General features: G+C 34.2%; 6 protein-coding genes, 4 non-coding genes and 2 pseudogenes across 13 annotated transcripts in view; 10 read left to right on the forward strand and 2 right to left on the reverse strand.

Moving 5' to 3' along the window:
- Positions 1–229: 229 nt before the first annotated feature.
- LOC132297707 (U5 spliceosomal RNA) lies at positions 230–347 on the forward strand. Its single transcript, XR_009479373.1, has one exon. It is a non-coding gene; the product is annotated as a U5 spliceosomal RNA (small nuclear RNA).
- A 1,860-nt stretch (positions 348–2,207) lies between these two features.
- LOC132297669 (U4 spliceosomal RNA) lies at positions 2,208–2,363 on the forward strand. Its single transcript, XR_009479341.1, has one exon. It is a non-coding gene; the product is annotated as a U4 spliceosomal RNA (small nuclear RNA).
- Positions 2,364–5,025: 2,662 nt separating this feature from the next.
- Positions 5,026–15,406, forward strand: LOC132295692 (acetylserotonin O-methyltransferase-like; annotated as a pseudogene).
- A 1,807-nt stretch (positions 15,407–17,213) lies between these two features.
- Positions 17,214–17,343, forward strand: LOC132297704 (U4 spliceosomal RNA; annotated as a pseudogene).
- Positions 17,344–20,843: 3,500 nt separating this feature from the next.
- Positions 20,844–20,959, forward strand: LOC132297708 (U5 spliceosomal RNA). The gene has a single exon (XR_009479374.1). It is a non-coding gene; the product is annotated as a U5 spliceosomal RNA (small nuclear RNA).
- A 1,419-nt stretch (positions 20,960–22,378) lies between these two features.
- On the forward strand, positions 22,379–22,534 carry LOC132297680 (U4 spliceosomal RNA). Its single transcript, XR_009479351.1, has one exon. It is a non-coding gene; the product is annotated as a U4 spliceosomal RNA (small nuclear RNA).
- Positions 22,535–31,384: 8,850 nt separating this feature from the next.
- LOC132293815 (heterodimeric geranylgeranyl pyrophosphate synthase small subunit, chloroplastic) lies at positions 31,385–33,885 on the forward strand. The gene is made up of 2 exons (XM_059791444.1): positions 31,385–31,829; positions 33,035–33,885. Exons 1-2 carry the CDS (start codon positions 31,491–31,493, stop codon positions 33,704–33,706), a joined length of 1,011 nt encoding a protein of 336 aa, XP_059647427.1. The 5' UTR covers positions 31,385–31,490; the 3' UTR covers positions 33,707–33,885.
- Positions 33,886–34,652: 767 nt separating this feature from the next.
- Positions 34,653–42,314, forward strand: LOC132293814 (F-box/LRR-repeat protein 10). Of its 2 annotated transcripts, XM_059791441.1 has the most exons (4): positions 34,653–35,211; positions 35,313–35,518; positions 35,836–35,929; positions 40,580–42,314. In XM_059791441.1, exons 1-4 carry the CDS (start codon positions 35,038–35,040, stop codon positions 42,026–42,028), a joined length of 1,923 nt encoding a protein of 640 aa, XP_059647424.1. In that variant the 5' UTR covers positions 34,653–35,037; the 3' UTR covers positions 42,029–42,314. The 2 variants fall into 2 exon arrangements, with proteins under 2 accessions (XP_059647424.1, XP_059647425.1); XM_059791442.1 differs by lacking the exons at positions 34,653–35,211; positions 35,836–35,929 and having other exon boundaries at positions 35,365–35,518.
- Positions 42,315–43,243: 929 nt separating this feature from the next.
- LOC132285670 (mechanosensitive ion channel protein 6-like) lies at positions 43,244–50,380 on the forward strand. Its single transcript, XM_059787866.1, has 5 exons — positions 43,244–45,194; positions 46,169–46,292; positions 48,384–48,677; positions 48,785–48,987; positions 49,618–50,380. Exons 1-5 carry the CDS (start codon positions 43,348–43,350, stop codon positions 49,904–49,906), a joined length of 2,757 nt encoding a protein of 918 aa, XP_059643849.1. The 5' UTR covers positions 43,244–43,347; the 3' UTR covers positions 49,907–50,380.
- A 1,041-nt stretch (positions 50,381–51,421) lies between these two features.
- LOC132293816 (uncharacterized) lies at positions 51,422–57,579 on the forward strand. Of its 2 annotated transcripts, XM_059791445.1 has the most exons (6): positions 51,422–51,790; positions 52,669–52,920; positions 53,521–53,664; positions 53,931–54,647; positions 56,788–57,025; positions 57,193–57,515. In XM_059791445.1, the coding sequence occupies exons 1-6, from the start codon at positions 51,680–51,682 to the stop codon at positions 57,294–57,296; spliced, it is 1,566 nt and encodes a 521-aa protein (XP_059647428.1). In that variant the 5' UTR covers positions 51,422–51,679; the 3' UTR covers positions 57,297–57,515. The 2 variants fall into 2 exon arrangements, with proteins under 2 accessions (XP_059647428.1, XP_059647429.1); XM_059791446.1 differs by lacking the exon at positions 56,788–57,025 and having other exon boundaries at positions 51,426–51,790; positions 57,193–57,579.
- Positions 57,580–58,938: 1,359 nt separating this feature from the next.
- On the reverse strand, positions 58,939–60,459 carry LOC132295694 (UDP-glycosyltransferase 92A1-like). Its single transcript, XM_059793988.1, has one exon. The coding sequence runs from the start codon at positions 60,457–60,459 to the stop codon at positions 58,939–58,941; it is 1,521 nt and encodes a 506-aa protein (XP_059649971.1).
- A 6,307-nt stretch (positions 60,460–66,766) lies between these two features.
- LOC132293817 (uncharacterized) overlaps positions 66,767–70,981 on the reverse strand; it is an 8,483-nt gene continuing 4,268 nt past the window's right edge. Inside the window, exons 5-15 of one of the 2 annotated variants that reach the window (XM_059791447.1) lie at positions 70,894–70,981; positions 70,231–70,306; positions 69,616–69,702; positions 69,398–69,478; positions 69,200–69,232; positions 69,007–69,060; positions 68,883–68,924; positions 68,473–68,551; positions 68,303–68,373; positions 67,821–67,927; positions 66,767–67,313 (exon numbers count right to left, since the gene is read on the reverse strand). The exon at positions 70,894–70,981 is cut by the window's right edge and continues 121 nt beyond it. In XM_059791447.1, the coding sequence (XP_059647430.1) occupies positions 67,838–67,927; positions 68,303–68,373; positions 68,473–68,551; positions 68,883–68,924; positions 69,007–69,060; positions 69,200–69,232; positions 69,398–69,478; positions 69,616–69,702; positions 70,231–70,306; positions 70,894–70,981 (701 nt within the window). In that variant the 3' untranslated portion in view covers positions 66,767–67,313; positions 67,821–67,837. Of the gene's footprint in view, positions 67,314–67,543; positions 67,928–68,302; positions 68,374–68,472; positions 68,552–68,882; positions 68,925–69,006; positions 69,061–69,199; positions 69,233–69,397; positions 69,479–69,615; positions 69,703–70,230; positions 70,307–70,893 lie in introns of those variants that run through there. The other variant, XM_059791448.1, reaches the window with a different exon arrangement.

Below are 70,981 nucleotides of genomic sequence, written 5' to 3' on the forward strand. Positions count from 1 at the left end.
ATTGGAATTCTCAGTCTCTAGAGTTTGAATGTAAACAAGTCGGTGAAGTTAGAAGCTCTCCTTTGTCTTTTGTAAATTTGTTTTTGATAGTGGATGGAGCATATACTACATTTTTTACGGGAGAAGTGATAGACTAACAAAAGTTGTTCCCACATCGGGCAAGTAGAGAGAGTAGCCTCTGACAAAACTAGTATATAAGAAGCAGTCCTCTGTCACCTAGAATTCACGCAGCCACGCGGTGAGCACAAAGCGAACTATTCTTTCGCCTTTTACTAAAGAATACCGTGTGTTCGCCGCAAATAGTGGCATACGCTCATTTTTGGAGGGGTCCATCCCAATAGGGATGGCCTCCATACAAAGCATGGTTAAATTTTCTGTTCCGGTGCTTGTAGGGAATTATGCCTCGCCACTAAGAGGATCGTTTGCGAGGGAGCCCAATTTCACTTACAACTAGGGTTTAATTTTGTCCTTACTAAGAGGATCGTTTGCGAGGGAGCCCAATTTCACTTACAACTAGGGTTTAATTGTCCTTACTATGCCTCGAATCGTACTGGCATTTAGCTCGACATTGCAATTTGTTGCGATTCAGCAGTCCCAGAGCTTCCTTTTGATCTCTGATCAAATAAAACGAGGACACATCAGAGAATATTTTTTTTGTTTAGCTGGCCTCTTAGTAATAGTACACTTGATATTAACTGCTGAGTCCAAGCTCTTTCTTAGCTACATGAGCTTTATTGCTTTTCAATATTTGTAACCTTGGTTGTCTACAACTAGAAGGAGAAACTTGTTTCTTTTTTCTTTATTTATTATTATATTTTTTGGGGTTGATTTTTCTGAAGAAGTATCAGAATTAATATTAGTGGAGAATGAATATATCATTAAATTAATCATGCATATTTAGTAATTGGTAAAATCAATGTCTAAGTTGTCCATGGAATGCCTAGATAATCCTGCACTATATAGGGGAGAATTTCCTATAGAATTGATTTCTGTTTCTCCATCTTTTTCCTCAATCAGTATATAGCAACTCTAGTACCTGCTCTTTAATCTCTTTCTTGACTTTCTCAACTGCTCTGAAGAACTCAGTGAAGTTTGGGGTTCGCTTGCCTTACGATTATAATGCAGGCACACCCATTAAAAAACAAGAATAATTTTAAGAAGGAGCAAATCTATTGTTTGGTTTACTCTCAACCATGACAGTATTTTGTCAATGCCACTCGGAGAGCACACATTGCAGATAGTTATGATCTATTTTTTTCGCAAAGTCCATATTCTTTCATCGTGACAAAAAAAATATAAATAAAATATTTCCATGATGTTTTTGAGCCTGTGTTGCCGTTTCAGATATTGAAAATATGCAATGTTGCCATGTCAATCACTAAAAGGAAAGCATAAATATATCAAACACTAAATATTCACTAACATAAGAATATTTTTCAGAAGTTACAAGCTACAACAAATTTCAAAAATCAAATAAATTATGTCATTTGCAATCAAGTTCCATTATAATCCTCAAATTTTACACCAAGACAACAGTTTTTCCGCCAAAGGTGTTTTTCTACGAAAATCCATTTTCTTTTTGTGTAATTAAACTGTGCATCTTTTGAATTGTAGTGGGTTCTGCATGATTGGGGAGATGAAGAGTACATTCATATCCTGAGATAATGTAGCGAAGCCATTCCAAATGACAAAGGGGAGGTGATTATCATAGAAACCGTGATTGAAGAAGATGGAGGAGGTAAGCTAAAGCATGTGAGATTGATGCTGGACATGGTGATGATGGCTCATACAAACAAGGGGAAAGAGAGGACTCTCGAGGAATGGGCATATTTTATACAGGCTATATTAAGACATATTCTTCTTCAAGAAGATTGACCATCATATGCTTCTTTAAGATGTATTTGTTGCGGTTAGTGGAGGTAAGAAGAAACAATAATAACAGGGAATTGAATTCAACATCAGTCATCTCAACCAGAGTGGATTTATTGCTTTCTGTTTGGTTGCAAAATATCATTAACATTGTATCTAATTAAGTTTAACCGGAACTCAGATTCTCAACATATATCCCTTTGATTTCCTCTTTTTTTTTTCTTCCCAACACCATAACAGAAGAGTGGATTTCTCTATTTGTCCCACATCGACTAAATGAGGGAGATGATGTCAGAAGGCAGTACTATAAAACAAAGGAAGCCTGTTTAACAGAAATTATCTTTGCGCTTGGGGCAATGACGCAGCTAGTGAGGTACTAACCGAGGCGCGTCAATTGCTGGTTGAAAACTATTTCCAAACCCCCTCTAAGGCCTGAGTTTGGCTCAGGCCTTTGAGAATTTTTGGAAGGGCTCCCTCTAACCCAGGGGAAAGCCCTACAATTCTAAGTTTAAATAATTTGTTTAAATAATTTATTAGTGATAAAGTGTCATGATAAGGTGTCAGGTACGTGCAAATTCTCCACTACTACTTCCATTGACAGGTGCAAATCAACACCCAAAAATTACGTTAAACCAGATTAGATTTAAAACAGATTTAAAAATCAACCCCTTCTTGATATTTGAAGAATATGTGTGGTGTGTTTTTTTAGTTTTGTTCCCATAAGATTTTTAAAAATTCAATTGTTGTGTGTTTTATAAGAGTTTTGTTCTTTAGGATACAAATTTTTGACTGCTACTTAGTACCAAAATAGGTGTTAGCGACTCCTATTTTTAGTTGTCTCGTCCTTAGAGTCAAGCTAGATCTTCAATAAAGATTTTGTAAATTTACAAGTTATTGTGACCAATTTTTTTCACACAGCCGCCTAATCCTAATTTTGTTATTTTAACACAGGCACAAATAGGGCTGCAAGTTGGGCTGGCCCAACCTTCCCCTGTCCCAACCCAACCTCAACTCGAATTGGGTTAAACCAACCAGAATTGTACCCAACATGGGTTATGATCAAAACCCAGTCCAAATATTTTCGGGTCCGGTTGACCGGTTGAGTTTTTTTTTTTAATTAATATTTTTATATATTTCAGATGTCTGCAATAAACAAAAGTTCAAAACCCATACCAGCATATCATTTCAGATTGTTCAAAAAATCAAAACACGTGTCTTTCAGTTTCCATCTCCCGCTGTTCCAGTTCGGGTTCGCCGTTCGCAAGCTTCAGCTGCTGTCTCTCAACTCTCAAGCTTGCCCCCCCTCTCTCTGCAACGGCTAACTTGTATGTATGGATTTTGTTTTAATTTTTGGAAGTGACGGCAGCGGCGGTGGATTAGCGGCTGAGGGCGAGGGACGACGGCGGCGGCAGTGGATCAGCGGCAGAGGGACGGCGGCAAAGAGAAAGAGATAGAGAGAAGAGAGAAAAGAGAAAGGAGAACTTTTATTTATTTTATTTTTTTAATTTTGGGTTTTGGGTTGAGCCCGAGCCCAATCCGAACATGAGCTCGATTTGTGAATTGTATGTCCAAATTTCAAAATTTCTGAGTTAGCCCGCCCAAGTTACAACCCTATGTACAAAGCAAACCCAGTTTGTGTGCGTGCGGTGTGTGTGCGCGCGCGTATTTTATTAGTTTTGTTGCTATTACTGTCATTATCATCACCATTGTTTTATGACATTGATAGTCCCATAAGATTTTTGTCCAACTTAACAATTCAACAAAGATTTTGTCAAATTTGCAAGTTATTGTGACCAGATGTCACTTTTTTCACATAACCGCCGAATCCTAATTTTGTTCTTTTAACACAGCCACAAAGCAAACCCAGTTTGTGTGCGTGTGTGGTGTGTGTGCGTGTTTTATGATTTTGTTTGTATTACGGTCATTATCATCACCATTGTTTTATGACATTGATAGTCCCATAAGATTTTTGTCCAACTTAACAATTCAATAAAGATTTTGTCAAATTTGCAAGTTATTGTGACCAGACATCACGTTTTTCACACAACCGCCGAATCCTAATTTTCCTTTTACATGTATTTTTGACCAAATACATGGTGATACACATGCAATCCCAATTAATTTGCGAGAAAATGACACCCAAACTGCTCAAACGAAGACATTGTCTTGCTTGCAAGCCTTCCAACTTGTTTTTACTGGTTATGTCATACATAATACGTTTGAACTACTACCTACTATTTCTACTAACTCTCAAATTATTAACGTATTTTAACAATTTAAATGATAAATTTTAACACATTAATACTTAAGTAAATAGAATAAAGGGTTAAGTGCAAAAAACCCCCCTCTAGTATTGATATAGTGCATATCAGTCCCTGTGTGGTAAAAAAAAACCCCTATATTATTAATTTGGTGCGATTGGATCCCTGGTGGTGTAAAATGACGATAATACCCTCACTTCAGTTGAATAAATTAGTGATTATATATACAAGCACGTAAAATGACCCTTTTGTCTAAATTTGTATAAAATGGGGTTTGTTTGGAAGAAGGATAATATAAACCTCAAATTGTATAAAATTGGAATAACCTAAACCTAAATATAATTAAACTTAAAACCAAACATGCCCTTTCATATATATATATATATACACACACACTGTTCTCAACTCTGAACTTCCCCCCCCCCCTGCAGAATCAGTTTATCTATCTGCTGCAAGAATCAAAAGTTCAAAACCCATATCGGCATATCATTTCAGATCGTTCAAAAAATCAAAACCCATCGCCCGTTGTTCCAGTTCGGGTTCGCCGTCGTAAGCTTCAGCCGTTGTTCCAGTTCGGATTCGCTGTTTTTTTTTTTTTTTTTTTGTCTAAATCAATGATTAATGGCCATTGTAAATTGGGGATGGGTTGGAATATTAACATATAATCATCATATATCATATGAGAAAGAGACAGATGGGATTCAACCAAAAAAGAAAAAAAAGGCAGATGGGTGGTGTCACGGTTAGGCATAGATGAGTAGAGAGAGAATTGTTTTTGGATCTATAACTGACCTCTTCTTCTCTCTCCCTTTCTCTCTCTAGACGACTGCACAACAAAGACTCCATAGTAGAGATCCGCGGGTGTTGCTATTTGACTCGGATCCTTGCCGCTTATATGCGTGAGGTGAGGCAAAAGAGGCTGAAGGCGACGTGTCAGTTTGGTGCGGCGGAGGCAGTTTGGTGGAGGGCGCTATTTCTCTCTCTAGTTGTTGGGTGGTTCTTTGGGGTTGTATGTATATATGCGTGTATGTACATTCTGTATATACGCGTTTGCCTTTTTAATCAAAATTGGTGCTAATATTGTTTTGCTTATATAATAATTTAATAAATACATATAAGATAAATATTATATTTCTGTTACAAAATAAATAAATATTACATCTCTCTAGTTGTTGGGTTCTTTGGGTTTGTATCTATATATGCTATATATATATATATATATTCTATATTTGCTTGTTTGCCATTTTTAATCAAAATTGGTGCTAATATTGTTTTGCTATAATATATAATAATTTAATAAGTATAAGATAATTATTATATTTTTGTTAAAAAATAAATAAATATTACTCCATACATCCATACAAATTCTAAAGGTGAATCAAACAGAATTAGAATTCTAATATAATTAAAAAATAATAAATTGAACGAGAATTGTAATTTAATTCCATAACCAAACGTACCCACAGTCTTTTTTCTTTTCTTTTTTTTTTTTTTTTCCCTTTTTTTCATTAATAGATAAAAGTTGCCTATTGATAAAAAATTAAAAAAGAAAGAAAAAAAAAAACAAGAAAAAAGTATATTTTACTAGTGATGATAACGTGAAATTTAATTTATTTATTTTTGTTAATGTTCTTTTTTTTCTGTTAATATTTTTTCTTTATCTATATCAAAATATTGGCTGCGGAACACAGTATGGGGAGGCCTTTTATGCACAACACTGAGGGACTTTTATGCACAAATGGTGAGGGGCAAAATGGGAAACAAAAGGGTAAAATGGAGTTTTAAGTTTTACTTTTTGTAAAAAGTTGTCAGAGGGACCGGTTATGCACCTTTTTTGAATTTTGAGGACTTGCATGCACTTTTTCAGAAAGTAGGGACTTGTTTTGCACAAAGTTTATATATCAGGGGTTTTTTTGGCACTTAACCCTAGAATAAATTTACCAAACCGACCCTCCATTTGGATTACGCAATATGTTCAATTTTGCATTAATTTTTCCGAGGTGAACAAACCCCTACATGTGTTTTAATGTCTCTTTGCACTACCAGTCTTAATTTGAGATAAAAAGATAAAAAAGAAAAGAGGATTACATTAGCTAATTTATTTTTAAAAAAAGCTTCAAAACCACCAAGAGTCAATTTCACCCTTCTCCACATAATTCACTTATCTATACCTATTGAAAAATGTTTAGGTTATATTGTAATTGAATTAGGAACATATTTGAGAAAAAAAATTTAAAATTTCACAATGAAATAAGAAGCAAACAGAGGAAAGGCATTCAATGTGCTCAGTGTACCGGCAACATCACAACCGTCCGTGTTATGCACAAGTACAATATGAAAATAGACAACTGTGATGACTTATACACAAACGCATACATGGTTGATATAAGTAGCACTTGGTGTAATCTTCCCTACTAAATTTAAATTTGTCACTAAATTCACACACACACACACACACACACACATATATATATCTATTCTATATCCATACTATTATTATTGTAAGTGTAAAGAGTTTCAGTGTTTCAGTATTTATTTATTAATATAAAAAAATATTTATTAATTGATATAAAATGAATTTACCTAACAATAAAATAAATAACCAATGAAATTAAATATTTAATTTTTTAATTGAAATTAATCAAGATGTTTCAAATCACTATTAAAACAACTAAAATAAGTAAAATAGGTAATTTTTTAATAAAATAATTATCTAAATAATAAAATAAATTACCAATTAAAATTAAATAGGTAATTGTTTAATTGAAATTCAATCAAGATGTTTCAAATTATTAAATAAATTACCAAATAAAATTAAATAGGCAATTATTTAATTGAAATTCAATAAATATGTTTCAAATCATTATAGATAAAATAATAAAATAATTTACCAAAAAATAAAATAAGTTACCAATTAAAATAAAACCTATAAGTTACCAATTAAAAAAAAAAAAAAAGTTACAAGTTACATATACAAATAAAATAGGTAATTATTTAATAAAATAATTTACCAAATAATAAAATAAATTACCAAATGAAAATTAAATAGGTAATTGTTTAATTGAAATTCAGTAAAAATATTTCAAATCATTTATAGATAAAATAATAAAATAATTTACCAAATAATAAAATAAGTTACCAAATAAAATAAACAAGTTACGTACTAAAATAAAATAGGTAATTATTTAATAAAATAAATTAACAAATAATAAAATAACTTACCAATTAAAATTAAATAGGAAATTGTTTACAAATCATTAAATAATTTACCAATTAAAATTAAATATATAATTGTTTAATTAAAATTCAATCAAGATGTTTCAAATCATTTATAGATAAAATAATTAAATAATTTATCAAATAATAAAATAACTTACAAATTAAAATTAAATAAATTACCAATTAATATTAAATAGGTAATTGTTTAATTGAAATTCAATCAAGATGTTAATTTCAAATCATTAAATAAATTTCCAATTATTACAAATTATTAAATAAATTACAAATTAAAATTAAATAGGTAATTATTTAATTGAAATTCAATCAAGATGTTTCAAATCACTTATAGATAAAATAATAAAATAAGATACCAATTAAAATAAATCCTATAAGTTATCAAATAGAATAAACAAGTTACTATTAAAATAAAATAGGTAATTATTTAACAAAATAATTTACCAAATAATAAAATAAGTTACCAACTAAAATAAATAGGAAATTGTTTAATTGAAATTCAATCAAGATGTTTTAAATGATTAAATACAAGTTATGTATTAAAATAAAATAAGTAATTATTACAAAAAATAATTGACAAAATAATAAAATAATTTACCAATTAAAATTATATAGGAAATTATTTAATTGAAATTCAATCGAGATGTTTCAAATCATTAAATAAATTACCAATTAAAATTAATAAGGTAATAAATATAAATATAGATCTAAATCTTTCCAAATAATAAAACAAAATATCAATTAAAATTAGGTAATTATTTAATTGAAAGATTTATTTAATGATTTGAACCATCAGTTACCAATTAAAATAAAAAGTTATGTATTAAAATAAAATAGGTAATTATTTAATAAAATAATTATCAAATAATAAATTAACTTACCAATTAAAAGTAAATAGGTAAGTATTTAATAAAATAATTTACCAAATAATAAATTAAGTCACTAATTAAAATTAAATAGGAAATTTTTTATAAATCATTAAATAAATAACTAATTAAAATTAAATAGGTAATTGTTTAATTGAAATTCAATCAAAATGTTTCAAATCATTAAAAAATAAAATAATAAAATAAGTTACCAAGTGAAATAAATCCAATAAGTTACCAATTAAAATAAACAAGTTACTATTAAAATAAAATAGTTAATTATTTAATAAAATAGTTTACCAAATAACAAAATAATTTACCAATTAAAATTAAATAGGAAATTGTTTAATTAAAATTCAATCAAGATGTTTCAAATCATTAAATTCAAGTAACTTATTAAAATAAAATAGGTAATTATTGCATAAAATAATCTACCAACTAATAAAACAACTTACCAATTAAAATTACTTTAGAAATTGTTTAATTGAAATTCAATCTAGATATTACCAATTAAAATTAAATAAATAATTGTTTGATTGAAATTCAATCAAGATGATTCAAATCATTTATAAATAAAATAATTTACCAAATAATAAAATAAATTACCAATTAAAATTATGTACGTAATTGTTTAATTGAAATTCAATCGAGAAGTTTCAAATCATTTCTAAATAAAATAATAAAATAATTTCTATAAATTACCGATTAAAATAAATTCTATAAGTTACCAAATAAAATAAACAGCTTACATATTAAAATAGAATAGTTAATTATTCAGTAAAATAATTTACCAAATAATAGAATGACTTACCAATTAAAATTAAATAAGAAATTATTTAATTGAAATTCAATCTAGATGTTTCAAATCATTAAATAAATTACAAATTAAAATTAAATATGTAATTGTTTAATTGAAATTCAATCAAGATGTTTCAATTCATTTACAGATAAAATAATACAATAATTTACCAATTAAAATAAATCCTATTATGCTCGAAATTTTTCACGGTTAAAATAACTTTACTTTTTCTATTTTATTCTATTTCTAACTCTTTCCTAAATATAAATATAGATCTAAATCTTTCCAAATAACAAAATGAGGTACCAATTAAAATTAGGGAATTGTTTAATTGAAAGATTTATTTAATAATTTAAAACATCTTGATAAAATAAATGATGATTAATAAATGGGTTAAGTGGCAAAAAAAAAAAAAACCTGATACATAAAATAATAAAATAATTTATCAAATAAAAAATAATTTACCAATTAAAATAAATTCGATAAGTTACCAATTAATATAATTCCGATAAGTTACGTATTAAAATTAAAAAGGCAATTATTTAATAAAATAATTTACGAAATAATAAAATAAATTACCAATTAAAATTAAATAGGTAATTATTGAATTAAAATTTAATCCAGATGTTTCAAATTCTTTTATTGATAAATAATAAAATAAGTTTCCAATTAATATAAATCGTATAAATTATCAATTAAAATAATTCCTATTATGCTCGGAATTCTTCAAGGTTAAAACCACTTTACTTTTTCTATTTTATTTTATTTCTAACTTTTTCCTAAATATGAATATAGATCTAAATCTTTCCATTATAATATTATAATTAAATTATAATTATATTTTATTATAATGTAATGGAAAGATACATTAGTTACATTTATATATGAAAAATCGAGATCCGGTGATATAACACATGGTTTTTCAAAAGTGGACACGCATGATGGTTCAAAATTCTTTATTTTTTACTAGTACATTATTCTTTGAATTGCATTAATCATGTTAATTTATATATATATTTTTGTTTGTTTCATTATGTCATGTCTATAATAATTTTTTTAAAAATATCTTAATTTATTTTGATTAATATGTTTCGCAACATGGTTCAAAATTCTTTATTTTTTTAAATTTCATTGAAATGTTTCGCAACATGGTTCAAAATTCTTTATTTTATTAAAGGTACATTATGTTTTTCTTTTTGATGACTCCATTTATTTTTCTTTTGGATGACTCCAATTATTTTTGAAAAAATATCTTAATTTATTTTGATTAATATATTTCGCTGCATGGTTCAAAATTATTTGATTTATATTTATCATTAATTATGTTGATTTATTTTTTATTTTTTGTGTTTGTTTAATTATATTTTATTCTTTGAATTGCGTTAATTATGTTGATTTATTTATTTATTTTTTTTTTTATCTTTGTGTTTTTTTTTTCAGTATTTATTTATTAATAAAAAAAAATATTTATTAATTGATATAAAAACAGTTTTTTAAAAAGTTTCAATAAAACTCTAACACAAATTACCTATTTATCTATTTATTATAAATAGATAATATAACAGCATGATGGTTAAAATTTGTTATTTTTAATTTGTTGTATATAAAAGACAGCAATAGTTGTTGTTAATAAAAAGAAACCTAATTATACAAGGAAATATAAATAGATAATAAATAATATAGTTTCTCTAATTAGACAAAGAATTATATATATATATATATATATATATATATATGTGGATAATTTCACTTACCTCCTTTGAGGGTAGGTCTAATTACATGTAGTACTCCTAACGTTTCAAATATTACATCGACCTCCCTCTAGGTTAGCTCCATTTTAACAATCTGCCCCTCTAGTTAGTAGTCAACGCCGGTCAATGCTGTCGTTTGGTGATTTTAGCATATTCTCAATGTGAAATACCACATTTGCCCTTAAAAAGGTTGCAAAGACATTTATACCCTCATTTTTGATTTAAAATTCTTTATATACCCTCGTTATAAAGACAAAAAGACCTTCTATGTGTGTGCGTGTATATATCAACACACTATATCATCTCCTTTCTCTCATTTGTATCAGTCTCTCTGAACTTTAAATTCTCTCTAAAATTATACTGTATATCAACAAAATCAAAAAGTAAACAATGAATTTCTAGAAAAGCAGATTAAACATTTTGTCAAAGGGGATATACAGGTTGAAATGCAAGAGAACAATAAGAAGGCCATATACAGGAGTTTCTGATAAAAAAAACATAAGAAACAAAGAAACTCAATTGTGACAACAAGAAAGAGATAAAACATAGCTAATGCAAAGAAACAACAATACAATGAACTGTATGGGTGGATGATTTAGTGACCAGCAGTGCTGAAAGCCCCAATCGTACAAGCCACCGGTGATACACAATAGTGAGACCAGGCAGCGTAGCGACAACACAACGACGATAGAGCGAGACCAATAAACAAACGGTAAAGCCCCTACTAACAACTAACAACCAAAAAAGTCAAAGGGCAACGTCATAAACAATCACTCAGCGACTGTGGTATATCAACAAGCACAACCATCATGAATAGAAGAACACGATGAACCCCCAAATTGAAACAACGATGGCGTTGAAAATGATTTGGGTTAGATTTTTATTCTACAAAATTGAAACTCGCGATTTGGGACTTTTCTTGGGTCACTGAAGATGGGGAAGATTTCTCGGGGTAGTCGATGCAGATGATGGGGACGGTGGCGAGAGATGCCGGAGAGGAATTTCTAGGTTGTCATGATAGTCGGCGAAGGGTACGAAGGCGCGATGGCCCAGAGGATGAAGCCGTTGTTGCTGGGGTAGGCGGTGGCGATCTCAGTGGTGATGAGGCCTCAAAGGGGAAAAAGAGGAAGTCAAGGATGGCGAGGAGAGTGCCAGCGGCTTGGACCACATGTTCTTCGCCTGAGAGGTTGGAAAGAGAAAGAGAGACAAGAGAGAGGAGAGATCCAGTGGTGCTTTGTAATTTTTGTTTTTGTGCTTTGTTGGTTGTTTTGTTTTTGTTGGACAAAGGAAAAATGAGAAATAAAAAAAAAAAAAAAAAAAAAATTTCTAAGCTCAAAGGGTACAAATGTCATTTGTTTATATAATTTGATAATATTTATATTAATAAAATAATAGAGGGTAAATTAGTACTTTTTTATGAATTTCAACCGGAACTTACCGCCAGCCACATTAAAGGGAGTGTAATATTTGAAATGTTAAGTATATCGCCTGTAATTACGCCTAATCTCATAAAAGGTAAATGAAATTATTCCATATATATATATATATATATATATCGTACCAGCATATTTGGGGTCATTTAATAGCAACACAAAAGTTCTGAAGAGGGCTGGGGTCAGAGGCACATGCTAGTGAGAATGAGAAAGAATAAGAATTTGCTCGCAAAGCGTGTGTGGAGTGTGAGAATAACAACCTTTTAAAATAAATATATGGCTTATGATCTAATTCAATCCAGACACTGATAAGAAAAGTGAACATACAAGAAATCTAAAAATTAGTTTTGATTAGATTGGTCACCAAGTATTGTGAATGCTAATTTAGCAGGCAATTTTTTATTATTATTTTTTCTTTGGTAAAACCACACCTGAATGTAGTACCAGTTCAATATATAATATAGTGCTGTGTTGAATTAAAAAATCACTATTTCCCTTGTTTAGATGTGTGTGCTATATTATTTTTATCATTTAATTCGGAATAATTTCTTCAATTGACTACAATAAACAAAAACAAAATTAACTGCTGAATTTTTTAAGTGATAATTAAAAAATATATATATATTTTTTTAAATTTGAGCATTTTAACTTTCAGAATTCAGTGATGAATAATATATTTGTCAATTAAAATTTTACTCTATTTTAAGTAATTTTATCATTTTTTTTTAGTGATGTTTACTGTTATAAGTGATATTCAAATTGCATTATCAAACACACTTCACTTAGTTGAATAAGTGCTTAATTGATTTAGAATTAAATACGCACTTAGTTATCAAAATGCACAACCTCTCTCCTTAACCTAAAAGGTAGGTGAGAGTTAATTGTTTGGATAAAAAATAAAATAAAAATAACAACCTAGATCTTAAGGTTTCAATTATACCAGGAATTTTGTCTGATATATTTAGTAATTTAGTATAAATAGGAAGTGCTTATAGCGCCTCCATGCATTGAAAAGGCGAGTCAGAAGTGTTTATCTATAGTGCTGTTAAGATATGGAATCAACCTTTTGCTTTCCTCATTCTGTTCTCACTTGTGTGGGTAAGCATAAGCATTCCTCTAATGGAACAGTAGATTCATATATGGTATATATACACATATATATGTGTGTGTTTCTGTTGCATCCTTTTCTTAGTTATCACTTAATGTGCCGTAAAAACCAAATGTGGTATTTGGATGCCACAGAAGTTTCCCAACGCAATGGTTGAACACAGAGAGGCGGCGTTAACGGTTACCTCCTCTGAGTCCTTTCGATTTTCAGTTTTGAATGAACCAATTAGTGGGCCGTTCCTTAATTCTATCTGATTGTTTTTTTACTCTGTCATGTTGGCTTCAGCCTGGGCTAAAACTCACTCTATAAACTCTCCTTCCTAGACGGTACAAGCTCTCATCCCTCTTTAGAGAGATTGACGGTTTGAGCTCCGGTGGGAACAAAATTACGTGCTTGAATTTAAAATAATAATAAAACAACACCACCACCACTCGAGTCACACAATTCTCGTAACAGTCGAGTGCTTTGACTCATACTAATTCATTTACATGATTGAACAACTTTGGATAATGGCTTAACATAGTTGATTCATAGTGTACCTTGTAAGCTCTAATTGATTTACATGATTGAGCAACTTTGGATTATGGTTTAACATAGTTGATTCATAGTGTACCTTGTAAGCTCTAATTGATTTGCGTGATTGAACAACTTTGGATTATGGTTTAACATAGTTAATTTATAGTGTAACTTGTAAGCTCTCCACATCGCAGGTTATTGAAAACTAGGATTCACTTCAATTTTTGAGTGTGCCTAGACATAGAGAGATGGAAGGAGAAACAACAAGAGAAGCAACAAGTAGAGAGGAGGAAGAAGAATCACAAGCCCAAGTGGACATATGGAAATATGTATTTGGTTTTGTTGATATGGCTGTGGTGAAGTGTGCCATTGAGCTTGGGATAGCCGATGTCTTTGAAAACCATGGCGGTCCCATGACACTCTCTGAGCTATCTACCACCCTTCAATGCTCTCCCTCGGCACTACATCGCATCATGAGGTTCTTGGTGCACCGCAGCATATTCAAAGAAGGTTTCAACAACCAAGCTGGTACTATTGGTTATGTTCAAACACCGCTCTCGCGCCTTCTCACGAGGCATGGCAAAAATAGCATGGCTGCTTTAGCTAGAGAGCAGTCCAGTGATGCTTGCACCGTGGCACGGTCTCAGTGCTCATGTCCTAGCCAACGGATCCTCAGCATTTGAGGCAGCTCATGGTGATGACATATGGCGCTATGCAGCTGCAAACCCTGCCCACAGCAAGCTCATTGATGATGCAATGGCTTGTAATGCTAGAGTGGCTGTGCCAGCAATAATTGATGGTTGTCCTGAATTATTAGATGGGCTGGACTCTTTGGTTGATGTAGGTGGGGTTGATGGAACAGCTCTCAGCATTTTGGCCAAGGCCTTTCCTTGGGTTCATGGCATTAACTTTGATCTTCCTCATGTTGTGTCTGCTGCACCTAACTGTGTTGGTGTTAAGCACATTGGAGGTGACATGTTTGAAAGTGTGCCAAAGGCTGATGCTGCTTTCCTCATGGTTAGTATTCTTAAACTCGAAATTTGAATTGCTATGACGTTACCTGGAGGGAGAGGGAGGTTGTTGGCACTTATATATGTAGACATCTCCTAATTGTATATCGTGACATTTACTGTTGATTTTCTAGGAAAATTCCGAGTCATGTTCATTTTCTTTTGTTTATTAAACGATGCATCTTTTATATTGTAGTGTGTTCTGCATGATTGGGAGGATGAAGAGTGCATTCATATCTTGAGAAAGTGTAGAATAGCTATTCCAAATGACATAGGGAAGGTGATTATCGTAGAAGCTGTGATTGAAGAAGATGAAGGAGATAAGCTCAAGTTCGTGAGATTGATGATGGATATGGTGATGATGGCTCATACAAACAAGGGGAAAGAGAGGAGTCACAAGGAATGGGCTTATGTACTAGGAGAAGCAGGGTTCAGTCGACACAATGTGAAACGCATTGAAGCTGTTCAGTCCATTATTGAGGCTTATCCTTGATTTATATAGTTCTTAATTGCTTCTATGTTTGGCCAACAATTTGATGCATGAATAGTGCAGCTTTACAATTACACACTGTCTCTGTTTGTATAAAACCTAATAAAACTGTCCTACATCAGTTTGGTTTTAGTTATTTGACATTTCTTTTAAACCTATTTTGAGAGTTATGGGATCATTGTTTAGTAAGATAATCAAGGGTGAGAAATGAAGTTGCAAAATGAGGTTTCCATTTGCCTTTAAACCTATATTATTTTGTGGTTATGATTGGATAACAAGTACTGTAAGTTGCAAAATTAGGTTTGATTTGTCCTTAAACCTACTAGTATTTTAATTACTAAAACTTAATATGATTTAGTCTTCTTCAAATTGCAGTTCAAGGGGACTATAAATGTCACACCCCAAATTTTAATACAAGAACTACTTATCCTGCATAAAAAAACTAAGGTATAACTTCCATCAATTCTCAACATACATCCTCCATAATAGAACTACAATGAATCCCGTCATTCAACTTAACAAACATGAGAGTCTGACAAATTTTATACAAATCCATAAATAGAGGTGCAATTCCCTCTAGTAAAACAAAACATTTATGACCACTGAATCAACTCAATAAAGTTTCATAAAACGTTAACTTTATTACAATAATCAGAATAAAGGAAAACCGAACTAAAATAAATCAATGCGTAACGAGCTAAAATCCGTTCCCGTCACGTGTCACCATCACGTTCCTACTCTACGAGCACCTGAAATGTGATAATGGGGTGAGCTCACAAGCTCAACAAGAAATGCTAAACACAATCATCGTTCAGCAAGCTAACCTTACCTTATATTCCCATATATATAAGCAACTCAATAAATTCATTAATTAAAGGTATATTCTAGTTAATTATAAACTCAATAAATAACCATCATTTATTTTAAGTAAATTTGCATATCTCATATCGCCTGGGTAGAGGAAAGGTGAAGTGCTTATATGTAAGTACATCATCTCCAATTGGTATGAGGCCTTTTGGGGTGAAGCCCAAGAGCAAAACCGTGAGGGCTCAGGCCCAAAGCGGACAATATCATACCATGTGGTGGAGTGGGTCGTTACAATAAAAGTTCATTGTAGCCCCTTTGTTAAATCTTCGGTCATCTGATTTTGTGCTTAATTTTTGAAATAAGTTTGGAGTCGAACCAAATTGATATAATTTTGACATGCAAGTATGCATTGAATGGAATTCTTGGAAATTGAAGGAGATCAATTGATCATAATTAGAGATGGTGTATGTAAGGCATATCTCCCTTTGAGAATATGAATTTTTTTTTCAAAGATCCAAATCCATATTAATCACAAACCTTCAACTTAATTAAGCTTCGGTCAGTTGTATTACTTATATTATATTCAAGCTATACAAAGATGTAACCTTCAAGAAGATCGACCATTATATTCGTTTTTACTATTTAGTTTTTGTTTCCAGTAGTTGGATGGAAGAAGAAACAATAACAAGGAATTGAGTTCGACATGATCATCTCAACCACAGTAATAGAGTGAATCTATTGTTTTCTGTATCACTGATAACATTAACAGTGAAACTATTTAAGTTTAATTAAAATTTGCTTATGGTTAATGCTCCTTCAAGATAGTAATCTTAAATCAGATTCTCATTATATTTCCCTTTGTTTGGCCAAATGAGGAACAGATGAACGGGAAGGGAAGTGAATACCATCCAGGCTTTTATTTTCTTCTTAAAACTATGAAAGACTATGAAAAGGCCAACCGAGGAAGTGAATACCATCCAGGCTTTCTAATTGTCCCACTTGGACTAAATGAGAAACATCATCTCACAAGACAGCACTATAACAGAAGGGAAACGCATGAGTCCAAGCTATCTTTGTTCTTGGGGCAATGACGCAGTTAGTGACAGAGGCGCGTCAATTGCTGGTTGAAAACTATTTCCGAACCCCTTTCTAGCCTTTTTTTGGCGATTTTGGAGCCGCCCTAAATTATTTGTGCGGGCTAGCGAAATTGGGTGTGGCTCGCTTTGGTTCGAGGGCTGGCTCGCGAGGCCGAGTCCATGATGTTTCTTGTTTTTTCCTTGGTGACATTTTCGTGAAGCTTTGTTTTTTTTTTTTTTTTTTTTTTTTTTTTTTTTTTTTTTTTTTTTTTTTTTTCCAAACCGTCAGGTTGAGGCACTGTTTGGGGTTTTTTAAGAAAGAACCCGAAGGCACTTTTTGGCAGTTTTTCAACCATTCTTGAAAATACCTTTTTTCAAAAATAGGTCATTTTTATTTCATTTTTTTTAAAAAAAATAAAATAAAAATTATTAAATAAAAAATATATTGTTTAGGCCCAAAAAAATATTTATTTGTTTTGAATTTTAAATGTGTACCACAAATAATGTATTTGGCCGTCCACAAAATGACTATAATTTTAAATAAAAGTTTAAAAATTCAAAACTTTTTAACTTTATTTAAATAAAAAAATTTTAATTAAAAATTTTAAAATCACTTCTCTTCTATAAAATACATTTTTTTTACAAAATACCTTTTTCTACATAGGTTCGGAATTTGACCAAATAACTCCTACCATTATTTATCACATCTAATCCATCTGTATTATCTATCATTCAATTTATTTCTTCTATTTTCTCAATCATTACTATTATTTTCACACTCATTTCGACTCCATGAATCCTCAACATCTATTTTATTATAACACTCAATTCAATTCATCAAACGATGAGTTTTTGTCATTTTCCGAAGACAATAACAATATTTCTTCACAGTCAAAACTATATTCTAATTATTATGGTGGAGAATTTCAATTTCTTTCTCATTAAACATCCCTACGTTCTTATCAATCATCCCAAATTTCTCATCAATATTGTGATACTAGTATTCTACAATCAAGTAACTCAAAACCTTTGCCAAAACAACCGGTTATCCGATATATAAATTAGACCAAGGCTGAAGATGAAGCTTTATGTTAGGCGTGGATGTCCATTACCTCTGATGCGATTACGGGGACAGACCAAAGTAAGAAGAAGTTATGGGAGCGAATCCTGAAACAATATGTACAACATATTGGTGTTCACCAAAATGCAGGAGGTTTGATAAATCGTTGATCGGTGATCCAACAAAAAATCAACAAATTTTTCGGGTAAATGACTAACATTTTAATGAATCGTCCCAACAGGTTCAGCATTGATGATATGGTGAGTTATTTATTATTTAAATATAACTTGTAAATATTTTAAATAGTCGGCTTTTAATTTTTTGTTAATTTTTTCGTGTAGATGATAGCAGCTAAAAACTTGTTTCATAGCCAAACAGGTGATAAATTTAAGTTAGAAAGTTGCTGGGAGATTTTGAAGCATAATAATAAATGGCATTCACATTGTGCCGAACAAGTAGATAAAGGAAAAAAAAAAAAAAAAAACAGCCAAAGAAGAGGAGTGGATTTAACTTTGACATTAATGAGTCTGTTGGCACTCATTACCATCTACTCCATCAAGTTTACGACAGTTTCAACTGAATAATCACCACACATGGGGGAAAATTATTCACCCGGTGTGAAAGAATATCAACAACTACAATGACTAGGAAGAAAAGAGGCGAAGCAGCGCTGAGGAAAAATTAATTCAGCATTTGAATTGCAAAATTCATTCATTTCCAATTTTAATGATATCAAATGCCGTTATGAGAGTCGTCAGGAGAAAATGAAGGATGCCCAAGTGGCACGAGAGATAAGAAAAACGAAGAAATAAAAGACGAGACAGCTAGAGATTCTAGAGAAACAAAGAGCTAAAGAGAAGGAGATCGTGTTAACAGATCCAAATTCAGCACCAACAGAAGCGAGAAAAACTTGGATTATTGCATGACAAAATGAGATATTAGCATCTTTGCATTCACGGTCCGCCCCAAAGTTCCCATAGGATTTTGTAATCCTTAGTCTATTTATTTTCTTATTCCAATTTAGGATATTGTATTATTCAAGTTATTTTTAATTGTTTTGTTTAATTTATTTATTTATTTTTAATCCATAATGGATAATGTATTATTTAAAGTTATAATATCAATTCTAATTTTTTTTTTTTAATAATTTGCAAAAATATTGTTTGATTGAAAAATATTGCCGTTGAGAAACAATTTTATCATTTTAAATATTAAAAAACTGTTACATAATATAACTGTTACAAATATAACCGTTAGGAATATTGCAGTTAAAAATATAGCCATTAGGAAAATTTTAAAAAAATAATAATAATTTTGTATATATTTTTTTGGAAAACGAAAATTCGGAAAGCCAGATGGAGTGCATGTTTTCGGAGAGCGAAAGTTGCTGACGTGGCTCTTGAAAAAGCTAAAATGACATTTTTGGAGAGTCAAAATTCGGAAAGGCTGGTGCAGATGGCCTTAGCCTTTGGCTCAGGCCATCGAGAATTTCTGGAAGGGCTCTCTCTAACCAAGGGTGAAGCCCTACAATTCCAAGTTTAATCTTTTTAGCTCTTGGGCTTGGGTCTGGTTGATTCAGCCCAGAGAATTTTTTTAAGCCCATTTTTTTAATGTATCATGATCCTCTCCAATTGAATGGACAGGACTTTAACAAAAGTTCAACGAGTCTCCATAATTAATCGTTTTTATTAGTTTCAATTTGATCTCAATCTTTAGACCTTATTTTAATTAATATAATATTTTAAAAAACACCTATTTTTCAATAGGTTAAATAGGAAATGGGATAAGATTAGTTGGTAGAATAAAGGGATAGATATCACAACAGTGTCGCTCAAAGTTCTCACTTTATGTGACTTAGGTTTATGAATTTACTTTCGTCACGAGCCAATAAAGAATTTACTTCAACTAAACAAATTAGCCTAAAATTCTCGCTTTATGTGACTTAGGTTTCTGAACTTACTTAGGTCATGAGCCAATAAAAGATTTACTTCGACTAAATAAATAGAGAGTTTCAACTTCCGATCTTCACGGGACCAAAATTTCAAGACCCAAAAAAATTGGTGTGAATCTAATTTATACAAAGAATACATATGTTCACTATTAAAATGTGGAGTTGATAGTATCAGACCTAACAAGAGATGATATTATCCTGACCCAAACCATCATCAAAATCAAATTCTTGTTCTGCAAGGGGTCATACTAATCTTGTTCCCTCTCTGGTAGGAAACAAGGAGATTGATTTTGATTGGGGGATTCTATCTCCCTAGAATAGTGAAAGTTGAGTTTGAATGGGATTTTAAAATTAGTGCTTATGATTATGGAGATTTGAGTACGATTGGAATTCTCAGTCTCTAGAGTTCGAATGTAAACAAGTCGGTGAAGTTAGAAGCTCTCCTTAGTCTTTTGTAAATTTGTTTTTGATGGTGGATGCAGCATATACTACATTTTTTACGGGAGAAGTGATAGGCTAACAAAAGTTGTTCCCACATCGGGCAAGTAGAGAGGGTAGCCTCTGACAAAACTAGTATATAACAAGCAGTCCTCTGTCACCTAGAATTCACGCAGCCACGCGGTGAGCACAAAGCGAACTATTCTTTCGCCTTTTACTAAAGAATACCGTGTGCCCGCCGCAAATAGTGGCATACGCTCATTTTTGGAGGGGTCCATCCCAATAGGGCTGGCCTCCATACAAAGCAAAGTTCAATTTTTTTCTCCACGACGGGTCATTTGTAAAATGTCCTTATTTAATCTTTCAAAATTAGGACTGATTGTCCTTTCTGCACCTCGAATCAGGAAAAAAGAAAAATTGCTCGACCCCATTTGCATGCCAAAATAGAACTCTTGACATATTTCTTTGGAGGAAAAACTGTCATTTTTAGACGACAGAAAACCTATGGGGATAATAATCTTGATGGCTCATTCAGAAATTTTACTCAGTACAGAGTCCAGCTGATACAACTTGGTTCAAGCAGGGAATGAAGCTAGCCAAAAATCTTCCAAATTCACTTTCTGCCACGAGTCCAAGCTCTTTCTGAGCAACATGAGCTTTATTGCTTTTCTATATTTTTAACCTTGGTTATCTACAATTAGAAGGAGAAACTTTTTCTTTATTTATTTTTTTTAATTGTCTTTTATGTTTGGCTTACAATTTGATTTATGAGTGCTGCTTTACAACGGCATTGTCCCTGTTTGGTTTTAGTTAATTTGACACTACTTTTTAAGCCTGTATTTAGAATTTTGAGGTCATTGTTTAGTAAGATTATCAAAATTTAGCTGTCAAGTGTGAGAAATGAAGTTGCAAAATAAGGTTTGAATTTGCCCTTATACAGTGATTATGAACAAGTAATGGAAGTTGCAGAATTAGCTCCACTATTCTAGTTATGATCAATTGAATCTTCTTCAATTTGCAGTTCAAGGCGACTAAAAAGTTCACTAACCACATGTAGCTCCTTTGTTAAACCTTCGATCATCTGATTTTGTGCTTAATTTCTAGAATTAAGTCATGAGTTGAACCAGATTGATATAATTTTGAGATGCATGTATGCATTGGATGTAATACTTGGAAATTGAAGGTGAAAATTTGATCATAATTAGAGATGGTGTATGTAAGAGTATTTCTCTTCGAGATATGAATTTTTTTCAAAGATCTTGCCCCATTTTCATTGCAAACCTTCATTGTTATTAAGCTTCGTTCAGTTATATTTTATACAGGCTATATTAAGACATATCCTTCTTCAAGAAGATTGACCATCATATGCTTGTTTAAGAGGTACTTGTTTGCTGCAGTTAGTGGAGGTAAAATTTAAAACGAAACAATAATAACAGGGAATTGAATTCAACATCAATCATCTAAACCAGAGTGGATTTATTGTTTTCTTCTTCGTTGCAAAATAACATTAACATTGTAACTAATTAAGTTTAACCGGAACTCAGATTCTCAACATATATATCCCTCTGATTTCCTCTACGAAGACTCTGAAAACGCAGGGGATGATCAGAAAGAGTGGATTTGTCTATTTGTCCCACATCGACTAAATGAGAGAGACGATGTCAGAAGTCAGTACTATAAAAACAAAGGAAGCCCATATTGTATGAAACATCTTTGCGCTTGGGGCAATGACGCAGCTAGTGAGGTACTAACTGAGGCGCGTCAATTGCTGGTTGAAAACTATTTCCAAACCCCCTCTTTGGCCTGGGTTTGGCTTAGGCCATTGAGAATTTCTGAAAGGGCTCCCTCTAACCCAGGGTAAAGCCTTACAATTCTAAGTTGTAATTTTTTATCATTCCTTTTAACTCAGGAGCGTTGTAATTTGGGTGGATTTGAGTTGAGCCCAATCCTAACTTTAATTATTAAACCCCAGCCTTACTTTTATCTAACTTTAATTATTAAACCCCAGCCTTACTTTTAAATTCGGGCTTAAATTCTGGGTAAAATTTTTGGGTAATTCAGATTAATTATATGGTTAATCCCTTTTAAACAAGGAAAAGTTTAAAGATTTTTTTTTTTTTGTAGTTTTATAATAAATTACAAACAAATTCTTAGAAAATTAATTCTCCTAAATGTTAACATACAATAACTTAACAAAAGAAGTTGAAAAGACAAAAAAAAGTAATCATAGTTTAAGTATTATATATAATGTATTTAAAAGTAAAAACATATATGAAAATAATATTAAAATTCGGATTCGGGTTAACTCAGGTTGCTAGTACTTCAACCAAAGCACAACCCTAAGTAATATCGGGTTGAGATTTTTCAACTCAAGCCTAATCCTAATTGTAAAAATGATTGTCCAAACTCATAAAAAATCGAATTGGGTTTGAGTTGAGTTCGGATTACTCAACTCAAGTTGTACTCCTAGTTCTGATTGAGGTGCAAATTCTAGACTACTACTCCGCTACTCCTTTAGATACCCCTTCTTCATAATTGAATAAGTGAAGAACCAACTCAACAAAGTTAGGGACAGCTTTATGATTTTGTTCTTTCAACACGGGCACAAAGCAAACTCAGTTTGTGTGGGGGCGCGCGTGTTTTATGAGTTTTGTTGCTATTACTTTTATTATCATCACCATTGTTTTTTGACATTGATAGTCCCATAAAATTTTTGTCCAAGTCAACAATTCAATAAAGATTTTGTCAAATTTGCAAGTAATTGTGACCACAGGTCACGTTTTTCTCACAACCGCCGAATCCTAATTTTCCTTTTACATGTATTTTTGACCAAATACATGATGATACATGCAATCCCAATTAATTTGAGAGAAAATGACACCCAAACTGCTCAAATGCAAACATTCTCTTGCTTGCAAGCCTTCAACTTGTTTTTACTGGTTATGCAGCATAAACTAACACTAACCAATCAAAAACATAATAAGTTCTCTAAGGTTTTGAACTACTACTAACTATTTCTCCTACTCATCCCGTCTCATATTAATAACGTTTTTTAATAACTTAAATGATAGTTTTTAACACATTAATACTTAAGTAACAAGAATAAATTTACCAAACCGGCCATCCATTCGGATTTCTCAATATGTTAAATTTTGCATTAATTTTTCCGAAGTGAACAAACCCCTACATGTGGTTTAATGTCTCTTTGCACAACCAGTCTCAATTTGGGAGAAAAAGATGAAGAGGAAGAGAGGATTACATTAGCTAATTTATTTTTAAAAAAGCTTCAAAAACACCAAGAGTCAATTTCACCCTTCTCCACGGAATCCACTCATCTATACCTAATGAAAAATGTTAGGTTAGGGCCTAATGAAAAATGTTAGGTTATATCCTAATTGAATTGGGAACATATTTGAGAATAAAAATTTAAAATTTATTGTTGAAATAAGGAGCATTGAAGAATTGGCATTTAGTGTACTAGGTGCACTGGGCACGTCATAACCATAAGTGTCATGCACATATGCAACACGCACAAATATATTTGTACCCGGACGCGTGTTGTACATGAACGAGTTGATTTAAATAGGTAGTGGTGTAAGAGCATCCGGGGCGCATCTACTTGTAGAGAGAGAGCGTGTCAGTGTAGAGAGAGAAGGGCGGTATGCATTATAAATGGAGTGTCCTTTTTGTAGCCCCCACAAACACTTATCCATGGGGTTCTCTACAGACAGAGAGTGGTTTGGACAATATCTATTAATTTTTTTCCTTTGTTTAATTGCCTACTGTCTTGTATGGATTATTATAATGAATCTGTCGATACAAAGTAAAAACGAGATAGCAACGGCTCTTTGAATCTGCTGATACAAAGTAAAAAAGAGACGCCAACGGCTCTTTCAACGGCTATATTATTTAAAGTACTAATTTTCATCTTCAATAATTCTCTCTCAATATTTTTTTTAACATTCATCTCTATGGATTCTCCACCTCTATTCTGTCGCCCCCATCTCATAACTCCGAATTTCCACCGCAATCCAATTATAATTTGGATTCTTTAAATTTTTTTCAATCCGAAAATCCATCTCAACCCCAATACTCTTATTTCCCATTCCAACCTTCTTAATTCCAACCTGTACGACATCCCCAATTCCAACCTCATTACCAATTCCAACCATCTCAATTCCAACCATCTGAATCCCAACCATCTCAATTCCAATCATCTCAATCCCAACCTTCTCAGTTCCAACCTTCTCAATCCCAACCATCTCAAACCCAACATAATTCTAGGCGTACGAAAAAATTGGTCCATTGAAGAAGATGAAGCATTATGCAAATAATGGATTGACATTAGGGAAGATCCAATAACGGGTTCAGATCCGAAGCAAATCACATATTGGGAATGAGTTTGTGAAAATTTTATTCGGCAACCAAGGGGCACGACGTCCCGAAATGTATCGGGTTTGCAGAATCGTTTCTCACACATTAAAAAAATTGTTAACAAATTTTCTGGATACTACAAACAGATCCAACATCATACTCCTAATAGGTTCAACGTTGAAGAGGCAGTAAATTTTTTACTTTGTAAATTTTTAATTTTTTTTTTCTATTTTAATTGGCAATCTAACTAATTTCAATTATTGTTTATTCATTATAGCTCAATAAAATAAGAAATGTATTTAATACGTCAAAATGATCCATTTAAGTTCGATCACTGTCGATGTATTGTAAAGAATTCGTTAAAATGGAATTCCATTTCCAACAACAATGATAAAGGTAAAAACAAAAGGCAGTGGAGATCGATATGAATAAGCCTAGAAATTGGCCAGAAATTGTTTAACCTACTTTGTCAACAGTCTAAACCAATCCATTTACTCCGTCAACACCTGGAGTATAAACACCAGGTTCAGTAAACCATGGCACGACGACGATTAGCCTACAATTAGAGTTGAAAGTTCGTATGTTATTGTACGACCCCCTGGATGAAAAACATCTAAGAAGGGTCGCAAAAAAAGCAAAGAGAAGATACAACATAAATTATTTCTAGAACAATTTAAAGATTTTACCCATCAAAGTGTGTTGATGAATGCCTTGGCAGTCAAATCTCAAAAAATGAAATTGAAAGCTACATTCGATTTAGGCTTGGAGCAAAAACGTACAAAAAGAATGGACATTGAAGCGCAAAAAGAATTGAAAAGGTTGGAATTTGAGGTGCAAAAAGAAATGAAAAAGTTGAAATTTGAGCAGAAGCAAATTGATTTTGAAAGAGAAATGATGCTTAAAAATCTAAATAATGCTCCAGCAGCAACAGCAAAATCATGGATCATTGATCAACAAAATGAAATTTATGCACGTTTCAGTAAAAGAGGTAGTTTGTGAAGCTATGTAATGTAATTTTCTTTTTTTATCTGTGAGAAGGTAATGTAATGTAATTTTCTTTTTCTATCTGTGGGAAGCTAATGTAATTTTTATTTATATATGTAATGGATATTTCTTTAAATAATAATTTCTTTAAATTTCTTAACAAATGTAATTGAAATAAATAATTTTTAAAATATTTTTTATTCATCAGCAATATGAAAATTACATTTTATTCGTTTACAACAAATTTATGCATCTTCATCACCAAATTGATTCCACAAATGCTCCATGAGATCTCTTTTAAGATTGGCATTGTCTGATCTATTGCGAATCCTACTTAGGCGAGAGGAAACTTGTGCCACCAACATTGATGGGTTTCTAACGTAATGTGGAAGGGAGATTGGGTCATCTGTCGGAGGTATCCATTACAAAATGTGTTCGCCCTCGTCTTTAATGATCACATTGTGTAATATAATACACGTTCTCATTATCTTATTCAGATTTTCTGTATTTTAATAAAGTACCGGTTAATGCGTTGTAGCCCACCTCATCTGCAACGCGCCGATCGTTCGTTCAACATCCTTCCTAACAGCTTCCTGTTTGTTAGCAAATAATTTCTGTTTGACAATTGTTGGGTGCGGGATGGTTTACATCAAAGTTGCCCACTTAGGATATATACCATCAGATAGGTAATACCCCATTGTACGTCGATGCCCATTCACCATGTAATTAACTGGAGGCATTGTACCATTGATCATACTCTTGAATACTGGGGAATAATCGAGAACATTTAAGTCATTGTGTGAACCAGCCATACCAAATAAAGCATGCCAGATCCACAGATTTTTCAATGCAACAGTCTCCAATATGAGGGTAGGTTTATGGCTTCTTCCTGTGTGCGTGCTATAATACCCCCTAATTTCGGAAAATGGGTTGATCAATTCTGCACACAAAATCAGGGGATATTAAAAAAATTAAAGTAATTAACAAGCACAGACTACAAAATGAAATAAAGAATAACATAAAACGCTGAAGAAATTTAATTAATAGTAAATCCATTAATAACTTCCAAATTGTTACAACTCGGGAATCCCGTAACTCAAGGACCCCTTAACCAAAAGTTACTATTTAGAATTCCAACCAAATAAATACTAATATCAACTGAAACAAAAATAATATCCTACTTTTAAATAAACAAAAGGAATGGATAAGTCCTCCAGCTGCGGATCCTCAACCTTGAGACTTGACCTTCTAACAACCTGAAAAAAATAAATCGCGGGTTAAACCCTACGAACAAGTTCTCTCTACCAAACCTCTGAAAACAGATAAACAAATCATCTATATCAAAACCAACTAATAATTTCAATTATTTCAATTACATAGCTAATACATATGCTTTGACAATTATTTTATGACTCTACCAATAATCATTACAATAATCATTAAACTGTAGGTACTAGATTATTCTAATAAGAACATCCAATCAAATCCATCTTGCACATATAATATCCATAGATGAATTTTAAATCATCTATCACATAGCAATTTAATTATTCATTGGCAATTCAACCATGCCATTATAAATATATTTATTTAAATCATAGCAATTCAACCATGCTTCCCATATATGAAATTTATTCATAACTACTAAGGCAATACATTAAAGCCTTTGGCAACTCATCCATGCTTCCCATATATAAAATTTATTCATAACTACTAAGGCAATACATTAAAGCCTTTGACAACTCATCCATGCCTACAATTCAACCATGTACTAACTTTAACTATAAGCTTATCCATACCTAGACATCATATGCATGTTATATGCATAACCTTAATTTAAAACCCAACCAAATATGATTTAACCAACCATATTACCATACCAAATAAGAATATTAATCGTAAATGATATAAAAACATACACATATATTATATAAAATATATGTGTAAAACCTTCCATAACAATATTTGATTAATGAAATCATAAACATACATATATATATCAATAAATATATATATATATACACATTGCTACATACTTATCCCTAACATTTAAATCTTACATACACACATGTGTGTGTGTATATATATATATATATATATATATATATATATATATATATATATATATATATATATATATATATATATATGCATACTTCCTTCCGTAATATATTATTTAGTATTTATATTACACAAATAAGTGCTACTAAATATAGTAGTAACACTCCATCGCTCTAAAGCTCAAGGAATATCTCTTATAGTGTTCACATTCAACCCTAATGATTTAAAAATCAATTCTGAGGCATCACCGGACCCTACAGAAACTTTCCGGGACCTCAAACACCACAACACGCGCCTCCACGCGCTGTCACACGCCCCTAGGCCCACTGCACGCACCTCCACGCGCTGCCCTAAGTTGCCACATGTCATCACGCGCCCTCATGCCCTCTCACGCGCTCCACACGCGCCTGATGACTCATTGGGTGACGCGGCGTCTTCTGGTTGGTTGGTTCCTTAAGTTTTGTTGAGTTGCGCCGCAACGGATAATTTCTTAGTTGACCGGACTTAATCTAAGGTCCAGATACACATGTGCACGATTTTGTGTACACCGTAATGCACCGAATCCATCACTCCACCACAGCCGCATCCAAAGGCCCTGAAACGCGCGTACATACTCATCCCCTATGCCGTGCCGCACTGGATAACTTCTTTGATCATCAAACCCATCAACCCTCTGTAATGCGCGCTCACCACTATAATGTGTGCCGCGCCGCACCGAATCATGCCCTATTTTGAGTGCACCGAATTCTAAACCCTACAGTGGTGCTTATATATACAATATATATTATATTTATACACATAATTAAGTGCAAATATAATCCTTAAAGAAATACCAGAAAAATATAAAAAAAAATCCAGAAATTCTAGAAAAATTCGAAAAATCCTAATTAACCCTATTGGATCATAAATTAAGCGTAACGTTTGATTTTAATCCATGTATAATAATTACTCATGCTAAACATAATTAAATCCACCTTAAACAAATTACAAAAAATAAATTTTAATTCATATATTCTCACATACATAACTAAATTATCGTAACAATACATATACGTATTCATAAGTTTAAATCTATCACTTTGCACAGAATAAACCTGTTCCATCTAATCCGATTAATAAATTATTTTTTTTAATCAACAAAATAAGACAAAAATAAATTTGATATTCAAGGTGATAAGTTTATAAATTCCAAGAGGAGAAGTATAGAAGAACTTGCCTCTCTTTTCCAATTCCTGCCTCCTCTTTCTCTAATCCGGCTTTCTCCCTGTCAGCCCTTCTTTTTCTCTCTCTTTCTCTCTCTCTTTTTTTTTTTACGTGGAAAAACCTCTAACCCTAAAATATATTTATGCGCATTAAAAATCCAATTCCCTTTCCAATTGTGACTTACCAAAAATAACAATAATAATAATATTAATAATAATAATTCCAAATATTAAATATATATACACATATATATTATATAGTATATATATATATTCTTTCCATAAATCATTAGTTAAATAATCATCTATATATATATATATATGTCCTACCATAATGATTATTGATGAATTATATTTATCCACATATAATTATATTTATCCACCTAGAAAGATAAATCCTTTAAATATCTTTATAATCATGGGCCCTTATTAATTAACCCAACAAGGCTTTATTCATGCCCAAGATCACATCCGTTGGTCCAACTTTCCTTAAACCCAATCCAAATAAATTAAATACATAAAATAATTAAATAAATAATACACACAAACTTAAACGCACACAAATCAAATAAACAATTCACTCATTAGCATCTCGCAAATCAAACACCATACAAATTTAACAAATAAATTTACAAAATATAATTCAATTAAAACAAGACAGTATATCTACACACTTAATTAAATAAAAAACAAACCACAATTTATCTACGCACTTAATTAAATAAAACGAATCATTAAAAATAAATAAAAATAACAACACTTAAATTAAACAAATCAAAAAATAATAATAATAGTAATTACTTCCAATTAATAAATCCTTTAAAATATTGGGAAATTACACGTGCCATGCCATGCTGTGGGGCAGTTCTTCCATTCCCAATGCATACAATTTATAAAGCCAAGCATACCTGAAAATCCTCTCTCTTCCCCTTCTCGAAGCAGACATGCAATGTTGTCTGCATTTGGTGAGCATTGGTACTGCTCCGCATACACAACAATTATTGCATCATAAAACCTTTTCAAGCTTTCGATCGCAATGCGCTCAGAAATCTTTATATACTCGTCACAAAGATAAGCCGAAATTTCATATGCGAGTATACGGATTGCAGTAGTCATCTTCTGTGTAGGAGTGAACCCCATACGACCAAGGGCATCGGGTTTCTGGATGAACCATTCATCATATGCTGTAACACCGTTCAAAATGCGAAGAAACAACTCTCGTCGCATCCGAAACCTTCTACGAAATATGTTTGGTGGATAAATCGAATTTTCAGCAAAGCAATCTCGTAATAGCCATTGTGCTGCCTCCTCTCGATCACGTTTAATATCCTTTCTCTTACAAGGTTGAAAGAATGCCCGCACTCTATCATGTGATAATAATCTCGTCATATCGTTCATTATTTTTCGATGGATTTCAAAAATATTTTCCCCATCTGAATCTGAAGAATTCAATGGAAAAGTAGACTCGGAGATGGGTATATTTCGTTACGATGAAACCATTGTTTTTTTATATAAGAAAGATAAAGACTCAAAGAACAGAGAATGGACTTTTAGAATGCAAATAAGTGGATTTGATAATTGAAAGAAGATATAATTAAAAGAAGATAGAATAAGTGGTTTATATAGAAATTGAAAGAACATATAATGGACTTGAGAATGTAAAGAAGTGGACTTGATAATTGAAAAAAGATAAAATGAGTGTTTTATATAGAAATTAGAATATAACCATTGGGACTATAGTCGGGAAGAAGACAAAAAATTATTAAATTAAAATTAAAATTTTGTATTTTATTTTAAAATTAAATTAATAAATAAATAATAAAACATTCGGAAGGCATTCGGAAAAAAATAAAATGTTGGTACCAATAAAACATTTAACACGTAGCTCAATTTATTTTTTGCAGAGAAACAAGCAGAGAAAACGCCAAACGATCAACATAGAATCACAACTCCACTTATCTGCGGAAAGAACGGTTCAGATCAAATCAACATGATCAATCATCGTTGGACAACCAATCCTCCATACTCCCAAGAAGCACCATATAATTCTTCACACACATATACGCATTTCCAAATCATCTCATCTCTATTCTCATCCGTCACGCTTCACTAAATTTCTAATATTAAAAGCTACCCCTATCTTCAATTTCATTTATATATACATATATAGATATATAGAGAGAGGAAGAGAGGAGCAACCATGGCTTTCTCAACAGTGGTATCGTCTTCCCAACTCTACCTCCCGAAAAGGGGTCCAATTTTACGACGAACGATTCGATGTTCATCTTCATCAGTTTCGAGTCTTTCGACAACCCAATTCGATCTTCGTACTTACTGGACGACTTTGATTGCAGAGATCAATCAGAAGCTTGATGAAGCAATACCAATTCAGTACCCACAACAGATCTACGAGGCCATGCGTTACTCCGTTCTCGCCAAAGGTGCCAAGCGGGCCCCACCGGTCATGTGCGTCGCCGCCTGCGAGCTCTTCGGCGGCAACCGCCTCGCCGCATTCCCCACCGCCTGTGCCCTAGAAATGGTCATTTTTCTTATCTCTTACCTACTCAATTAAAGGCCCTTTTTTATTTTTTAGTTTTTGTTGAAGAAAATATAATTGGTGATTGATTATATTTGATTCCTATAATTCTTTTTACATTGATTTGCTAGAATTAGACAAAAATAATAATAAAGATTCAACTTTTTGATTTATTTGATACATTAATTTTTGATCAATAAAAAATAATTGGGTCCTGGTCAATAAAAAGTTAAAAACATTGTAGGCGAATCTTTCTAAGAAATTCTTGCTAGAATCTTTGGCTTGATTGTGATAGGAAAACTACAATAACGTCTGAATCTGTAGTTCAAATTTATTATATCAAATAAAGCCCAATTTGATAAGTTGATTTGGTTGTTTTTCAATGACCCTACTGTGTTTATTTCAATATTTTAATTGCCAACTTGAATCTCTAAATTTGGCATATTGGACATATGTTTAAATGATACTGATGCATAGGCAACATAATTTGGTTTCCTTACCATTCCATTGTCTGGAAAAAAAAAATTTTTCCCGAAAATTCAAGGCAAACACTTTCTCAATATTGTCTCGAACACTCAAGCTTCCAAATCATACCATCTAAACTAATGCCCAGGCCATGGGTTATTGTATTGAATTTTCACTTCTTAGATTTCCCCGACCATTTGAATATCTTAGTGGTCAATGAAAAATTGTTATTTTCTATTATGAAGGGAATGGAAATTTGTTATTTTTTGTTACCAAGGAAAATGGAGACTTTTTATTGGCTGAAAGTAATTACATGGTAGGTACAAGAGGGTATTGAATTTTTTTCCTATATTTTAAATGATACCTTGTGCATGGACAACATAATTAGGATTTCTTAGCATGCAATTGTCTTGACCTTTTTTTTTTTTTTCTTTCCCTTTGTGAAAGCCAACACATATCTACAATATTGTTTGCTCGAATGTTGAACCTTTTTTTGAGAAAAAAATCATAACATCTGAGCTAATGTCCTTGGTGATTGCCTTGAATTTTCACTACTTTGATTCCTCATACAATTTGAATATCCAAATTAGTCATCCTGTAAATATAAGCATGTGTATGTATTGGAGTCATGTCTGTCTTGAATTTTTACTACTTGGATTGTTCTAATAAATTGCCTCGATAGTCCTAATATATTGTAATTGGTGATGAAAATGATCTCTTTATTTGATTTCTTTACTCAACAGGTTCATGCGGCTTCACTGATACACGACGACCTGCCATGCATGGACGACGACCCATCACGGCGAGGCCAACCCTCCAACCACACAATGTTCGGCGTCGACATGGCGATTCTCGCCGGTGACGCTTTATTCCCGCTCGGCTTCCGTCACATCGTCTCTCAGACGCCCCCTGACCTCGTCCCCGAACCCCGTGTTCTCCGCATCATTGCCGAGATTGCCCGAGCCGTGGGGTCCACCGGCATGGCCGCCGGCCAGTTCCTCGACCTCGAGGGTGGGCCCAATTCCGTCGAATTCGTCCAAGAAAAGAAGTTTGGTGAGATGGGTCAGTGCTCCGCCGTATGCGGCGGTCTGTTGGCTGGTGCCGGAGACGATGAGATCCAACGGCTGAGAAGGTACGGGCGGTCTGTTGGGGTTCTGTATCAGGTGGTTGATGATTTACTGGAAGAGAAAATGAAGATTGAGAGAGAAGAGAAAGATGAGGAGAAGAGAAAGAAGGGAAAGAGCTATGTGAAAGTGTATGGCGTGGAAAAGGCAATGGAAGTTGCTGAGGATCTTAGAGCACAGGCTAAGAGAGAGTTGGATGGTTTTGAGAAGTATGGTGAGAGGGTGCTCCCACTCTACAGCTTTGTAGATTATGCTGCTGATAGAGGCTTTGGTGTTGGTGATCAAGTCTGATTGATGCATTCTAGGTCGTTTGATTTTAGTGTTTTTATTTTTTTGATAATTGAAACTTCAAGCGAGTGTGGCCTAAGTCTTCAAATCTCAACCTCAATTTGGAGAGGTGAAGGTTTAGGTATTATGCCTCTTTAGCAAAGCAAAGTTATGAGATTGCAATGGTAATTGATTCTGTGTAATTTTGGATTATAGTCGCTTGAATCATAGAGTTCCAATTAAACTGTGGAGAGGCAATTTGTAGTGGTGATAAAATAAGAGAGAGTAGATTTAAGTGATACAGACATGTACAACAAAAGGCTCATACATGAACTAGTAAGAAAAAGAATACAAGTTTGTATACAAATTCGTATATTCTGCGCACTTTCAGCCTTGTGTGTGAGGTTAAAAAATTCATGACCGGAGTATTCCAGATGCGTTACATTGTAAGTCATAATTTAACATATTTGACCAGTGAGGCCTGTGTCTGAAAATGTTGACATTGATCTCAATTCATGAGGCACAAGTTTTACATGTTATCGTCTATTGATTTTTTTTTAACATGAATCCTTTAACTAAAATTTTTTAATTTCAAATTTAAAACACATATGTTACTTCCAAATAAAAAGAATTTCAAGGAAAAGGAAAAGGAAAAGGAAAAGGAGGAACGTCATGGAGATAAAAGCAAGAAAAGGCTTGTTTAAAAAAATAATAATAATAAATAAAATTAAAAAAATTTGTCAATAATCATTAGGAAATAATAGTGTAATAAAAAGATAGTATCGTATGTTCATTGAAGATAACAGAAGATATGAATCCTTGCACCAACTCCCTTATGCTAAGTTCCTGACCCCTTTCTTTTTCATCATCACTTTTCTCATTTTAATTTTCAAAACCAAACATAAATTGACATCTTCTTCTTTATTTCTTTTTCCTCCTAACACCTTACTAGTCTAAAAATATATATATATATATATAATGTCTATATAATATGTATTAACAGAGGAAAAAAATAATAATTAACCCACTTTTATTTGGGTCAAACCAGATCGACAAACTCATAAATTATTATTATAAAGGTAAGCAAGAAGAATTTTTTTTTTTTTTTTTTTTTTTTTTTTTTTTTTTTTTTTTTTTTTTTTCGAAAGATAGGAATTTTGATTGTTAGCCCATCAGATCTATTCGTCTCCTTCATCTATCGGTAAACAAACCCACGTCAGTACCTCACGGTTGCCGGGCAAGGCAAGTATATCCCTTTTATCCCAGCAGGCAAAGCACAGAGACCTTCTTCCGGTCAAACCATATTTCCGCTAGAGAGAGAAAGAGATAGAGCTAGAGTGAGAAAGAGAGAGATAATGGCAAAGTCCGAAACGAACTTACGGCACCTAGATCTCCTTCCCTCGGCTCTCCTGGCGACCATCGTGATGAAGCTCGATGTCCCATCCATCCGCTCCGTCGCATCCACATGCAAGTCCTTCAGGACCTGCGCTTCTCAAATCCTTTCATTCCTCCCCAATTTCCACCTCCTCGTAAGCCCACAAATATATATGCTTTTACATATAAAACGTATTACATAGCTTCAGTTCTATCTGATTCACTCACTTTTGGTGGATCTCTACTTTGTTTGCAGGACGTCGCGCTCTCAATCGATTTGTTGAGGCCTTTGTTGCCTCCAAACCCTTACCTAGGAAGCCTCATGGTCGATTGTACTCGCCTCGATGATTCCGCCATTGATTCTCTCCTTCGCCCTTCTTTGCACGAGCTTTCCCTTCACAATTGCGCCGATTTCAGCGGCAAGCTTCTTTCTGAGATTGGAGTTAGATGCAACGACTTAAGGTTTGTTCTCTATCTCTGTCTAAAAAAAAATTCCTTTTCGAAGTTCTTCTATCATAAATTTCTGTACTTTTGTGTGTCTGTGTGCTTTTAAATGCATCTTTATGTGTTCGTCATTAATTAGAAAAATATTGATTTGCTATGTGAATCTTTCCCTTTTTGACTGTGATTTTGATGTTCTCAACTTGAATTTTGAATTTATGTAATACTTGATTTGTAACTGGATCCTTGAATTATGAATTTGTGTAATACTTGATCTGTAACTTTCATCCTATATCAAGTGATACTTTTATTAGCTTTGCCCTTTTACTTTTCTTCAGGTCTCTATACTTGAGTACAGTTGCAGAAAAAAGAGGACGATCACTTCTTGTTTCTGATCTAGAGGCGTTGCTAAGTGGTTGCACTGAATTAGAAGTAAGGCTTTTTATTGCTAATGTGGTTTGTTGCAAATTGAACTTAAACTACTTAAGAATTAGTTTTAATAAGAGTTTTAATGACAATGGAATTGATTGATAGGGATCCCCTTTTAATTTACAGTTATGCAATTTGAGTTCATGGGATTGGAGAAAGATGTTAATTACATCAATCTTCCATATTTTGGGGTTATTTGTTTTTTTTTAAAAGGAAAAACAAATGGAACTTTATGGCTAAAAGAGTCTAGTCTTTGTATTGTGTTAGCCACATACGCAATTATTTATTCTAATCCGTCATGACAAGTTACTTCGGGATTTTCAAGGAGGGTGTTATTTGTTGGTCCAAGAGGGAAGTGCCGACTCGAAATGGTGTTGCGGGGATTTTGTCATGGAGATGTACATAGAACATGAGTAATTCTTTGGGAAGTCATTCTAGGTCTCACATGTGTGACAAGTTACAGATAGAAATTTCACTACCAAAACAAGGCTCCTTTTAGTCTCTAGAGAAAAGCCCACTTGATGACCATGGGATGGTCTCCCTCTCCTTCATCTCTCCTCTCTTTACTCATCCTCTAATATTCTCACCCTTCTTTTTGGCCTTTCCACTGTGATGTGTAAACTTATATCACGAACCACCTCCTACAATCTTATATTATATACTAGAATTAGGAGTAGGGGCCATTGCTTGGTCGAATGGTAAAAGATCGAACTATCAAGTGCAAGTAAGCATTTAGCACCCGGTAATGGCAAGCACAACATTGGATTTGTATTTATTAGGAAAGTAGGAGTGACATTTAGGGAACCCATGATACAATTCATGAGCTACTACGTCGGAGATTTCGCTCATCACTCAGGGATATATATATAGATATATACACAAAGTTTTGGAGTGTACTCAATGTTGTTAATCTTGGTGCACCCAGACTCGCGCCTTGGCGCACCTAGGCTCGAGGCTCAGGTTTAGCGCCTGTTGTCATCCCAGGCTCACTGATATTTGCTAGACGCACGCCTCGGTTGCGCCTCGTCCTGTTTGTGAGGCTTGCCTCACTGATATTTGTTTTAAAAAATACGATTGTTCTATTTCTTAAGTCAAAAAGGGTATTTTTAGCAACTTAATAAACAAAAAAGAAAGCCCAAGCATACGATAGAAGGAATTTTGTACAAAAGAATAAAAAAATAAGAAAGTCCAAGAGTCAAAATGTTAACCGAACATCGATAGAATGAAATTGTGAGACGAAGATGAAGCCCTAGTTGCAGAGATGAACGACGAAACCACGTCAGTTCTTTCTTTCTTTCTTTTTTCTCTTCTCCTCTAGATCTCCCCTCTTTTCTTATCTTTGTTTACATCTCTCTCTTCGTCTAATTTTCTTCTCTATGTGTCTTTTTTTTTTTTCTTGGCTCTATTTTTTCTTTTTCTTTTTCTTGTTAACATTTTTTTTTTTTTTTTTTTGTTAACATATTTATTTCTTTTTGTGCTTTGTTTTGCCAATCAAAGAAAACACATTTTGCTTTGCCTTACAAGAAAACTAATTTGTGCTCTGTTTTATGGTTGTTGGATGCTTGTATAGTTGATGGATTTATTTTTTTATATTTGATATTAATTTTTAGAACTAATTATCATTATTGCAGTTCCTTATCTTAATATACTTCTATTTGCATATGGATAGTCAAAGAATTAATGATAAATACCAGAAAATGAAAAAAGAGGGTGAAAGAAATAATGAAGCAAGTTGTAAATTTTTTTCTCCAAAAGAAATAGCAAAAAGCTGAGAGGGATCACTAGCTGCCTAGCGGGGTAAGAGTTGGTAAAAAAAAAAAAAAAAAAAAAAAAAAGAACATGATACTATATTAAAATTTCATAAATTGCCCTATTATTTTGGTATTAAAGTAGTTAATATTTTCTGTTTTTAAAAAGGGGCAATGCATGCTAATGTTACAAAAACACCCATTGACTTCAGGCCTCTTGGGGAGCTCAAAACTACACATTGCCATATTAAGCTAATAGACCATGCCAGCACCATCATCACTCAATTAGCCAAGAGACACCATCACCTAAGTAACTTTATTTCGCTTGAGTAACTTGATGACATTAATACAAGACTACCACCTTGTTACAGAAACCAATTTCTCTTCACATTTATTGGTTTCAAACAACACTAAGGTACTTGTATAGCCAATCATGAGTAAATAGGATTAATGGATTACGGCTCCGTTCAGTGAATTACGGCTCTGTTCAGTTGATCTAGATGCATTTGCATAAATATTCAGAATAGCATATAGTCTCAGTGGATTACGGTTCTGTTTTGTTGATCTAGATGCATTTGCATAAATATCCAGAATAGTATATAGTCTCAGTGGATTACGGTTCTGTTTAGTTGATCTAGATGCATTTGCATAAATATCCAGAATAGTATATAGTCTCAGTGGATTACAGTTCTGTTCAGTTGATCTAGATGCATTTGCATATATATCCATATTACTATATAGTCTTATGACCTTTCTTCTTTTACATATTACGACAGTGATTCTTAAATAAAGTGTAGTTAATTTGGCTGTAATATATAATGTTGATATTGAATGCTACTAAACCATTGGTGCAACATGTGTACTAAAAAAATCTAACCGTATTATGATTTGATGCATTGTTTCAGTTATTAAAGTTACTCATACACATTATCAAGTAGTCAATTTTCACCAGAGTTAGCCAGAGTTTCCTTACCAAAGTCTAGTGCCAAGCTTGTTATTCTAACAGACGAGTAACTAACCACTAAGCTAAGTAATGCTTTTGCCATAACCACTGAGACAACGAGATAGATGTGATTTTGGTTAAGTACGCCACCACCCACCACCATCCTCTCCAGCAATAAATTCCAGAGAACCACCACCATAACAGTGATGAGACGCAAATTAACTTGCTCTCCATCTTCAAAACCGCCACCACCACACCTCGACCACCACCCACCGGCGAACCACCAACATCAATTTGGACATATACCAAAATATTCAACAGATCCACAAAATTAAATCTAAACCCAAAATGAGAACAAGTAGACGTATATTCACTGGGTATCATTACTCCACAACCCAGAATAAGAACATGTAGACATATATTCACTGGGTATCATTACTCAATCAGTAAACACTAAGCAGATCACGAGCTTCATGACTGATTTAGGTTTTGTTTGTTGAAATTTTATTAGCTAGGGTTTTCTGATTTGCTAAATTAAATTTGATTTAATCTATCTGGGTTGCTATTATTTGTGCAATTTGGTGAAATGATGCAATCTGCATGTTTGGATACTCTCAATCCGTAAAGACTAAGCAGATCACAAGCTTCATGATTGATTTAGGGTTTGTTTGTTGAAAGTTAATTAGCTAGGGTTTGTTGATTTGCTAAATTTAAATTGGTTTGATCTATTTGGATTTTTATTATTTCTGCAATTTGGTGAAAGTGATTCAATGCTGCATGTTTGGAAACTTAATCAGTAAACACTAAACAAATCATGAGCTTCATGACTGATTTATCTTTGTTTAATAGTATAATTGAAGTTTTGGATTTGAACCCGTGTTCACAAATTTTTTATTTTTTAAATATTTACTGATTATATGGTGCTGGATTATGCTGGCTAGTCAAATATAATTGCAATAGTTTGGATTTAATAGAGTTACTTGGTTAAATTGAAATTCAAATCTTTGGATTTTATATATGTATGTAAGTACTTTGAACAAAAAAAATTTGGTTATAGATAAACATACATGCCTGTGCAAGTATACACACACATACTTGTATATAAAGCATAATTGGCAGTAATTTGGGCAATTTAAAGCTATCCTTCTCCACCATTTGAGGAAAAGAGAATGTATGTTGCAATTTGAAGCTGTCAATTCCAATCTTCCACCTTCGTATCATCAGGCATTGATAGTAAACATCATCTCCCAAGTGACGAGGAGTTATCCAAATGTCATCAACCCAGGATATGGCCTGAATTGGTAGGAGGCAGAGAGAGGAGAGAGAAAACGAAGAGGAGAGAGAAATAATATATGGTAGGGATAAGTGTATTATGGGCATTTAACTTGATTAAGTGGATGACATTAGCAAAATCCGTCGTTGACTGGCGTTGACCGTAACGGAAGGGAGGTCCGTGTAGGGTAGTTTCATTTTGAGGGGAGGTCCATGTAAATTCTCAAACCAGAGGGGAGGTTCCTGTAATTATGGCAAACCATAGGGGAGGTCCATATATTTTGCCCTTTTTAAAATCTTTGTTGCTCTCTTAAAATTTTACTCTGATTCATGTACATTGGATGATTGAAAATATATGGGAAGCTGTCCAAAAGTTAGGGAAATTTTTCTGGTGGATTTCCTTCCAGATCTTCTGAATGAAACACTAACTATTGATCCACATTCTTGTGCATATTAATTATTACATGTATAATATGCCATATGTCAAAGTGATACACAGGTTTTCTATTTTGAATGCACATCAAAAGTTATAACTGTGCCATATTACTGAAGTTCTAAATTCACATGGCAGGTGCCTTGGTTTTCATCTAACCCATAGATGCTTCACATTCATTCTTTCTGCAAATTTTTAGAAATTTAGAAATTTATCTTTTGCAAGTTTTTTAAGACCTGTTGAGTTTTGTTTTCCAGAGCCTGATCCTGATGTTTGATGTCTCGATATTTCTTCGTCATAATTTTGCTCGTGCATGGGCGTTGGCTTCCTCGAAACTTACTTCTCTTGAGATTGGGTACATATCCTCTGTAATGGTGACAGAATTGTTAAGCCCCACTGTTGGGCCCCATCAGTCACCAAAGCATATTCGTCCATCCATATTGCCAAGTATTCGAAAATTGTGCCTTTCAGTAGATTATATTACTGATACTATGGTCAGTACAATATCAAGAAGTCTCAACTCCTTGACCCATTTGGATCTTCGGGATGCACCCATTATAGAACCAACAGTTACATTTGACCTCACCGATTCTGGCCTTCAACAGATCAATCCACATGGGAAATTGAAACATCTTTCCTTAGTCCGAAGCCAGGAGTTTGTCCCTACCTATTTTAAGCGAGTTAATGATCTTGGGATCCTCCTAATGGCTGACAGATGCTCGAGTATGGAAAGTATATGTCTTGGTGGCTTCTGTCGGGTTACAGATACAGGTTTCAAAACAATCTTGCATTCTTGCTCGAGCTTATACATGCTTAGAGTATCCCATGGGACCCAACTAACTGATCTGGTATTTCTCGACATCTCTGCGACTTCCCTTTCCCTGACACATGTTAGCTTAAGATGGTGTAATCTCTTGACAGACCACGCAGTCATGCGTTTGGCATCAAACATGGATCTTAGTGTTCTCGATTTAAGGGATTGTAGGAACCTTGGAGATGAAGCCCTCAGAGCCATCAGCACTCTTCCTAAGTTAAAGACACTACTATTAGACGGTTCTAATATAAGTGATGTGGGTTTGTCATACTTAAAACACGGGGTGATAAGTTCGCTAGTTTCAATGTCCCTTAGAGGTTGCAAGAGACTCACAGACAAGTGCATCTCTTTTCTATTTGATGGCTCTTTTACAAAGGAGCTGCAAGAACTGGACCTATCAAATCTTCCAAATCTCTCTGATGCTGGTATCTTGTTACTTGCAAAAAGTCGGGTCCCAATTATTGAACTTCGAATGCGACAATGTCCACTTATAGGTGACACTTCTATCATGGCATTAGCCTCAATGCAGGTTGAGAGGGATGGATGGCGTGGAAGTACCTTGCGGATGTTGGATCTTTACAACTGTGGCGGCATTACTCAACTTTCATTCAGGTGGTTGAAAAAGCCGTACTTTCCAAGGCTGAGATGGTTGGGAGTGACGGGAAGTGTGAATCGAGACATGGTAGATGCTTTGGCCAGAAGTAGACCATTCTTGCATGTGGCTTGTCGTGGGGAAGAGCTGGGGACCGACCAATGGGATAACTCCGATGATCTCTACATGCATGACTATGAAGAAGTGGATGAACTTGAGCAATGGCTTCTTGAAGGAGATATCGGCAGTGATGATGAGGAGATGGAGGAAGCTGAAGTTAATGCAGAGATGGTAGAATAATTTGCTCTATATTAATATTTATGTGGTTCTCTCTGGTGTTTTATTGTTTCACTGCTGCTTGTCTGTATTATAAATAATGTGATTCTTAATTGCTGAGTCGTGAATTTATCAGTGTGAACTTCCATGTACATCAGCGGTTTGTTGTATCTTTTTCTTTCTTTCGGTTAGTCTGTTTCGCTGTATCAACTGGCAACTAAGGTTTATCTTGTAAATTTCTAAGCACAATTACTAATGCAGGTTTACTAATCAAAAAAATTACTAATGAGGGTTTTAATTTTACAATCTATGGATCATTGCAGAGGATTTCTTGTGGCTCTCAAGGTGGATTTTGTTGGGGTTGGTGTTTGTGTTGGGCCTGCTGGCTGATTAACCTTGTGGCTTGTGGAACGTTATTAAGATGTAGTCCTTATTTTCATGTGAAAATTACTATCTAAGTCTTACTTTTCTCAATAGTCCTACTTTTCTCAATAGTGGAATTGATGTATAATCAATTTCTTTTTATATATGGTTCTTTTAAGTTTAAGTTATTTGATAAAAATTCTGGGATAGAATACATGATTTTATATTTTGACCTTTTCACTTATCAAAAAAAAAAAAATTTGATGTTAGTATAAAAAAAATTATTATTATATAAAATAAAAAAAAATTCAATAAAATGTAATTTTTTTTCTTTGTTGAATTTTCTTTATTTTATTCAAATTTTGTGTCTAATTTTGTGGAGGTAATATATATGAAAGTTTGCTTTTATATTTAGCAAAATTAGATATATGAAAATTTACTTTTATATTTAATTTAGCAAGAGTGTATATAACACTATCACAGTCACATTTTTTTATTATTTATCACACGTCACAGTTATATTAAGGTCATCTTGAGTTGCCCTTGAAGGTTTTGTCATTTCAATTATTAAAAAACAAAGTGGTAAAATTGAAAATTTTAAAATAAAATTACTAAACACTTTCTCACTTCTCTCTCAAATTTTACCGCTTCATACTACGGTGGCATCGTTGTAATTAAAAACCAAACTCGGGTCTTTTCTGTTCATAAGCAAACTGAATAGACCAAAACCCCTTGAATTCCTAACAAAATCGCGCGGAAGCGCGGGAGATTGTTACGGTCTTGGTGGCTACCTTTTCTCCGTTCCATTTTCAAATTACGTTCTCACTGGCACTGCAAATCTAAAGCCTTTTCAATGGCGATTTCCGTACACGCGTCCACCATGCATATACATACACTCACTATATATACGAACACATACCACATTTTCTTTCCTACTCCATACTCTACCATCTTTCTTTCTTTCTTTCTTTCTTTCTTTAATGGACTTCTCGTCTTCGATGAAGAAATCATTCAGATCTCATGGCTCTTACAACCACTCAAGAAAGATCTCTGCTGGTGGTGGAGACGATATACACCACGAAGAACAGCCAATTCTTTCCGATCACGAGGATAAGACCGTCACAGTCGATCTTGACGACCGCCAGGAGGTTATCGTGAAGATTGACGGCGGAGATCAGGTGGAACCAACTGCAAGTGGCCGTAAGATTTGGCGGGAGTCTAGTTATGAGTTCTGGAAAGATGGTGACGGAGGTGAGGATGACGATGGCGAGGGTTTTCAATTTCAGCGGCAGAGGGGGGTGGTGGAGGATCCTCCATCAAAGCTGATTGAGCAGTTCTTGAGTAAGCAGAGAGAGGCTGGAGGTGATACTTTATTGGATATGGATTTTGAGATGGATATGGATGAGCTCAATCGAAATAGTTGCACTCGCAATTCACCTCCTCTTCCCGAGAGTCCGATTGATAAAAACCCTAGCGATCACAGAGTTTCGAATTCAAAAGAGGTAAAGGTCTCGTTTCAAGAACTTTCCTCCAATTTGGTCGATATAGAGTCGGAACATTTGGAAAAGCAATGTAAAGAATCGTCTGATGAGGATGAGCACAAAAAAGGAACTCAATGTGATGGAGAGGTTTTGAGGTGTACCTCATTCAAGCGGAGGCCGACTATGATGAGGATGAAGACGAGATCGAGATTGATAGACCAGCCGGAACACCCGGATCCGAGATCTGGGAGAATGGGGAAATCGGGTCAGTTGAGGTCTGGGATGATAGGGAAGGCCTCTGGAATGGTGGGGAAACAGACGGATGAGGAAGAAGAGGACCCATTGTTTGATGAGGATATTCCTGAAGAGTATAAGAGGGCAAATCTCAGTGCTGTCACTCTGCTTCAATGGGTCAGTCTTGTATTCATTGTGGCGGGTTTGTCTTGTGCTCTTTCAATTCCAAGATTGAAGGGTCAGAAACTTTTGGGGCTCCAATTGTGGAAATGGGAGGTCTTGGTTCTAGTTTTGATATGTGGTAGATTGGTTTCTGGTTGGGGGATTAGAATTGTTGTTTTCTTTGTTGAGAGGAATTTTCTTCTGCGAAAAAGGGTATTGTATTTTGTGTATGGAGTGAGAAAGGCCGTTCAGAATTGTATTTGGTTGGGTTTGGTTTTGATTGCTTGGCATTCAATATTTGATGAGAAGGTGGAGAGGGAGACCAAGAGTAAGTTCCTTCAATATGTGAATAAGATATTGTTGTGCCTATTGATGGGTACATTGTTCTGGCTTGTGAAGACTCTCATGGTTAAGGTTCTTGCGTCTTCGTTCCATGTGAGCACTTTCTTTGATCGAATTCAGGAGTCACTGTTTAATCAATACGTAATCGAGACACTATCAGGTCCTCCTTTAGTTGAAATACAGAACACTAGGGAAGAAGAGGAGAGGACAATAGTTGAGATTAGGAAGCTTCAGAGTGCCGGGGTCAATGTGCCCCCTGACCTCAGGGACACTGCCTTCCTGCCAAACAAGAGTGGGAGAGTTGTAGGGAGTGGGGGACTCCAGAAAACAAGCAGAGCAGCAAGCATAAGGTATTCTCAACCAACTCCAAAGAAGCAAGAAGAGGGGATATCAATTGATCTTTTGCATAGGCTGAATCCTAAGAATATCTCTGCCTGGAGTATGAAGAGGTTGATGAAAATAGTTCGGCATGGCTTCTTGACTACACTGGATGAGCAGATACTAGATTCGACACAGGACAATGAGTCTAATACACAGATTAGAAGTGAATTTGAGGCAAAAGTTGCCGCAAGGAAGATATTTCGAAATGTGGCAATGCATGGGTCCAAGTATGTTCTTATTTCCGTCATCAGTACTTTTGTTCATGTCCTCTTTCTGTTAAATTATGCCTACCTGCTGCATTCAATCCTACATTATGCATTTTATTTCCATAAGCTGATTAATTTTTTTTATTTTCTTTCATTCCTGCATTTCTTGGTATTTTCAGAACTTCAAGTGATATTGAGAAATTTTCAATTAAATCACATACCACGTTGTTTGTATAACTTCGTCTCAATTGAATTTTAGATAGAACCATGAAGGTCGTAGATGTGCAGAGTCCTGTTGAGGACAAGTACTATGCAACTGTTTGTGTATAGAGAGAGTGTCATCAAACTGCAAATTTGAACGAAAACACTAAAGAGCATCATGTAGTTAATATGGTGGTTTTGGAAGTGCTGAAGGAAATTTTGACAAAACGAGGTAAATGCGAAGGTCTCTTGATATTGTATTCTTCTATTTTTATTTTTTGAATTTATAAATGTGTAGTATCAAAACTTACATGCTTTCTTACATGATTTATTTAATGAGGAAGTACTTTAAATACTGGTAAAGATTCAATCTAAGATAAAGCAAAAAGAGTAATTACTGATGTTGGAGTACAAGTTAATATAGAAATTTAATATGCTAATTATTTTACAATATGATGTATTTTACGTTGTAATTTTAGCACTCCGCTTCAGAATTGTTCCTCTTCTTAGTCTTCATGAAGTTACCTACCAAAAACAAAAGCAGGTCTTCAAGCTTAACTGAGACTAGAGCACATATATGCAATGCAGTTGCGTCATCAGTATGAGGATTAAATGTTCATTTTCATATCCCTCTGGAAAGTTTCTTTCATTTTTCCACTGCACAGTCCTATCATATGTCATCATCACTATCATTCTTTTGAGCTACTAATAATCTTTTTGATGGTACCGTCATGAAGTCTTAAGCGTTTTCATTTATTTGTGTTTAATTTAAATTTTATTTCTTTTTCTGGCAGGTTCATTTACTTGGAAGACCTGATGCATTTCATGCAAGAAGATGAGGCTTTGAAGACTATAAGTCTCATGGGAGGATCGTCTGAAAGTAAAAAAATTAGCAAGTCATCCCTGAAGAATTGGGTGGTAAGATCTGGATAATAGGTTATTTTGTTGCTTATTTATTTATCCTGTCCAGCAATCAATACTGTCAAGCCCCAAGGTCTGCACCTGAACAAGTCCTGGGGTGATTATCGTAGCGCTGATTTCCTGCCAAAATGCGCAAATAACAATATGTCCCAATATTCACAAACAAATAAAATTATCATACGGAACATTTTAAAGGTAATTAAAAAAAATTATTCTAGATACAAGCATGTCTCTTATGACCCATTGCAAATAAAATATTATACTTCCAGATAAAACAGTTCTTCAAGCTAGTCTTCTATATATAACAAAACCACTGCTAGAGTCTCAACATAGATGTCATTCTCACTTCAAATGCTTTCCTACAAAGCCCATATTACACTATTGTCAAAATGGCAGTAGGAATTTTACAAATGCAATAGCTACACAAGTTGCCATCTAACTATACATAGTTGATTGAGTGAAGCTGAAACTGATACAATAAACAAAATATTCTCAAATGCTAAAGAGGACATTGCACAATGAATACCATGGAAGGAATTTCGTACCCATTACAGAATGTGACATTCTATAAAAAAATGGGAGTATATGCAGGGCTGCGAACAGATTTGATTTAAACCATTGATCCAATATGAATCAACCTAACATGTAGGCTATTAAAGTTGGGTTTTATTGCTTAATTTGGGTTAAGCCTAGTTATTATTGGGGTTTGTTTTAGGTGAGCTCATTTTGTAAAATTGAACCAATCGAAGTCGTTCCTATACTGTTCGAATTGGTTCAATTTAGGTGGTTCCATCAGTCCGATTCCATTTTCAGGTAACCATTAGAGCATCTAGGGTGGGAGCAAAAGTAGAGAGAGAGAGACGGTATGCGTGAAAAGTGGAGGCCCAAATAAGTGGGCCCACCTGTGGTAATCTACTCAATTGTCCACAGTTGGACAATCAGATAGATAATATCTATCTTGCTAATACAATATTTTAGTCTCTTTTGTAGTGTTTTTGGTCACTTTTTGTAGGCATCAACATCAACTATACCATTTGTATATAAATCACTCAAACAAATAATAATAAAATAATAAGTTAATAATGAGAAAATAATGTTCCACATCAGCTTTTTTTATGAAATAATGCTGATGTGGCACTCTACTTTTATAAAAGTAGATAGAGTATGTGTGTGATCCACACCAGATGCTCTTAGGATCAATGGTTATGGTTCACCCTCTAAACCAAATTAAACTTCATCTAAGCTATATGTTGTGTCCCTTGCCATATAATATACAGCAGCAGTTTAGAGTTCTTTTTATATGGTGAAAATGCATGTTGATATGATATTGACAATAAATGGAAAATGCAATATAAACACGATGACTTGCTGCAATTATGTCTAAATATGTGTTCTTACTTCTTACTCATGACTGGCCTATATTGTAGTTTCTAATTTGTCAGTTTTTAATGATTGGCACAATAGATATCAGGTGTCGGATGCTGCATGAAAATTTAGTTGTTTCATATTAATTTGTAGCGAACCAAGTGTAATTGACTCTGTTATTTTCTTGGGAAAAAAAAAGAAGAAGTTCAAATGAGTCTGTTTTCTGTACCAACTGGGGAGAAAAAATAGAAAATAAAAATAGTCTGTTTCTTTTAAATGGAATGTGGACAATTTATATCTATATTTATCTTGTAATTAAGGTGTCCCTTACCTTGCTGGTAAGGACTTAGGTAGTTGTGCCATGGACCTGGGATTATCCTTCCATCAGTTGGGAGGATTTATGTGTATCGAGGAGGGTATCCTCTCTTGCGTATTTCATGGTTGACTTCAGACCAGGAAAAAAAAAGTATATTTCTCGGTCCTTGTTAAGAATGCGACTGAATCCACTTTTAATAAACCACCTCATCCCCTCTCTCAAACACACACACAATAAATATCAATATGGTAACTTTTAGATGTTTTCCTGAATGTTGAATTCTTAATTTAAGATTTTGCATATGCATCTTACAGACTTGCGGACAAGAATTACTAGACTTAACATGCAATGTGTTTTATTTGACAAACCAATATATATGGTAATATGTTACACCTGATTCTTGTCAGGTAAATGCTTTTATAGAACGAAGAGCGCTTGCCTTGACACTGAATGACACAAAAACAGCTGTCAACAGACTTCATCAGATGGTGAATGTATTGGTTGGCATCATCGTAATGATTGTCTCACTTGTTATACTTGGAATAGCAACCAGCAAATTTCTTCTCTTTCTGAGCTCTCAGGTTGTTGTAGTGGCATTTGTATTTGGAAACACCTGCAAGACAATTTTTGAAGCTATCATCTTCTTATTTGTGATGCACCCATTTGATGTGGGTGATCGGTGTGAGATTGACCAGGTTCAGGTACCAACAATCATACTTCAACTTTTTTCTTGTCTTTGGGTGTTTCATCATCCATTCAAATTTCCACCTTTTGTGTTTGGGCATAATATAATTTAAACATGGTTCAGATGATTGTAGAAGAGATGAATATCTTAACTACCATCTTTCTGAGATATGACAACCAGAAGATCATATATCCAAATAGTACTCTTTCAACAAAACCCATCAGCAATTACTATCGTAGTCCAGACATGGGAGATTCGGTTGAATTCTGTGTACATATTGTAACTCCAGAAGAGAAAATTGCTATCATGAAGCAAAGAATAACAAGGTATGGGAACTCTCTCTCTCTTTTCCTCAAAATTCTTGCTCTTTATTTCTATATGCTGTCTTTAAGTTGTAAGGGCAGTTTCAATTATTTAACGGAGACATTATGAATTATACAAAAGTGACCGGCAAAAGCATGTTCCATTGTACACTGTAGTGGCGCTGCTTTTCCTATGATCATGCCTAAATGAAACCGACCATTTCACACTGATAAATGCCATTCCTTTGGGAGATCAGTTCCCGTGTCTACTTTTTCAAACATCGTTTGATCTCATATGGGCACAAAAGAAAAGGGGAAGGGGTGATTATTTGATCCGATAAAGAACTAGGTTTCTGCTTAGGAACACGGATAGATAGAAATTTTATGCAAGTATTAGTCTAGAAGAGGCAAGAAAGGCAACTGGCCAGCCATTTAATCAAGACAATATGCTGTTTGGCAATTTATCACTCCTCCAGCTCATGAAAGATTTAATCAAATTTTACATCACATAAAGCTTTCTATTCTAACATGCAGGTACAAAGATATATAACTTTTGAAATATGAGATCACGTTGAATTTACCTTGAGATTGACAATGTAGTTTCTCGATTATATTTGAGTTTAATCAATTATTTTCTTATGCCTGCAACTGCAGTTACGTGGATAGCAAGAAGGACCACTGGTATTCTCCACCGACTGTTGTGCTGATGAACCTGGATGAGTTAAACAAGCTGAAAATGGCAGTGTGGGTGAGGCATAAAATGAACCACCAAAACATGGCGGAGAGGTGGTCAAGGAGAGCCCTTTTGGTTGAAGAGATGGTTAAAATTTTCAAAGAACTTGACATTGAATACCGCTTGCTGCCACTTGACATCAACATCCGCAGCATGCCTCCCCTGAACTCCACCCAGCTTCCCCCTAACTGGAATGCTTCTAACAATTGAGCTAGAAGATGTATTAGTTAGTTCATCACTTGTGAGATGCATAAAACAAGTACCTTGGTGATGCTCAAGCATCCCTGAGGGCTATACAGATTGCAGGAAAGTCATGAAAACGAGGATTAAGAATTCTGTTTCCTCAATCTGCTCTCCTGCAGAAATTTTGTCTCTTTTTTCAGAAATTTTTTATATTTATTATATTAGTTTTCATTTAGCGGCTGATAATCAAATATGTACGAGCAGAGCATTGTTTTATCAGGATTTTTTATTCAGATTTGGTCACAGATTTTTTTTTATTTTTTTATGACTTGCTTATCAATTTTGGTTGAATTTATCTCATTTCCTTGTTGCAGGTCATGAGCATATCTAATTATCTATACCAAAGAACTATAAATAACACACTTATAATGGATTTGAGAGGATTCTATACCAGCACAACTAGTTTTCTTTTGAAATGGTTATTAATATATCAAAATTATGACTTATATAGTGTGTTATGTGTTTTAGAAATTTCCATATTGAACTTAGATTTTCATTAGATTCTACAATTTAGTACTTTCTCAGCGTCAGAATTTTGTAAAGATGTTACATATGTTTCTCATTACCTTTCAAGTTTTAAGTGTGAGGGCTTTGGATTGTTTCCAAATAAACACGTGTGAAAATTAAATTAGCTTCTTCTTATAGGGTGAGAAATTAATTTTCTTTACCTTTTGTATTTGTTTTGGTCCATAATCAAAGGTTGTTATTATATCATTGATTTGCTCAAAAGTATCCAAACTTTTTACCCAAGTAAGAAGACTTGAATTTTTTCATTTTTCTTATTATTATCAAAACACTCCCTCACCATTAAATTCTACTTTTGGAGAGTAGTAATACCCCATAAAAGTATATAGGCTTGTGTAAAACTATAATGCCATATAATATTTATTTTTTATGTGAAATATTTTGAAATTAAATAAAATAGTATAGTGCAGGATGAGGATATGGTCACGCAGCATTGGATCAATTTTAGTACTTTACAATCATTATGAGCTCAAAATACATAATGCAAATTTTTTTTTTATTGAGATGTAATGTTTTAAATTTCATATCAAGTATATACATAAAATAATTTTTACAAACAATAACCCAATTTTGATTTGAATATCACGACTCCTCATAAATAAGGTTTTGATTTTGATGAGATGATGATTAAACAACTTTAATCATGAGATAATAGGCTGGGTAGAATGTGGATTTTATTTGGTAGATTAATTAATTAGCACCTAAAACAGTCAAACTTCCTTTTGATTTTAAAATTCCCACTTTATATTCTTTCTTTTAATTATGATTATATGATCCAATGGTCACTGACCCCACGGTATAATCATGCCAGCCAAAATCAAGTACTGCGAATCAACGGCGTAGAAGTAAAATCCATATCAACGTTTGATCAATGCCACGTGTCCGGATAGTAATAGTGCCAAGCCCGTGACATTCAGAGGCAACCATGGTCCATATCCAGGGTGCAACTTCGTAAGCTACCGATTAAAGGAAAACGTCAATTACGTACGTGGGCGTTCCAAGTTGCTTCAAAGAGTTTACACAGTGGAACCTCCTTTTTATGTGTTCTATAGTCACTTCAAACAAAACAACTGTTAAGAGCCAATACCAATCTGTATGTCCATATTGTGGGGGCGAGAGGCACAAGGACAATCTCTTCTTTAACAACGGCAATCCTATAATTTCCTCTTTCAGTTTCAGATCGATCCGTAGAAGTAGTACAATTGGGAGAAGAAGATGAGAAAGAGGGCTAGAACAAGCCTCGACTCGGCGATTGTCGATGTCTGGAAACGAGAGGTCGGCGAGCTCTCCACCAGAAACTTTGCTCATCGTTTAGGCGCCTCTGAGGTCCCTTTTCTTCTTCGATTTACCCTAATTCTTATCCTTTTCTTTGTTAATCCTGTTCCTGTTATGATTTTTGTTTCTTTCATGGAATTTTATTACCTGTCTGCCTTGCATTGTTTTGTTTATTTTGCATATTTTCGTCTGTTTGATGTCTATTTACTTGTTCGCTGATCAATTTGATTCGTGTGACCAGTTTGAGTATGTTATTGATCTATTTGATGAGGTTGAGATGTAAGATTTAGTTTTGCGATTGATTTTTCGAAAAAAAAAAAAAAAAAAGATTTAGTTTTGCGATTGATGCTATTGATGCTAAGCTGATTTCCGTTGTTATTATATGTATAGACAGATGTACATATACATGAAATTAATTTTCCTGTAGTTTGGTGAATGTGGTTCAATGGTTGTCGGTTCTAGGACACACATATATATATATGGTTGAATTCACATATTCATGTAACCATTGTTCATTATTGATGTATAACAAAGGAGATTAATTTGGAATTCAGTGCTGGAAGTTTTTTATTTAGTTTGGGGTCCTTTCGTGTTCAATTTTGACTCTGCTAGAAAAGAATTGACAGTAGCTGGTGTGGTTCTTTATAATAAGACATTCTTTAATCTATCTTGGTCACTCTATGTTGTTAGCATAGAAAGTGGTAAACTGATGATTGCTCCCATGAGAACTCCGCTCTTTGTTTTTTTCTACAAATGTTTGCACATGGTCAAAGGATAAGTTGTGATGGTTTGGTTGGGATTGAATTTTCCTTTATTGGCTAGTGAAGGTCAATCCCAGAACCTTTATTTTTTTTTTTTGTTATTTCTCATTAACTGCAAATGAAGTTTTCTTAGTATCCAAAGTTTTAATTGATATTTTTCTGTTTCAGGATCTTGTGCTCCGCCTTGCTCTCTTGAGGAAGCTTGAAAAACACAGAGGTTGTGTGAACACGGTTAGCTTTAATGCAGATGGCGACATTCTTGTGTCAGGCTCTGATGACCGGAGAATTATTCTCTGGGATTGGGAAACTGGGAATGTTAAACTTTCATTTCATTCCGGTCATGGCAACAATGTTTTCCAAGCAAAGATAATGCCCTACACAGAGGACCGGAGCATTGTTACCTGTGCTGCTGATGGGCAGGTAATGCATTTTCTTAAGTGCCTATGTAGGATACCATGACCTCAAGCAACGTTATTTATTTTGAATTTGGCACCACCTGGTAACAGAATGAATGTGGAAGATCTCCAAGGTGAAAAAGTATGTTGTTGCTTAAACCAACCATTTCATAGAATGCTATTTTCGAACATCAGTGCCAGGTTCAATGGTTTAACACTTGAACATCAGTACTATTGGTGCGAGTTCGAATCTTAGAGCATCCACTTTGTAAATCAAATGTTAGGCTTGTCTTGAGTCCTTTCTTACCAGGACCCTGATGTAGAAGGACTAGAACTGGGTAATTTTCCTTTTTATATTTTCTTTGCATATACCAAAATATATCAAAGTTTAAAGGGACAAAAGTGGTCATTCATCCTCAGAAATGAATGCTCTTGTGATAAAGTGGATTATATTCATGATTGTTAGAGGCAATCAATTTTAGCTCAAATGTTCGTTATGTTCAAGGAAGAAAGAAAAAAAAAATTCTTACTCTTTTTTGTGTTTTCAGAATTATGATACAGGCAGTATTTTATGAAATGCGGTAATAAAATATTTTGTTCTTAATGAGACTCTGCTCGATTTTAGGTAAGGCATGCTGAGATTCTAGAAAGCGGGAAAGTGGAGACTAAATTACTTGCAAAACATCAAGGACGAGCTCATAAGATGGCCATTGAACCAGGAAGCCCTCATATTTTTTATACTTGTGGTGAGGACGGATTGGTACAGCATGTGAGTCATGTTCATCTTTCTAAAATTGTTTTTTTTTTTTTTTACACTTTATATATGTTTTTCATTATTTCTAGATAAAACTAAACCATTAATCAAAGCAAAAGAATGTGGTACATAATTTGCGTTGGTGGGACCCCATACGAGTCTCCTATTTGGAGGTCTCTTTGTTTGTCAATTAATTTTGTGTAATTGATTGATTTTTTCTCTCTTCTCTGTCCATATATTTTTTTTTTAACAAATTTTGACATTGTCATTTATTCTCACAGTTTGATCTGAGAACTGGAGCTTCAACGGAGCTCTTTACTTGCCATTCTAACAATAGCAAGAGTTATATGCAAATTGTTCATCTAAATGCAATTGCAATAGATCCAAGGAATCCTAATCTTTTTGCAGTTGCGGGGTCAGATGAGTATACGCGACTTTATGATATCCGCAAGTATAAGTGGGATAGTTCAACTGATTTTGGTCAGCCAACTGACTTTTTTTGCCCTCTTCATTTGATTGGTGATGAGCAAGTGGGAATAACAGGGTTGGCATTCTCAGATCAAAGCGAGCTTCTTGTATCTTATAATGATGAGTTTATCTATCTTTTTGCAAAAGATATGGGATTAGGACCAAATCCAGCTCCATCCTCTCCAGCATCTATGGTCCGTGAAGCAGATCATTCCGATATGGACACTGATGTCAAAGTTGGTCCTCAAGTCTACAAGGGCCACAGGAACTGTGAGACAGTGAAGGGTGTGAGTTTCTTTGGGCCTAAGAGCGAGTATGTTGTGAGTGGGTCAGATTGTGGCCGTATTTTCATATGGAAGAAGAAAAGTGGGGAGCTAATACGTGTTATGGAAGCAGATAAGCATGTTGTGAATTGTATTGAATCTCATCCTCACACCACTGTGCTTGCCAGCAGCGGAATTGAGAATGACATAAAGATGTGGACTCCAAACTCTATTGAGAGAGCTACTCTGCCAACAAACATTGAAAAGGTATGCTTTGTTATATTGAAGTAATTGTGGAAACTTTGAATTTTATTTATGGTATTGGTATTTCTGACCTTAATCCCTTGGCTGAAAACCTTGAATTTAATTGAGTAGAGGTATGTTATATCGATTCTGGTTCATGGACTGTGTTTGCGTGAAATTGGGTTTCTAAAAATTGGAAAGGACCAGCTTGTTTATATCATCTGGTCCTACTCTTCTGAGAATGTCTATATGAAAAATCAACCAGGTTATTAGCAAGGTTGTTAAAATCGTGATTCTAGATTGTAGAATCGCACGATTCTATGATCCTAGCACCCCAAGTCGATCTGAATCGCACATAAATCGCATCTGTGGTAGAATCGTAGGTAGAATCATAGATTCAGTTTTTTTTTCATGGTTGATTGTGATTTTTCAGTGAATATAGGGGGATGAGTTATCTGGGCTTGTTGTTCTGTTTCTAACTTTTGGTTCTTGACTTCTTGGTTTTAATTTTCTTTAGTTTTGACCTAATAAATTGTTACTTGGCATTAGACTATTTACTAGTACTTCATTTTTAATGTTCATATAATGAAAAATTGTTCATTCATTCCTTTAATACAATGCAGATATTTTTTATAGACAAAAACAGGGGTTTCTATAACCCAATTTTTAAATAAATAATGTTAGCTACGAGTTTATTATTATTATTATTATTATTATTTTGGATTTACTTTTTAACATTGGTTGATTCCTCTTGGACCTAATACCTAGCATCTATTGCAAGTTAGTATTGTCTCTCATGATTCAAATCGAATTGATGTTGCATAATTGTCATGTGAGCTCTACCTTTTGAACTACATTCTCTCTAATATATATGTCTATCCCAAGATGTTTGTAACTATATTTGGATTGATACTTTTATACATTTTTTTTTTGTGTGTTTGGGATTATTCTTGCTATATTTTAAAGATATTATTGTTTAAGAAGTTAGTTTGAATTATTTTTCTACCAGATTGGTAGAATCTTACGATTCTCAATCCGATTCTACGGAGCCCCCAACGATCCTACGTAAAATCCCGATTCTAACAACCTTGGTTATTAGGTTAAGTTTGTAAACTAATAGAGTTAAGTTTCTGAATTACTTACCAGAAAGCAAGAGTAGTTTTTAGTTTGTAAAATGATTGGAAACCTATATTTCTATTTAATTTTAGCTTTCCGCATGAATGCATAAAACCTCGAAAGATCCTTATTGGGGTGCTGGGGGGAGGGAGCTGTCTTCTTGTTGTGGCAAGTTAATTTTTAACATTTTAAATTTTTTACACTTGCAGTGCAAATTTCAAACACTCTCCAATTCAAATCTTTTATACTTGATGTGTGATGAGTTGTTATATAATGTTGGTCTTGCAATGATACTGCTTCTCATGTTCCATCTGGGTCACCTTTTTCCCCTTTCGCAGTTGTATCTTGATCATGAGTTTGATACACCACATTACTTAAAGATTTCTTTAGATCTATGTTATCTGGACTTGGGTACCTCTGGGGATGTAACCAAGCGCTGGACATATCAGATTCCCAAACAAAAGGACAGAGTGGCACTATTTATTCATATTATCTTAAATTTCTATTTTATTTTATAGAAAAAAAAATTATATTTTACATTGGATTTAATATAGGCATTTCACTCGTTTTGAATCAAAATATATTATCTAGTTAAATAACTGTGGTATCAGTTAAATGTCCAACCAAAAGTGTCAAATACATATCACATACCCATGTTCGAATATTGTGTGCCTGACACAGGGACTTCAATTGCTTTTGACATACAACATAGCTTTAGATTACTGGTTTCTTTTGCCTGACACGGGGAATTTAATTGATTTTGACATACAGCATAGCTTTAGATTACTGGTTCCTTTTTTTTCTTTTCTTTGTTTCGTTTTTTCTAAACGAGAAAGAGATTATCTTTATTTATTTATTTTTTGTTTGTTTCTGGTGTACTTTTAACTTTAAAATGGTAGACCTTGTCGGCCGATTTAGGTGCTACCATTATTCCCAATCCCTTAGATTTGGCAGTGATGTCAGCAAATGTGGCATTCTGTAATAACATTGCTAAAGTATAGGCAGCGGAGGAAGTTCTAATTTCTCTGCCATTACTTTTCTGGATAAGGTTCTGATACCCGTTCAATTTAATTTCTTTCCCGTTGGTGATGATGAGGATGATGACTATTACTATGATGATGACGACGACGACGACCTTGATGATGACGACGACGATAGTGATGAGGATGAGGATGAGGATGGCGATGGCGATAGCGGTGATGATTCCTCTGATGATGATGGAGGTGATGATTTTTGTGATGAAAATGGTTGTGATGTTTCCTGCAATGGTGTCGATGATGATGGAGGTGATGGTTTTGATGATGTTGATTTTAACAATGATGACAGCGAATATGACAACTAAGATCCATAATTTTGTTGATAACAATTCCAACAATGCTGCGGATGATAATTTTATTGGTGGTGAATCTGGTGATGATGTTTATGCTGATGATTTTGAACTTTCTGTTTCCAGTTGAGACCCAAGGCAAGGGGCTGGATGTACCGAATGGCTTCACCACAAGACCTGATGCTGCAATTATTTTCACTTCAAAGGAGGAGGACAAGTCCAGAGCGTGAAGGAGAGAATTCGGCTGCAGGACGGGAACTGCTGGAGCTTATTTTGACATTTAATGCCAACAGTGACATTTCATCAGATGAGGGCGAAGATACCTCCAGTGCTGAAGACTGTATCAATGACTGATGTTGCTGCAGCTATTTGTGTTTTGAAAAACTTGAGTAACTGTACATAATATAGTGAATAAGTCCAGATCTTTACATGGGTTTGTTTTCTTTGCATTTTCTGAATCACTTTTGACAACATATTTATTAAATCTTTTATTCATTCATGAGCGTTTTCATCTGTCTTGGGTGTGCATATTTGACGATATATTTTATTGGTTGGTTCATATGGTAGAGTTCACCTTCTTTCCATCATGATTGGTTATTTCAATAGTAATATTGCTGGATGGAATATGATTTAGGGTTTTCAGTGTGCTAATAGTTATACCAACCGCTATGCTTTTGTATACTGCAATCAAGTTTAAGATTTTGCAATGAGTTTTCCTTGTCATTCTATCTCTGGAAAGCTTATTTCTCGTATTGAGCTTATGGGTTTTCCAAAATTTCTGCAGTAAGCTTATATATATTTGCTGGGGCAATAGAAATTTCTCTCTTACTTGCATAGGGATATGTATGTTTTTACGTGCATGGGAGAGTGGACTTTGGAGCAACGGTAAGGCTGCATCATTGTGATTGACACGCAATCCTACCTCCTTTAGAATCTTGTACTGACGGGTACACTGTTGCACTTTTTTTTTTTCTTTTTTTTTTTTAGGTTTTACGTGTACAAGGCCACTTTTTTTGTGTACAAGGAAAAACATGTGGAGTGGTGTTAGCTGTTTGTGGTGATTGGAACATTGACTCTGGGACTGAAAAATATTATTGTTCGATCCTTGTAGATATTTAGGAAAAAGCTGAATGATTTGAAATTGTTCGGTTGCTGAGAAAGTTTTGGATCTAGGGAATATCTACGCTTTAATATGATTAGGCCACGAACAAACAAAATATTCCTGTCAACTGAGCCTGATGCGACGATTCTTTTTTACTAGAATTGGCCTATTGTACCTTGGCCGTCTCCAATTTCCTGCAAAATTAACATAGAAGTTTCTTTTTCTTCCGTTTCCTCAGCAACCAAACCCTAAGAATGAAATGGTTCGACTTGTCTCGGTAATTTGGAACCCGTAGAGGGTTTTACTGAGCCAGTTGGACTTCAAGTCTTGCGTCTTACAGTTATTGAGCTTTGCGTGTATTTTTGACATTCCATGTCCGAATGACACTTGTAATAAATGTAATCATCCTAGTTTTGATATTGTAATAGGTTAATACATATAATTCCTAAGAAGATGACAGAAACAAAAAGATATTCAAATTTCTTGTTGCTGAGAAATATATTCTGGAAAAGTTTGGAAATTGTCATCTTTTGAATTTTGATTGATGTTTATATAAAGAAACTTCTTGTGTTTGAACTGTGAAAAAGCAAAATACCTATTCTTCTTTTTACGACATTTGATTCTCTCATCAACTTGATGTCGTATCAACTGTGTATAAATCTAATTTGACATCTATGGCTATGGCTACATAGGCCACGGTAAATCACAAAAATCCTGGGTAAGGACTGGATATGTTTTTATTTCAAGTAGCTATATATATCTTCTTATAATCATTTTGCATTGAGAGGGAGGACAGATGTTTTTGTTGTGGATATTGCTGTGCTGATGAACTCATCAACTGCTTGTGCGGATGATCCCTTATAGCCTTCTCCCTCTCTAATCGCGTCTTCCATCTTCTCCCTCATCTCCCGGGCCTTTCTTCTCATCTCCTCGCCTTTCCCGGTCTTGTTCATCACCATCTTTATCGCCTTTGCAATCCGATCGTGTCTGACAACTTCCAAGCTGTTTCCTCTTCCTACCTCAATGCACACTCCCACTTCCTTTTCCAGCATATGGGAATTGAAGAACTGCTCTCCAGCCAGTGGCCACCCAATTATCGGTATGCCTTCACACAAACTCTCCAGTATGGAGTTCCAACCACAATGGCTCAGAAATGCACCTATGGACTTGTGAGACAGAATTTCCTGCTGTGGTGCCCATTTGTGTATTACCATTCCTTGATTTGTTCGCCTAAGTCGTTCTTTGAATCCATCAGGCAACCATTCAGCTCTGAATTCTTCTGTAACGTCGAACCCTGTTGGTGATCTAGCAACCCAAATGAACGCTTTGCCGCTTGCTTCTAACCCTATGGCCAATTCTTTCGTTTGTGCAGCTGAGATACTGTTATGTGATCCGAAGGACACATAGAGAACTGAAGCTGGTGGGTAGAGATTGAGCCATTCAGTGTAACATCCATTGCTATTAGAAACTAGTTCCTTCTGATCATCTTTGATCATGGAAGAGGAGATTGGTCCAATAGTCCATATTGGTTTACCACCCAATTTTCTGCTAAAATATTTCACTCCCTTTTGTCCAAGCCCTTCTATGGTGTTTAACAAGATTGCATCAGAGCTCAAGCAAAGTGAAAATTGGCGCTTGCGAAAAAGGAACCATGAATCAGCAGCATCAGTGTATTTGAGGTCATTGGCTACTCTCGATTGATGTATCTTGAATGCTTCAGGAAAGTCCGGCAATGAGAATTCCTCATGATCATCGGTCTGCCAGAGACTGATGTCCATGGAAATGGAGAAGTAGAGGGCCATGCTGTAGCCAGCTCCGGCTATAAACACAGTGTGAAAGATTCCAAGCTCGTTGGCAACTTTAACCGTCCATCCCATGAACATATTGGAGATGATGCATATTGGTGCACGACCCTCGCGCTCACTCATTTTCACGAGGAGGCTCTTGAAGGGTGATTCGAGATTTTCCGAGGCTTCCAAGAGGCGAATCATGTGAATGAAAGACAGGGTATCGGTGTTTTCTGAATCCGGTGGGAGGCCGTGGTCAGTGCTGCAGAAAGGGATTTCAACGAGGCGTATGTTGGTGGCGGGAGGGAGTGATGATCTGAGCTTGCGGATGTTCAATGGGGTGTTGACAATGGTGATGGTTAAACCCTTCCTTTGCTCTATTTGTCTTGCCAGTGCCATGAAAGGGATGAGATGGCCTTGAGACATGAATGGGAACATCACAATGTTTCTTTGATTCCGAGTTTTGGTCATCTCTGAGTGGGGGAAATTTGGAACTCTACGCATTAGTCTCCTAAATACATGTATTTATTTGTAGTGTAATTAAATTAGTCTGCTATCAGTTCCAGAACTTACATAGGTGAAGAAAAAGGGTTCTTGTCAGCTAGTGTATAGATCCTAACTATTGGCATTTCAGAATAATATTGGCTTATTCTGATTATTGTCTTATTTTTGAATGGTTCGAACATAACACGAATTTACTTGTTTTAAATAAAGCGACAAGAGAGTTTAGTCCAAATGTACTAAATAACGGGACAAAACAGCGAGGAGTTTAGTACAAATGGTATCTCTTCTTTCTACATAAAATATAAAGCGGGCGAGTTTTTAATAGAACGGATAGAGTGTGCAGGAGAGAGAGACTTACCAACCAAAAAGCAGGGGCGGCTTGAGGGTGACGTAGGCGAGCGATGTAGGCCTCAGCTAATAAGAAGACCTCTTATATAAATTATAGGATTAATTGCAACAAACTCCCTAAACTATGAGACAATTGCAACAAGTTCCCTTAATTATGAGGCAGTTGCAAAAACCTCACTAAAGCACACGACGTTAAACAATTGTTAACAGAAAGTTGAAATTACCAATTTCTTCTTAAATTAAATGACATCGTTTTTTAACGCTATCCAACTTCCGTTGGTGACGGTGCAAATGTAATCCCAGTAGCCAATAAAAACTCGCCACATCGTAATCTTATCCAACTCATCTCATACCCAAGAAAAAGGGAGAAAAAAAAAAAAAACTCAACCTTAAACTCAACACACACACACACACATATTTATTCAAGTATGGTTATTTTGCGCCAGTTTGTTATGTTGTTCATTTCCTGATTTCCTATCCCAGTGAACTAAGCAAAGCCTAAAATCTTAATTAATTGTTAGTTTTGAATATAATACACACTAACGAGCAATATGAACACAATTGAATCATCCGTCACCTACAAGGTTGCAATACAAATCAATCACCTGCAATAACTCCATAACAGTTACATATATCCATGGCCAGCAATACAACCAATCACGATATGAGCATATAACTTCAAATGCATCCGTCACCAACAATTCAACCAATCACAATCCAAAAAATCAAACCCAAAAATAACCAAAAGCCCACTATTTTCCGGCTGGTTTCATCAGATAATTCGGTTGTCGAATAAAGGGTTTTAGAGACACAGCAATTTCTCCAATACCTGCAACAATGCCGATCGCACCATCTGATTGCCAAAGAGGAGACTATCGTAACCAAACCGTTGCGGTGAGATGGGTTGGGATTTTAGCTTTCTCAATTGAGAATTAATTGTTGGCAGAGCTGAAACAAATGGCCAAATTGCAGGTAGAGAGAGATTAGTTACGGCTTGTTTGGCCAAGCGAAGGTGGGAGGAGATATTCATATGGAGGGTTTGTACATAAGGGTCATTTTTGGCAATCTAAATTTGTGCCAAGTTAGTGTGTCTCACGTGCCTTGTTCCAACGTTAATTTTGGACGGCCAGTTAACGGTTTGGGTTTTTTGCAACAAATGGGATAGTGTAGGGAGTTAAGTGACAATCTGATAGTTCAAGGGGGTTTATTGAGAAAGAGAAGAAAGTTTAGAGGGGTTTAGTGCATTTAACCCTAAGTAATATTGCAATTGTTTCCTAACATTATTAAACACTAATTCCAATTAATTTATCTCCTAAATAACTTTTCATTTTTTCATTTCTCTCTTCTCATTATCATTCATGCTTTTTAATTAAATTTTAACCAAGTTTATCTCCTAAAATAACTTACCCTAACACGGGCCCAAATATTTATATTCTTAAATAATTTTCGGTAAATTGCACCGTAGTAAATATTAAAGATATTAGTCGTGGGGAAGTGAAGAAACTTTCAATATTCTCTTTTTCTAGTTTTTATTTTTTTTATTTATTTATTTTTCTTATTTCTCACATTCATTCTCTCATCTCTTAACAAACTCAAAAGTTACACTTGAATATAATCAAAATCTAACAAAAAGTTGATAAAATTATACCTACGATCAACTATGTTATAAAAAAAATTAAATGGATTGATTATATTATCTATTGAAAAAGATATTTTAATTGCACTTAAAAATAAGAATTTAATTCAAAAGGCAAGAAGGATGATTTTTAATTAATTATTATTTAATACTTAATATATTACATATTATGATATGAAAAGGCGACTTTTTTATTTTTTGCCCAAATCCGAATTACATCGAGCCACCCCCGCCAAAAAGAAAGACAAAAGTCACCCACTCTCTTGTAATTCTCTTGTAATATTTTCAAACTTAGGGAGAGTGTCCTCATATATATATTCATCCATGGTTCTTGCAATTGCAGTTGTGACTTATTGCACATTCCATGTTGGTTATATTGCTTTAATTTATATATAAAAATAGACATTTATCATCACAAGAAAGAGAGATAATTTCCTGCATCCAAAAAAAAAAAAAAAAAAAAGGATTAATAGCAGAAGAACCATTACCAAGGCGCAAGCTTTTTGGGGATAAAAATATTAGTTAATTACATGCGTGTCATGTATTTTAATCTCAATGAGTTTTATATTTATTAATTAATTACTAATTATATATGTTCCGGATAGCTGAGTGGTGACCAACGCCTCCTAATCTCTTTTCCAAGCGTGTCGCATGTTTATATTTATGGAATATATTATGCCCAATTAACTTCCAATATATGTATGTATATATATATTTATATATATATATACATATATATATATTCTTCTGTATCTAGGCTAACAGAGTGTTCATCTAATGTGGACTGAGAGATACAGCTAAAACAGCAACTAAAAGTGTGATAATATTTATATCATCATCATTCTTTCTTCATCCCACATGAATAGGTTCACTACGTGAATTTTGTCTTCAATCTTGTATAATATATCATTTCACTCAAAAACCATTTCTAACAAAGTCATTCGATGTTATTTTTGATCTCTTTCCCATTACCGATGCATATGTTCAAACCATTCTGTTGACCTTAAGGATTTCATCTAATAACAATCAAGATGTTTTGATGACAACAAACTATTAATGATATTTAAGGACTAATGTTCACATTGACTATTATAGATGGTTAACATTCAAAAAAGAACCTCAATGAAGATCATAAAGATCATTCCAAGTATTCTATTACTCAAGATCACATCAATGAAAGAAATAGATACAAAGAAGACTTCAAGTTACAAGGAAAGATAGCTTGGACTACAACGAGCAAGAAAGCAACTCTAAAAAGGAACAAAGCATGACTACCTCAAAGCCTACACGATCATGGACAAAACATGAAAAAAGGGGTAGATAGGATGGTGAGTGTTTAGGATTCAATGTCAATGTATTTATGAATCCATTTGAAGCTCATCTCTATAGGACCATGCATATTATATATCATTCATATGTTCCTATATCCATTAGCAATAGACTATGCACTTCATTCATATAATTGACACATGAAATCTTTGCTAAAAGAATGAGTTAGTTCAAGCTTGCATAAGCTTAGAAAGAACTCATCACTTGTGCTAGAAATACTAAGACTATGCACATCAATCATATAATTCCTATTGGTCAACAATTAAGGCATGAGAAGCCTTCATTACCATGAATTGGTAACGGACATTAGGACCCCAGAAAGCTCGTCATGAAAAACTGTGTTTTTGGCTAAGTGTGAAAAATAGATTTTTGAAATAATGATTATTTCAAAATAATTTTTTCCGGTAATAACTCTTTATACTTAAACTAGCCTAAACTGATTTTATTAGAATTTTTGATCAAGTCTACATTGGTCTACATAAGGATTCATTTTTACCGAAACTGTCGGAAATCTAAATTTGTACTAAAACTGAATTTCTACATTTTGATTTAGTTGGATTTCAATTTTCTAATATTTTTTATTAAATCCAAATGGGGGGTACTTCCTTATTTACATTGTAAACTTAAAGTAAATGGACATATAAATACTGTAAAGACATTTACTTAAATGTTTTTAGGCCGAGACTCATCAAAATCAAAATACAACTCAGCCGGCTCAATTGATAACTCAGCCGACTCCCTTCTCAATTCAGCCGACTTCCTTCTCAATTCAGCCGACTCAGTCAGGCCGAGGCTCTTCGCTTTCAAAATCTTGAAATTGCTCAACTCAGTCGACTCTATCGCTAACCAAGCTGACTCACTCTTAAACTGAGCCGACTCAGTTCTCAACTAAGTCGACTCTTTTGTTGTTCAAACAAATCTGCTAAATAGATCCCTCATCTTTCAACCTGTGATTCACTTTATGCTTTTGCAGATCATTTCACATGTGCATACTGATATATTGATTGTTCCTTAGCTGTGTTGAATTGTTTCTTTCTTGAAGTCAACAGCTAAATTTTCTTGAAAGGGCCAAATACATGATTCCAAATCTGAGCTCTGCCCAATGAACAGAGCACCTCTGTCAAACATGGCTTCTCTGTCAAAAGCAAACTTTTCTACCAAATGCAACACTGATATGTCTTAATCTTGAGGAGGGTTTACAACGGCTATTAACCAAGGAAGATGCCTATATATGCTGAGTTATGTTGTCTGCAAGAGGTGTGCCTGAGCCTCAAAAAGATAGAGCTGCGAGAGCCATTTTCATGCATCCAAGAGAGCTTTTGCTCTACCATTCTACAAAGCTTTTGTTCTAGTATTACTCTTTGAGAAAGCTTTTGTTCTGAACAATCAATCATCTTCACAAGCTTGCATAGCCAAAACAGAGAGAGAGAAGCTGCGAATTTCTTAAGCAATTTCAGACATTCATTCAGAGCTTTTGCTCTGAGATTTACACTTAGATACAGAGCTGTTGTTCTGTAATTATTTCTCTCATATACATCATACTTAGAGAGTGAGCTTCACTTGTATTCATTGATTCTCTAGAGTGAGTTATAATCTGTAAATCAGAGAGAGATTTGTAACACTTCTATATTTCCAACAAATCTATTGTAAGCCTAAGAGAAGAAGTTCTCTTAGCAAAGCTATTGTAAGGGCTGGTTTGGCCCAAAGGAAGTCTAAGAAAGGGTGTTTCTTAGCAAGAAGAAGCAAGAGAATTGCTTCACTACAAGGTTTGCTCTCCACCCGTAAGGAGAAGCCATAGTGGATTGGGAAGTCTCAAGAGGGGTCTTGAGCCGAGGAGTAGGAGTTTCCGAACCTCGCTAAAATTGCGGTGTCTATGGTTGCAATTTCTCTATCTCCTCTCTTTGCATTTCAGTTTATACTTGCTGCAATTTACTGATTTGTTCGTTATAATTCTGCCTATATGAAATTGCATATTTATGTTAAGTAGCTTGCTAAAATTGCATTGCTTTAAATTTTAAATCTGCCATTATTATAATCTGCCTAGATGATTGATTGTTCAGATGAACAGAGCACCTCTGTCAAACATGGCTTCTCTGTCAAAAGCAAACTTTTCTACCAAATGCAACACTGATATGTCTTAATCTTGAGGAGGGTTTACAACGGCTATTAACCAAGGAAGATGCCTATATATGCTGAGTTATGTTGTCTGCAAGAGGTGTGCCTGAGCCTCAAAAAGATAGAGCTGCGAGAGCCATTTTCATGCATCCAAGAGAGCTTTTGCTCTACCATTCTACAGAGCTTTTGTTCTAGTATTACTCTTTGAGAAAGCTTTTGTTCTGAACAATCAATCATCTTCACAAGCTTGCATAGCCAAAACAGAGAGAGAGAAGCTGCGAATTTCTTAAGCAATTTCAGACATTCATTCAGAGCTTTTGCTCTGAGATTTACACTTAGATACAGAGCTGTTGTTCTGTAATTATTTCTCTCATATACATCATACTTAGAGAGTGAGCTTCACTTGTATTCATTGATTCTCTAGAGTGAGTTATAATCTGTAAATCAGAGAGAGATTTGTAACACTTCTATATTTCCAACAAATCTATTGTAAGCCTAAGAGAAGAAGTTCTCTTAGCAAAGCTATTGTAAGGGCTGGTTTGACCCAAAGGAAGTCTAAGAAAGGGTGTTTCTTAGCAAGAAGAAGCAAGAGAATTGCTTCACTACAAGGTTTGCTCTCCACCCGTAAGGAGAAGCCATAGTGGATTGGGAAGTCTCAAGAGGGGTCTTGAGCCGAGGAGTAGGAGTTTCCGAACCTCGCTAAAATCGCGGTGTCTATGGTTGCAATTTCTCTATCTCCTCTCTTTGCATTTCAGTTTATACTTGCTGCAATTTACTGATTTGTTCGTTATAATTCTGCCTATATGAAATTGCATCTCCAAATAAATTTAGCGGGAATGCTAGTTTCTAGCCAGCTGTATATAAGGAAAAAAGAATACATTTTTCTTTTTTCGAAAATTAAAGCAATTTTCATTGATTTTGGAAATTTACAAGTGGGCCATAGGCCCAAAATAAAAAGAAATACAAGTCAAGCCCAAAGCTTGCAACAAAGGCTGAGCATGCAGGCCCAGCAAAGGAATACAATTCCAAACACAAAACCAGAAAATAAAGGACACATATAACACCACACAAGGCATGACCAAAATGTCTCAACCAGAGATGCAGAACAACAGCCTCTCACACAGTAAGACACGACTATTTTATGCATGTATGTGTAAATATATATATATAGAGAGAGATATAAAAAATTTGGGGGAAAAAACAAACCAATTTGCCACTGAACAAGCCAAGTCTGGTATATGCATTTAGCAAACAATTCAGATATCTTCTTGTATGAACCGTGTGATTCTTGTCCTTTAGGATCTTAGCTAGTAGAAAAGTAACAAGCTGAAGAGATCAAGGAATACATGTGTGTATAACCTAGCTAAGATAAAGCACATAATCCTTTTTTGTCCTCTCAGAATCTCTTCCAATGTTGCTTTTGTATCTGTCGGAAAATAGGATCAAATATTGGATGTTTCGAACATCATGAAGCACAAGAAAATTCTCACGTTGATTACCATATAAAATATGTTATGAACAAGACGCAAAATAAAAATTTGACAATGTTTTAAATTGCAGGTATGTGCACAAGCTCGAGCATAATATATATCCCTATGCAATGTACTGTTCCAAAACTTGAAAATACCTAGATTCAAATACTCAAGATTCAAAAAATTCAAATAGAAAGATTTGGATTAGCATTTGATTGATTCCATAGGAAGTAATGATGTCGATGAACATATTGATTACAATGATGATGGTTATATACCATAAGCTGTCGCAGATTAATCTACATGATGGCAATATTATAGTTAGTTACACTTGATTTTTTACTCTTCTTGGTTGAAGAAAACTAATTGTTCTGTCTCTTCCATGTATATTTGGGAGGCTATACAATTATAAGTTTGTCTTAAATTTAGTCTAATAAGTATATGTTTTCCCTTCTACATACCATTCAAATCCTCGCAACTACGCCACCATGCAGTTGTTATTCCCGACTATGTTACTTGAACCGGAGTGACTAACCCCTATAGTTAGGCTCTGGATGAAGGCTATCATCTGCAAAACAATATGTACTTCGTAAGGATAAATCCATTAGCAAGAACAATTGTAATATTACAATTGAATGGTATATGAGATGTGATAATTGTATCAACTATTACCAGTCTGACCTAACTTGTATGATGTTGTTATTGCAAGAATTTATAGGTTTTGTGACTTCACAGTATTGCTTCAGATGCATGTTTGTCATATCTTTTACCAAAGCATAATCAGTACTGCATATTTGAATGTCTCGAACCATTGTATTATTGGTCAAGTTTATAAGCTCAGCTCCTTTAAAGAGAGCGGATGGTCCAGCACAATCGTGGGCCATGTAGTGAACTTGACCGTTTATCTAATAATGAAATATACAAATGAAGTAAATGCTCTTACCGATGCAAGTCCAATGCACAGAATACTGAAGCCTGGGAAATTAAACGGTGCTTCCTGAGATAGAAACAATGCTGGAAGGAGAATAGCAAGTTGTTAGTTAGAAACAGATCTTTGTTTTTCGTTCTCATTATGTAGAAGAGAGACACAATTTTCATCACTTTCCAGCTTACCTGTGAGCGGACTAAATATTAGGGGAGAGATGATGTTGGCTAAGGAACTTATGCCTGAAATGCATCCTTGAGCCATCCCCTAAAACGTGTTCAAATCCATCAAATTAAATGCAAAGTAAAAAGAAGAAGAAAACTTTGTGTGCTGAATGAAAACAATTAGCGAGATTGGATATTCTCAGAATACAAATTAACAAACAGTAAAGATTGAAACTGTCTTTTGATGGTCCCAACTTATGAATTAGGCGGCCTAATTACTAAGTTTAAATTCCTGAACTCTACATCACATCTCTTCGAGTATGCATAAACAATTCCAGGGACAATGGAATCCAACATCAATAAACTTTTAGCTCCACGCATATTAAAACATAAGCCCTTAAATCATAATAACAAAACCTCCCTTTTAATAATACCTGCTCATTTGGCCCAACTTGTTTTGATACAATGCTTCGTAACTGCATAAGTCAGGAACTCATCAACGATCATAGTAATTATAGCAGCAGAATATGGCTTATTTGAAGGTGATAGTATACTCACACATGGTATTGAAAATACAGAAAAAACACCAAGCGCACAAACGACATAAGGAACCTGAGCATTGTTAAAAATATCCATAAGATGAAGGACAACTCAAATTTATTGGAGCAAATAAGACAACTATCCATTAACAAATAAATTGCAAAGGACTACTGCAGAACGGTATAAAGGATGACTAGTTGAAAGAGCTTACCCAAGCTGCCCAAGCTATGCTGTTAAGTAGCATCTGCATAATACCAGAAAATGATTACCATCATATACTCCATTTATTCTCTCTCTCTCTCTCTCTCTCACGCACACAGGCGCACATAGCTAGATACACATTGATTACACAGAGGGATGCACATTTGAAAAACAACATGTTACAGAGTGATACAAAGCACTTGCTTACATTTGAAAATCCAAAAAAGAGCCCTATGGAAAGCAACTTGTTCTCTCCTATAACAGGAGCCAACATGGGCATGAAAAACAGCTGCAGGATTCACAAATATTTACGAATTAACTCGTGGAAACAGGATTTATTTGAGAAAGGCCCATATAGAAAATGGAAAAAATATGTTGAGAGATAGTAATAGCAGAAAATAGAAGTGGAAGGTCATTTAAACTTACCTGTGAAATAGTCGCTCCCGTGCCAACAATTAGCATTGTATCGGCAAACTGGTCTTTGTTAAACTGAAAGCGAGCCTTCAAGAAATACTGCATGGGATGAAAACTTCAGATTTATAAACAGATTTTGATTCCCATTGCAATCATATGCACAAGAAAGCTTAATTGGTGTATAATAGTAGCACATATACTCATAGAAGCACCATGTTTGCACATTATGGTTCTGTATTTCTTCTCTTCATCCACTGAACATCTACATATTCGGTAAGCTTTACATATGGACACCTTTCGTTGAGTTCTATGAAGGAGGACTGCCTTTTTATTTTTCTGTTTTGCCTAATAATTTAAATTTAATATGTAATTATACCCTTGTGGTTTCTATTATCTTGAGGCCAATAACCTCAACTGTAACTTCTGTGCTTATTTTTCGTTTTCATTAATGTTGCCCAAAGTTCGTGCCTTGTCCAGTATGATTTTGCAAGGGAAAAAGCTAGAAACATTGACTATATTGATTCTTAGAGTTGTATTTTGGATGTCAAAAGAAAGAATTAAATAATCTCAGGATTGTTGGAATATAAGAAATGAAAGGAAGAGACTTCATAGTATGAAGAAAAGTACCAGTAATGAAGCTTGAATTCCACCATCTGCTAGACTATTGAAAAATGCAACAAGTGCTGCTTGTGAAAGTATCTTGCTGCAGTATGAGCAAAATACGATATGAGAATACAAGTCTTAATTATGTCAAAACATCTTAAAAGAGAGAAAAATTATGGGCGATAAAGCTAAACCAACAACTTGCACCCATTATATAGAAGAAAATCATTCATGGGCTTTGCAGTGAAGTATTAATTCAAAAAAATAAATTAAAAAAAAAATCCTGGAATTCTCTTAAGCAACTATTTATCTTGAAAAAGGTTGGGGTTTAAGAAGAAATTTGGGATTTTATACCGAAAGGAGAGTATCATCACATACCACATCGATTTTTGGCTTAGGAAGTTTTTAAAGAGAAGGTATTAAGCACACCAACAAACCATTGTGGAGTCCTCGTTCATTAGGCCCTACGACTCAAAGGGTGCCTCAAATTTCCTCTGGCAAGAGCATCCTAGTTCTATATAGTTGGAAGTTCTACTGTCAAGAATTAGATTTCACACCCTATGTTCCTTAAGTAACACTAATGGAATTTTATTTTCCTGTGGAATGAAAAATCAATTGGATCAATTAATGAGCATATAAGAACAATAATTTATAGAAAAGAAAACAATCGAACCGAATTTGTCTCACCTACTTTTAAGCAAGCAAATGAGCTGGACGGGTGATGGAATTTTCTTGAAGACTTGTACCTTCCTAGATGATTGGCCATCAGATTGAG

This window comes from Cornus florida, unplaced genomic scaffold (assembly GCF_030987335.1).
Source record: "Cornus florida cultivar Cherokee Brave unplaced genomic scaffold, ASM3098733v1 CherokeeBrave_3.0.0_Hap2_Chr02, whole genome shotgun sequence".
NCBI lineage: Eukaryota > Viridiplantae > Streptophyta > Magnoliopsida > Cornales > Cornaceae > Cornus > Cornus florida.

What these genes read in the sequence shown, in the direction of transcription:
- LOC132295694 (XM_059793988.1), bottom strand. Translation starts at nt 60,459, where the DNA reads ATGCGTAGAGTTCCAAATTTCCCCCACTCAGAGATGACCAAAACTCGG.
- LOC132293814 (XM_059791441.1), top strand. Translation starts at nt 35,038, where the DNA reads ATGGCAAAGTCCGAAACGAACTTACGGCACCTAGATCTCCTTCCCTCG. An exon ending in GTTAGATGCAACGACTTAAG is followed by an intron (nt 35,519 to 35,835) that starts GTTTGTTCTCTA and finishes ACTTTTCTTCAG; the next exon opens with GTCTCTATACTTGAGTACAG. An exon ending in GTGGTTGCACTGAATTAGAA is followed by an intron (nt 35,930 to 40,579) that starts GTAAGGCTTTTT and finishes TTTGTTTTCCAG; the next exon opens with AGCCTGATCCTGATGTTTGA.
- LOC132293815 (XM_059791444.1), top strand. Translation starts at nt 31,491, where the DNA reads ATGGCTTTCTCAACAGTGGTATCGTCTTCCCAACTCTACCTCCCGAAA. An exon ending in CCGCCTGTGCCCTAGAAATG is followed by an intron (nt 31,830 to 33,034) that starts GTCATTTTTCTT and finishes TTTACTCAACAG; the next exon opens with GTTCATGCGGCTTCACTGAT.
- LOC132285670 (XM_059787866.1), top strand. Translation starts at nt 43,348, where the DNA reads ATGGACTTCTCGTCTTCGATGAAGAAATCATTCAGATCTCATGGCTCT. An exon ending in CATCCCTGAAGAATTGGGTG is followed by an intron (nt 46,293 to 48,383) that starts GTAAGATCTGGA and finishes GATTCTTGTCAG; the next exon opens with GTAAATGCTTTTATAGAACG. An exon ending in GTGAGATTGACCAGGTTCAG is followed by an intron (nt 48,678 to 48,784) that starts GTACCAACAATC and finishes AACATGGTTCAG; the next exon opens with ATGATTGTAGAAGAGATGAA.
- LOC132293816 (XM_059791445.1), top strand. Translation starts at nt 51,680, where the DNA reads ATGAGAAAGAGGGCTAGAACAAGCCTCGACTCGGCGATTGTCGATGTC. An exon ending in ATCGTTTAGGCGCCTCTGAG is followed by an intron (nt 51,791 to 52,668) that starts GTCCCTTTTCTT and finishes TTTCTGTTTCAG; the next exon opens with GATCTTGTGCTCCGCCTTGC. An exon ending in TGGTGTCGATGATGATGGAG is followed by an intron (nt 57,026 to 57,192) that starts GTGATGGTTTTG and finishes TTCTGTTTCCAG; the next exon opens with TTGAGACCCAAGGCAAGGGG.